Genomic DNA, 63392 nt, shown 5'->3' with positions numbered 1-63392 from the left:
AATGCACAGATAAAACACTGCAGCTCAACAAGTAAAGCCACTGATCAAAAAGTGAATCACAACAACAAAGAAAAAAAAACTAAATTAATACAAACACTAAAATAAATCTCTTCCACAGACACAAGGACATTTATTTAGTTATTTACATCTAGATGTAGATTATTTTGTGTAGATTATCACAGCATGATGATATCAAGCTGCACTTTGACACCAAAGAGGCTCTCTGAGTTAATGTGTTCAATTATATTGCAAAGGAGAGAGACATCCCCAGCTTACACATATATGTTGCTGTGATGTTCCTCGAGCAGCTTCTTTTCTGTTTTATTAAAATCATTTTCATTCTTTGCATAACTTTTTTTTTTTTAGCTCTTTATTTGCCTTCGTACTGGTACTATGTCTTTTAATGGGTATTTTGTGGGATTTTCTAGTTAATCTAGCCTGTATGTGATTACATTTGTTGTCACTGTTCACATCCACATAGTTTAATTTCAAAACATTGACTTTTAGCATGTATAATTTTCCAATTCTTTCTTCGTTTTTGACCCTTATTTGGCCATTAGATATCCCATTTTCAAGTCCCTTGACTTCTCAGGCCACTGGGCCAATGTCCAGTAAGCCCAGGTGGCAGACTGCTTAAAGGTAACCAAGTCATTATAATTTATATAGACTTGGCTACAGAGCAGATGGATTTCATATTGTTAGCTTCATGGCATAATTGTCTAAGTCATTATGAAGGTTTTATAGGCAACAAGGCATAGTCTGTCAGTAATATTACCCTGCAAAAATGAGCTCTTCACATCAATAAAAAGCTCACATTAAAGCTGGGGTAAGTAATGTTGCTCAGAGACATTTTGTTTTTACTCTGGGTGAAGTGGTTCCTTGTCCTGAAAGTAGTTTGTACATTTTAAAATAATGAACAGAAAGAAATATAGTTAGACCCCTCAGTTTACTGTAAATCTGTAAAAACTCTCACTAATCAAAACACTCAAAATTGAAGTTGTTCGTTTCTTATATTTTGTAATCTTCTTCATGGTTGAGAAAATGCAGGAAGGATTTCTCAACCTTACTTGGTTTATTTGCCTCTTCTTGCTAAACAGCTAAGAAAGAGAAAATCTTTGGTGGAAAAAGCTGCAAACTAGGAGAGCGCTCTGAGAATGCAAACCTCCTCCACAGCATTTAAAAAATACCTGGATCCAAACGGTGATCCGGATCACCACCAAAATTAAATCTGTTCTTCCTTTTCACATTTTTAAAAACTCCTGAAAATGTAATTAAAATCTGTCCATAACTTTTTGAGTTATCTTGAACACAAACAGATAGACACCGGTAAAAACATAACGAAGGAGAAGCCTTGGATCATGTAGGGAGCATGTAGGGAGCAAAACCAGAGAGGGAGGAGCCAAGACAGGGCGCCACTTTCACATCTTACTAGCTTCCCAACATTACCTACCACAGCTTGAAGAAGATTCAGACTAATGAACTAAAATTATATTTCCATACAGTTAGATAATGGTAAAAATTTCCTGAAATCTGAAAAACAATCTTAACCCTTTGTTAAGACATTTTTCTTTTTTAAGGAAATCTTGCCAAATATGTTTTCCTCGTATTAAAACTGCTCATTATTGCAGTGAATGTGAATTGGTCCAGGGTGGTCTGGAAACAAGTTTTTACAGCAAAAACTGGGAGTGAAAGATTCATTTTGTCAAACAGTCTCAGTGAGATGACCTAACTTGATTTGCATAAAAACAGATTAAATGATGAAAAGATTAAGTTTGAGCCTTGGCTGCATGGGCGGAGGTTTGAACAGTGGCCTTACTGTGTGGAGTTTGCATGTCCAAATACATGCATGTGAAGTTAATTCATCCCCTTAAATTCTCCCTAAAAATGAATGTGAGCATGAATGGTTGTTTGTCCTTTTGCATTGGTCCCTTGATGGTCTGGTGACCCGTCCAGGAGGGAGCCTGCCTCTTGCCCAAGGATTACTGGGATAGACTCCAGCTTCTCCTTAGACCATGTGGTATTGAAAACAAATGAATGAAATAAAACACATATAGTCTTAAAACATGATTATTAGGGGTGGGAAATCAAATAAAAAAATTGGATATCGGGATTTTTTGCGTCACAATTTTAATTTTTTTAAAAAAAAATCTATTTTTTCCCAAATAAATACAAATAATCCATTGTAAATTTTTTATTGTTTTTATTGATCATTTTATTTGTCTTCTTGGGCATTATAGCAGCAGAATGATGGTCTGGCTGCTGTGTTGTTTTTTTTCCTAATTGAAATTAAGAAAATGACTTGCAAAAAAAGTTTTGTACATTTCTTTGTTTTTGTTTTTAGTCTACATAAATAAGCAATATCAAAGAATCATGAAAATCTCAATATAAATCAAATCGGCACCCAAAAAAAAATCAGAATCGAATCAAATTGGGACAACAGCAAATCATTACAGCCCTAATAAATATCATTTCACGCATTGTGACATTTTAACAAAAAAAAAAAAAAAAAAAAAAAGACTTTTTGGGCTAATATAAGACTGTAATGCCTGTTGAGATAAACAGGTTTATATCCAAAAAATACATTTATTCTTATATTAATATCAATATCTATATATCTCTTCTCACCCACCCGTCCCATGTCCCCATCTCCCCAGGGTAAGCTGTTCATCTTTCAAGCTCGGGTTCTCTACCAGAGTCCTGGTAGCTTGAGGGTCCTATGCAGTATCATAGCTGTTCCTAGGACTGCACTTTTCTGGACAGAGATGTCTGATGTTTCACCCGGTATCTGTTAGAGCCACTTCTCCAGTGTGGGGTACACGGTCCCCAGTGCTTCGATCACTATGGGTACTACTGTTGCTTTCAACTTCCAGGCCTTTTCCAGTTTTTCCTTGAGGCCTTGGTACTTCTCCAGTTTCTCATGCTCCTTTTTCCTGATGTTTCCATCACTGGGGATGGGTACATCGATTACTGCGGCTTTCCTCTGCTGCTTATCCATGATCACTATGTCCGATTGGTTGGCCACCACCATTTTATCTGGATCTGAAAATATTGAAAGTACATATGTATATATATATATATATATATATATATATATATATATATATATATATATATATATATATATATATATATATATATATATATATATATATATATACATACATATATGTAGTCATTGAAACAATAATAAAGCGCAGTACTTTTGGGAAACACTCAGAGGAAGCTGATTGGTTTAGACAGTGAACAGGTGGCAGTAATGCCGGGTGGTGATTGGTCAGGAATCAGAGGGCTCCACCAATCCCACGTAGGTCGCACACTGGTTTGGGAGAGAAAGACGGTAACATGGCTGCTGAAGCAGAGGGAAGCGAAGTAACTTCTGGAGGAATTTTTCAGGAGATTCTCACGTCCCCGTTAAACTTGACCCTGCTCAGTCTCTGCTTGTTCCTGCTGTACAAAATCTTCCGCGGTGACAAGACGCCAGAATTGGCAGAGGAGGACAAACCGCTGCCTAAATTAAAAAAGAGGGATTTCACCCTGTCAGAGTTAAAACCTTACGATGGTGTGCAGGACCCACGGATCCTCATGGCTGTCAATGGAAAAGTCTTCGACGTGACCAGAGGCAAGAGGTTCTACGGACCAGGTAATTTTTTTAAAAAACGCTTCCCACGTCCAGGTGTCCTGTCCTCGTGCTCTAAACACAACAGTAACATTTAGCATAAAGCAACCTTTAGTTTTTGTAAAGTCTGACAGAGTAGCAAACTGAGTTTACTCCCAATCCTTACAAATAATATAAGTTTATTAAATGCGTATTTCTTAAATGTTTTTTTTTTTTTTTTTTTTTTAACTTTTGCAAGTCGCCACTCCCCCTCCAGTTTGCCAGTCGAAGGTCTCCTTTCATAACAGAGGGGCTGCGGCAGCCTTGAATACAGAGATCGTCTATGAAGAAGTTGCGCTCTCCTTTTGAAAACCCTGACCTCTGCCGTGTTCAGCAAGAAAGTAAAAAAAAGAAAAAGAAAGTATCCATGAAAAAGAAAGTATCCATATATCTTTCTTACTCTATTTATATATCTAAAAAGTGTCTTAAGCAACAGAGATATACGTGTTATGCTTGTAATCCAGTTCCTGTAATAAAATTATTTACGCTTAAATCCAAAATAATGAGTTAGTAGCTTCTTTGACGAAACATCTAAAAATATGAGTTCATATCTTAAATAAAATCAATCTCCAGATTTGGACTTTGCATCTCAAAGTTCTTTACTTAAAATAAAAAAAAATTTACTAAAGTCAAACTTTTGAAATTCTACGGAGATTCTAATTGAAAAATATTGAATTACCTTCTCATAGCTACATGTAATGAATTGACTTCATCAACTGACTACGTACTGCATCCAGGAGTTAGATTATGACTGCAAACGTAATGAACAGTATGCCCATGTAGAGGAACAATGAGTGTAAGTCAGTAATGGTAACTTAAATGTGTTTTCAATCAACCAAGATAACTTAAAAAATGTTAAATGACATATCATTGATCAGGTCTTTTAGAAAGATTGTCACATCTCTGCATTCTTCTTCCAACACACACACATACACACACACACACACACACTGTTTGCATAGGTAATATATCAAACCCAAACAGTCCCACTTTTCTGGGACCCTTATGTTCAATTCAATTCAACTTTATTTATATAGCGTCAAATCACGGCAATGCCATCCCAAGATGCTTTACAGACAGAGAAGAAAACTTAATGAAAGCCAATTCATAATAGCCTATATAAGGAAACCAAAAGATTGAGTTGGACTTCCAACTCAATCCCCCATCCTGAGCGAGCACACTGGCGACAGTGGGAAGGAAAAAACTCCCTTTTAACAAGAAGGAAACCTCCAGCAGAACCTGGCTCAAGAACAGGCAGCCATCTGCTTCTGCTGTGTGGGGGGGATGTTGAGGTCCCAGTCTTAGTATTTGTCCCTAAAGGGGAGCTTGCCATGCTACAATCTAATTGCTCATAATAATAATTAGTTTCAGTGTGAATCCGCACTAAAAACAAATCACTATGAACCAACTGGATGAAATAAAATATAATGGGGACTTTTCGTTGCTTCGAGTCGTACACCAAGCAGAAAGAAAAAACTGCTGGATGACCACAAATCTCCTTTGGCTCTGTGTTGTGTTTTTCTTTGTGTAATTCAAGAAAACCGTTGCACCTCTATGATGTGACGCTATTGTGCAGCATCAGTTGCTATCGAGCTGATAAGCTGCCTGCTGGGTAAGGGTATGGTTGGAGGTGGAAATGCCACGGGTTTAACAAACCAATGTTTACAAAAAAAAAAGTAATAAAAGAAGAAGAAAAACATAGACTCAGAAGTAAATTTAATTTCTGGGAAGTCAGAATCCTTTCAACAAACAGCCACAGAGTTAGACCTCTTTGTTTTTATCTGATCTCAGATCATTACCTCTGTTGCTTGTAACCTTTGATCAGCATGATGATAACTAACAAGCAAGCCGAGAATGAACTCAGACAAATTTTAAAGCTCCGATTTCTGATTTCTCTGGCTGACTTTCATGCTCACGGACACCTTAGCGCACAACTTAGAACCAAATAGTTTGACTGGCTGCTGTCTGACAGCTTTATTTGCAAATATTTAACAGATCTTTTTATTTATTTTTTTATAAATATGTATCTGTCTGACCCCTCCTTTACTATTTTTGTAATTGTACATAACAAACCATATATCTAACATGTCTGAAAACCTGCTGCTGTATAAGATCTTTTGATAAATTAGTGAATATAAAATAAATAGCAAAAAGTCCTGAATCTGAACTTGGATGTCAGTAGAAACACAAATGTCTCAAGCTGAATCAGGACTGAGTTTTTCAAAGAGAAATCGATGCAGGATTGATAACCCTGATTACTAAATTCTTAATTTGAGGTGTTGGGATCAGACTCAGAGATTTAAAAAAAGAAAAGCCTTTGTGGACGGACAAGCCTGTGCCTGTTGTGAATCAGATCATCAGCCTCCTATCTCCGCCCTTCGTCCTTCTGCCTTTGGCCTGGAAATTGTTCTTGCCTTACTGGAGGAGAGAAGAGGCTTATCTGAAGTCAGGCTGGCACTCCTGATGTAAGCGGCATGATGGCTGAATGCCACGCATACACTGTATATAAAGAGATGGGCGGAGCCTCCGTGACGTCACCCATAGTTTCTGAAGTGCTGAATTGAAGCTCGGTGGGCGGTTCCTACCATTGCCATCTTGGTAGAGGTGTGCGCATTGTCTCGGCCGGAAAATACAAATATGGGCAAAGAGGTGGAGCTGGGACGGGGGATGTGAGCGTCATGGTGGATAATTGACATCGAGCAAACTCCGAGCTGCCTGTAGTTAAGAGCTAACCAAGCTAACCCGGAGATAACAGGAGCTAACCAGCTAACGGAGGTTAGCGGGCTAAAGCTAAGTCATGTTGTTAACCGGCTAAAAACCGCGGTTGTTCTACATTCTTCTGACTTGAAGCGGGAGATTGGGTTCCTGTCAGTCAAAAGGACACGCCCCTAAATATGCCATATTTTTAGATTAAATTACTTTTAAACGGGCGAGTTAGAAAGAAATTAACTCCCCCCACAGTTGTCATGAAGGTAAACCTGACCTATTAAACCTAAAATAGATTTTTGAACCAGGCTGTAAACATGTTTATTTCTACTGTGAAGTTGGTCTTTTAACATGGCAGTCTATGGGGATTAGCTCTGTTTTAGAGCCCCTAGCGGATGAAGGGGGAACTGCAGTTGTATGCACTTCCGCATAGGCTTCACTTTTAACCGCCGTAGGCTCCATCCATCTTTCATATACGGTCTATGATGCCACATCATAAAATAGAACTATATGAATCACGAATTCTGGTCCTCAAAGCGCATTTGCTATGTTTCACATTTTAATTCTGATCTATTTAATTCCTCTGTCACGTAAACCTTAATTCCACTCTAAGTTCATTCCGGTTGTTCTGCGCATGCTCGTTACCTTGTCCTGTCCCGATGACGCGTTGTTTTGCCTTCCATGTTTGGTGATCTAGCTTTGTTCTTCTTCTAAGTTGCTACAAAAAGTGACATAGTATGCTCGTGTTGAGCTGATACTTAAGTTATCATAAAAATAGTGGTGAAACTGGTATTTATTATGTAGTTTTTACAAGTTACGACTGAAAAGACGAGAAGCAGGGAGCCAACTTTGTGTATTTCCGGTATATGTCATACGTCACGTGCACCCTCTGTCCAATCAGAACCCTTCCCAACCCGCCGCTCTAAAGAGAAATTAAGTGAGGACGTTTTTCATGTAAACCTTCATTTGGAATTATTATTTTCATGTAAACTAGTAGGAGAATACGTTAATTCCGAGTTATTTAATTCCAAATTAAAAAACATCATGTAACTGTAGCATTGTCATCCAAACCTTTGATATTTCCCTGCTACAACACACCTGACTCAAATCAATGACTCATCAGTAGACTTGTGCAGAGCTTGTCAGAGATCAACTGAATTTGAATCAGTTGTGTTGCAGCAGGGAAACATCTAAAACATGCAGAATGGTGGGTCTTGAGGACCAGAGTTGGTGTCGCTGCTGTGAAGGACTAAGACCATGAACAGAGGTAGCGGTTGTACCACTTGCTAGTTTCGGTAGGGCTGGGCGATTAATCGGATTTTAATCTCAATTACGATCTGGGTTTTCAATGATCATAAAAATAAAAGGGTGTGATAGTTTTTCTTTCTTTGCAGTTTTTTCTCCTGCTTTCTTCAGTTGCTAATCGAGCGTCTCTGGCATTGCAGCGCTGTGCTGTAAACTCCTCCCACAGCCGGTTTCATTCATACACTGTTGCCAACTTGGCGACTTTCTCGCTAAATCTGGCGACTTTTTTTGTTAAAAGCCACTAGCGACAAATCTAGCAACTTTTACTGGAGATATTAGAGACTTTTCTGGTGTTTTGGCGACTGACTTGAAGGCACATATTGTTTTGCAGTTACTGTAACGGACGAGCAGCGGGAGCCTCTCCCATCCTAAAGCACTCCCAGGCGGCCAGTCAGTCGGCTCCGGCTGCAGGTCAATGTAGAATAACTTTAGGTTGTGGAAGTTCACCTAAACACAGTTTATACCATTGTCAGTGACAACTGGCTGCATTATTTTTGTATAAATAGTTTGGCGAGTTAAATCACTGTAATATCCCTCTGTTACGGGGCGTTACCATAGCAACGTGTTAATCAGCTGGTTCAGATTCAGCTGTCATTTACAGGTGAATGAAAGAAACGCGCTGCAGCCTGACAGCGGTTGTTTGGTATAAAGCGTACATCAACGCCAAAGTAAAATAGTTAAACAACTCGGAACCGTGCATTAGACGGTTATAATGCGCGACACGGAGTTGAGAACACCACGACGTGCAGCGTTGTTTAAAAATAATGGATAATTGTGTTTAATAATCGAGATCTCAATTTCAGTCAAAATAATCGTGATTATAATTTTTGTCATAATCGAGCAGCCCTAATTTTCAGTCGGTGACACTGAAGATGAGGTAACTGTTTTGCTACCTTCTCTGTTCACATATCAGGTGTGAAAGAATAAGAGGTAAGGAGAGGATATGAGGACGTTCAAACTCAGAAATGACAGAAGAAGAGGAGCAGGGTGCTCGACATGCTGGAGATGTTTGTGTTTGGCAGCAACAGATGAAGCTGAAGTTCACTGATGAATTTACAGACTAGGAGACTGTTTTGACACTTTCTTCACCAGAGTCATGACTAGAGATAAATTAGTGGGATGAAACTTGGCTTAAGAAAGCTTAAGGCTGTCTTCACCGCTCCTGGAAAACTGGAGTCTTACTTTTCATATCCATGTTACTTTAGCATGTGCCACATGCAGTGTTGGAGACCAAACACGCCCCTCTGCCATGGCAACAACGCTCCTTAACAGAGGCAGTGTACCCAAACACAGCGAGCTAATAGTTATTTTGAGGAACAGAAGGCACAGCAGCTGTACTACTATATATCTCAGTTGAAGAGATGTTTTTCTCATCAATCGTAGTTTGTATTATGAGGCTGTTTAGCAGGGCTGTCTAATGCACAAAGGCTAACACATACTGTTATAAAATACTATAAATTCACTGTACGTTTGTTGCGTCCCTTCTTGTCTTGCAGAGGGGCCGTATGGAGTGTTTGCAGGCAGGGATGCATCCAGAGGGCTGGCCACGTTCTGCCTGGGGAAAGAGGCCCTGAAAGATGAATATGATGACCTGTCAGACCTGAACAGCATGCAGCAGGAGAGCCTGGCTGAGTGGGAGGCTCAGTTCACCTGTGAGTGGACACGTGTGACGCATGATCACAATAATTCACAGCACCAGTTTTACACCTAATATGTATTATAAATAACCACTTAACAAGTAAAAATAACAACTTTGTTTCAGTTTAGCATAAAAGTACAAAGCTACAATGTTGCTGTTTTGCCTGACTTTCTCAGCTGTTGCATTTTCTCTGAACTCTTAATGAATTAAAATGTTTAGAGAGAAGTGACAAAGCTCTTTTTTCCTCAATCACAGTTAAGTACGACTACATCGGCAAGCTCCTGAAACCAGGAGAGGAGCCCACAGAGTACACTGACGACGAGGAGGGGAAAGACAAGAAGACGGACTAGACCATGACAAGTGACCAAAAGGGAAAGATGAGAGATGCCTTAATGTTTGTTACCTGGCACCTTTGGCCTCTTTTGGGCCATTCACAGAAAACGCCTCCATAGTCCTCACACATCTTAGTACTTTTGGACCAATCTTGGTATTACAATTTAGCTTTTATCTCCATTTATTCTTCCAGAAGGCATTAACAGTTAAATATAAAAACATTCAGATGTACAGCTGTGTAGTTTAGAGCTGTAATTATAAATCAAATATTGATCCTTGTAGTAATTTGAGTATTTTATCAAGCAAATGAGGAGCTGCAAGTTCTGGCTAGAGAGGACACGTATTAAATTGCAGCGTTCGTGCACAGATGTTACGCGGTTTCATTGACATGAAGAGCAAGATATTAAAAGTCTAAAAACAGAAGTAAGACTTCAACAAAATAAAATGTTATTTTTGTTTGTTGTTCTTGTACCTGTGTAACAAGCTTTTAAAGATTAAATTTGTTGAACCACAACAAATATGGCAAAGAACTGTAATGATGAACAGTGCTACACCTGCTTTTAAGTGCTTTGTCTTCATAAACCATATTTAATCATAAGTTGTGCCAATTGTTTTGCAAACCTTTATTACCACTTTGCAGAACATGATCTGTTATCTTTTATGTTGCTTAAAAAATGCAGCCCATTGTATTATCATAGTTGTCATTGGGTGCTTTGTGTTACGAGACATTTCTCAGTTTATAGGCTTTCTACTGGTCTTGACTGCAGTGTTCACAGCGACAATCCAGTTAAGTCAACAAAGGCTGATTATCACAGTTTTCTCCATGAAGAGATTTTAGCGTTCAAATTCAGGTGATCAGGAATTAAGGTAACATCTCTTATACATCATAGTAGACAATAAACCTTTATCTGGTCTCCAGGCTCCAAGATCTAAACATCTGCTGCTCTGGCTTCTCTTTCGTGTGTTTCTTCTGGAAAGAGAAAAAATGACATTTGCGACAAATTGTTTGGGTTTTTTTTTTGTTGTTAAACTCTTTTAAATATTAACCTGTGACTTCAAATAGTCCACATTTCAACTGAGATTCCCCCTGTTCTTTTGACCAGGGTTGTTCTGTGTTTTTATGATCATGGACTCGATCCAACATGAAACTAACAGCTAACAGTTCTGCTTGAGCGCATTTTCCCCACACTCAAAACAGCAACTTGATCACTGTATTTTTCTTTTTTTTTTTTTTTCTTTTTCCACGATAAGCCTTTTTTCTGCTCAAACTGTTAAATTTGTAAGCATGATGTTAGAAGAAGATGCTGTTTTTCCAGCTGTTGAAAAACTTGCACAAATAGTTTTTCTTTGGCACCGTCTGAGGTTGCATGTACATAACACTAATTCTGTCATACTGTCATCATGATCTGCAAATATTTGGATTTAATAAAGAAAGAATTGGAAATGTCTGTTTTAACATCGAACTTTGTATTATCAGAAAAGAATGTTGAATTGAAAAAACTTGTTTGAGGTAAATGTGCATGCTCAAGTATGAAAGATTATGCTTTAAGTGCCTTCAACATGTAACAAAGTTTATTGGGTTACATGGATGTATTTAACATTTCACATCTGTGAAATGGTTTTGATGTCAAAGGAGAAAGAAAACTAAACCATTCACTTGCATTCAGCTGTAAAACATGATCCAGTGATTGGTATAGATTTTTTTATTTTACTTTTTAAATTTTGACCAAAACATACTGTAGACTTGTGGTAAGTACAACTAAATGTCTTTGCATGCATAAGTTTTATTTTATTTTGTTTTATTTTGTGAGTTCATTCATTTGGGACTGCAGATGGAAAGGAGCATTTTGCATAAATTTTTCACTTTTTTGTTTTTAACATAATATATTAATATTCACTATCGTTTCCAAATAACCTATTTAAAAATTCTTGTAGGATTTCTTTTCCCAGTGTCTCGGAAAATAAGAGACGTATTTATATTCACACACAAAAGGTTTGTGTCAGAAGTGGGATTCGAACCCACGCCTCCATTCGGAGACCAGAAATCCCGTTCATACGGAAGGTTGAAGCCCTTGAGTCTGGCGCCTTAGACCACTCGGCCATCCTGACACGCTGCCATGAGTTATTCACCATACTAGGTTTTAAAGGAGAACACTCGTCTGTCTGGTGGTAGTGGTGAATTGTTGGTATATATGTGTGATAGGTGATTGGTAGTTTTGTTTACAGTATAATAATTTTGCAAGTTTTCTTTTAATATGACCTGAACACGTCCGTTCTTTTAACGTTCAACTTTTAGATTTTTGTCTGCGCATGCTCACTGATGAATGTGACAATGTTGCATTCAGGAGCCCTCAACAGAATGGAACTAACAAAAACTATTTTATTCTCACCTCAGCCTATATGCGTTAAATTGTGGTATAGCAAGTTTATTCCTACTAAGTTGTTTTATTTTGATGTAACATCACATTAATATACATGGTAAGTATTATGTTTCTTCAGGTAGAAGTGTATTCCTAATGCCGATGCTCCTTGTTGCTTTCCAAAGGAAGTGCTAATATTTACAACTTTACAATCAGCATTGGACGTTACGGCTTCCGGTTTGCCGACTTGCGGCAGCCATATTACACTTCAAGGGTATCTGAAGACACAAGGCCAGACATCATGTACCGGTTTGCGAAAGCTGCAGCCAATATCAGTGGTAAAAAAAAAGTTTTCTCATTCATACTTGTGATGTGCATTATTAGACCATGTTTTAGTATATTACGTGTTTACAGTAAGTATGAGAAGCTCTGCGTTCAACGTGTCTACTATTAGCCGGTTAGCATTAGCATCTCTCAAGGATTTTTTTCTGATGAAATATTATTTTCTTCCGTCATCTTTGTTGAATTGGCTATCATACCAAGCATTTTACATTTAAATAGACCCTTGAAATACCTAAGCAAATAAGTGAGAGGTTTTTTGTCAGCTGCACTGACTGACGATCAATTATGGAAATGATTAGATATGTTATTGTAAATATTTCTGCTCCTCTTGATTAGTCATCAATAGATTCATCATTAACATAATAGTTTGGTACATAAAACTATCTGAGTTAGGTCATGAAATGTGACTGGCAGACACAACGAGGGCAGATGAGCACAGTCTGGCTGGGACCTCCTAAAAATGTCGGAACAAGGCAAGTTTATTTGTATAGGACCTTTCATGTACAAGACAATTCAAAGTGTTTTAAATGAAACATTAAAAGCATAAAAGAAAATACAAATAAAATCACAAAAAGATAATAAATTATATTAAAAAAAATTAAATTAATTAAAAGTTACTGTGCAGATGTCATGCATAGGCGCATGAGAAAATAAATGTTTTTAACCTGGATTTAAAAGTTTCTACATTTGATAAAAATTTAATCTCCACTGGAAGATTATTCCACTCGTTTGCAGCATAACAGCTAAATGCTGCTTCTCCATATTTAGTCTGGACTCTGGTCTGGACTAGTTGGCCCGAGTCTTTGGATCGAAGAGCTCTGCTTGGTTTATATTCTCTGAACAAATCACAGATGTATTCTGGTCCTGAACCATTCTGGGTTTATGATTCAAATCAAGGTGTTTGCATTCAGAAATGGTTTGTGATGTTATACTAAATTGCAATAAAGTTACCTTGTAGTTTAGACAAAACTGGATGGGCACAATTTTTAATTCTGAAACAAATGTATGATATAATCTAAAAACATATTTTAATTTTTTTCCCCCCACATTTTGAAAAACCATGTGATGACAGATACTCCTGTATTTCTGACCAACTTTTTTCTGATTGTTATTTAATTTATTTCTAACCCTGACCGGTTCTCATGCTTGTTCCACGTTATGGCTTAATTTTATACCCTAAGTTTTTTTTTTAACCTAATTTGGTAAATTATCTCATTCTGTAACTACCAGTCAAAATTGTTAAACTGATGGGTATAACTTCATTAATATTTCTCTGTTTCATATAGACTAAAGTGTTATTGCCAGCTATATAATTTTAGACTCTCTTCTGTTATAAAGCAAAGAATAAGGTCTTCGAAGTCCAGACTTGGGATGTTGGTTTTTTTTTGTTTTTTAAAAAAATTTTTTAGATACAATACCGATTTGAACAGTCAAAAATAAAATACTAACACTTATTTTCTGTCAGGTGAGTAATCATTTCAGTGCTTCTTTTCTCTGACTAGTGATTTTAATTTATTTTTTGCCATTTAAAACAGAACAATATGAATGATGCTTTGTCTTTTAATAATCTTAAGTGATCTAAGATCTTAAGTGATCCTAAAATCACTTAATCATTAAAGCTCTAAATATCAGCTTTTAGTACTTTCAGTTCAGAGATGCCAGTCCTTTTAATGAGGACTATCTTGTGTTTTTTTGCAGGCCAGGCTGTGCAACAGGTGAGACATGGATCCACCACCCCTCAGGACTTTCACTCCAAGTACGGCATGGGTTTGCTCGTCAGTGGAGCTGTTTTCTGCACAGCTGTGTGGGGATACGTAAGTTGGGACACTTCATGTTCACATCTCATACTCTGATATAAATTTAACAAGAAATATATGCTACATATCCTCCCAGGGTTCTGTAATGATGTGGAACAGGACCACTTGGTACATCTGTCCTGTTTCATTTTAATTAGTTCACTTTTGGTGGAATCAGCTGTTTCTCGGGGCAGAGTGAGGGTTCAGCAGCCTGTATTTTCTCACTACACTGATTCAGCAGGTGTTTTTATCCTAATTTATTTACAAGTTAGTAGTATAAAATGGTTATTGGACTGAAAGAGTTTGTGACTGGGAGGAGTTTAAATATATGTTGGTAATGATCATAACTTGGCTCCATAGAGCTCTGTCCTGTCAGAGCAGAAAAAAAAATCTCTAATCCAAAATCATATTCAGTAAACATACTCAAGTATTCATTAATCTTGCATACAGTCTTTAATCCATGCACACACATTTATCTGTAATTTATCTTGTAAATTATTTGTTTTTATTCTTAAATAACTACCTACAGAAGTATGAGGTGAGGAGCTGAATTGAGTTGTTCGCACCGACAGGCGATGACTTGGACCAGTCAACGCTCAGCCCTGTCTCAGTGTCATATCATATCAGCTCAGCATATTTGGAACAGCTGCACTGGTGATCCAAAACTCTATTTGATAGTAACTATAACTTACAAAGGAGAAAAAAAATGTTCACTGATGTCATCGAACATGTTAGTGCATAATCGTAAAAGTGTGAGGAGGAAAAGGTTAGTGACAAACAAGAGTCTCAAAAAATTTTAACTTTGATGCTTTTATTTGTGCAAATGGAAATGCAGGTTATTTCTCTGTAACAACCACTGTGTCATATCATAAATTATTTACTCATAGCCACTGTTTTGTTAAAGTTACAATAAATCATCAGGTACTGAGTTCACAAAAACTTTTCAGTTGAACAGGAAAATGGCTCAAAAGAAACTGAGAAAAATTGTATTTGGTGCAAAAATGTACCTTTTGTACACTTTCCTCTTTGACTGTCAGGTGAATTATATGTTTGTGTTTGTTTATGCTATAACGCTGATAATGCATCAGATTATGACTTACACATGCTGCTTTTTGATTATTTCACACAACTACATGTTGTAACCACTGGAGGGCAAATGCTCACTAACTTTCATGTTGGAAATAACTGCAACATTTTCTAGTGTAAATGGTGAATTAATTCAGCTTAGAAATGTGCAGCCAGTCAGTGGTTTCAGATGTATTCTCAAAATTAAATAAATGTTAACTGTGTTTACATTTATTTTTCAGACTTTATTTTGAACAAAGTCTTGCGGGTTCTGCTGCAAAAAAATGTCCAAGTCAGAAAAGCAGAAGCCAAAAAACTAATTAAGACATGAGATTCACAATAAAAGGTTAATATGTAATATAAAATCTATGTTTTTCCCCCAAAGGCTTGAAACATAATTTCTTATAAATGGATAACATTTCTCTCATTCTATGTGCTCAAAGTATCTGGGTTCAGTTCTTTTATTTCTTAAGATTATACAGTCTGGATAGTTTGATTGGCTAGTTTTTGTATAATTTTGATTTTGGGTATCGCTGCTGTTTGATTAGTTTTGTTTGGTGGAAAGTTTTAAATGTATTACAATGGATACGTGTGGCATCACTTTAATATTTTACTTTGTCCCATTTGTGCAGGTGCTGACTCAGACTGGCATCACCTGGAACCTGTCTCCAGTTGGGAAGGTCATGCCCAAACCGTGGAGGGAGGAGTAAAGAGCAGACATGACTAACTTGCTTCCCACCCAGAAACCCTCTGGTTGTACAGATGAAAAAACAAAATATCTGCGTTTTCATACAGTGAATTCCTGTGTTTATTCCAATATGTTCTGTTGTTCAAATAAATGAACTGTAATTATATTGTCTGTTGTCTTTCCAACTTTAAAAGAGAAATGTATAAAAATTGTGAAAAAATCCATATTGCAGGCAGAGAATTTAGAATAATATCTAGATTTAATGATTATGCATATTAGAGGTATATGACATCATTTTCAAGCAAAAATAATTACGTTGGGGTAGGAAACATTACAAAAGTCTTTTTATTTATACATATGTATGTATATATATATATATATATATATATGTATATATGTGTATATATATATATATATATATATATATATATATATGTATATATATATATATATATATATATATATATATATATATATATATATGTGTATATATATATATATATATATATATGACAAATAATCTATCAAATCAAAGATACTTTATTTATCCCTGGGGAAATTCAAGGTTCAAGCCGGCTCGTCCAAGGTTAGACATACAGACATTTACATTTGACAAGTTTACAGAACCGAACTAAAAGCTTAGACCCCACAGCATCTTTATATAAATTCTTATATATGTACATTTTAAGGAGTAATGACTACAAATCAAAATTGAGAACAAAATTTTACATCATTAAAATTAAGGACCTTTACAATCCTACTTCAACATTTATGCATTATCCTCTGCAGAAATGTCTGGAAAACTCACTTATTGATATAATGTAATATTACATATTTTGATAATGTCTTATTAAATGCATGTAATTAAAATGCAATGTTTAAATACTTCCGAGCAGTTTAGTAACTAAAATAGATCGGTTCCGCTGGGGTTAAAAATGATTGTCAAAAGACAAGCAGTTGCCTTGTTCAATCAGATTTAACGCTTTCTTTACGCATCAGCCAATTAGCAGCTAGGGGTGTTCCTTGCCCCGCCCCATTCTCTCCCTCCGCGCTGTGCTAAGGTCACTGCTGTCATTCGGTGGCTAACCAGCAGCTAGCCGGACTAGACAGAGAGGGAACCCAGCCAGGAAGGTGCACGAAAGAACCAACGAAGCTAAGCAACATGTCTCTGTCTAATAAACTCACCCTGGATAAAGTGGACGTCAATGGGAAGCGGGTCGTTATGAGGTGAGCGTTTATTAAGGCATAAAATAGTCCGGTCAAACTAATGCAGATCATCTGAAACGCTACTAAGCGACATTAGCTGGTTAATGGACATCCTTAAAATGTTTTTATGTGGCCTCCTGCGGCAGCAACCACATTTCTGCACGCTCACTGTTCATGCGACGATTCAAGACAAGGTATTATATGAGCTTCGAGTTGGTTCAGGCTGAAAGGGAGAGGACAGGAAGTGAACTTGTCACGTTTTCCATCTAAGCTACGTGCTTGTGAGGAGATGCTGTATGGATGAGAAGCATCTCATCCGACATGAAGCTGGAGTCAGATCTATAAAAATACACCAATCCATCCACTCCCTATTCATCCATATAACCTCCCAGCATCTGATTAATGTAGCTGATACACGTTATTCATTAGGACAATGATAACAATTCACCCAGGTACTCACAAAATGTATGAATTATATTTATAAAGCCTTTAAGAAGTAATTAACATTCCTTTTTAGGTCTTTAAATTGTGTAGACAAAGATAGTCTAAGGTCTTTGTTTAATGGGTGGAGGTGGATAACATGTGGAAACATGTAGTCATGACTGCCATTGATAAAGGAAGCATTTGACTTTACTCATTTTATTGTTTAAGTAATATTGATTATATTGGCACGTATAGCACTATTTTTGATGCACTAGTTATTGGCTTTCCTTTTTGGATTTGTCTCCCAAACATCTAATGTGATGTTCAGTACTCTAATATCTGCTCACACTGTTAAAGTAAAAAGAAAATAGTTGGTATTTATGGCTTTGTAAATTCTTGGGAACACTTACAAATGACTGATCTTGTGCTGGGGCGTATACTGAATTAGCATCCACTGAAGTTATGTAAAGTGGTTTGTCTGAGATCAATAATTATCAATCATTTGGCATTACAAATATTCAAACTGCTGAAACAGAAAACCCTTATATTCTGGTAAAGAAAAGACAGATGATAATTCAACAATGATTATCTAAACGTGAAACAATCCAGGCACATTTTCTTGTCTCATACAAGTAAAATTCCTAACCTGACTTTTACCTTAACTCTATTTGTTCTATTACAGTGTTGTTTAAAGTGTTTTAAATACAGTTTGAAATGTATTAACAGGGTACTTGAAGTGCTCTTCCACAGACTGACCCTCTCAGTCTGTGGAAGAGCACTTGAAACGGACACCCTGTGTGGAAATGTCAGAGGGCCATGTGGGCTTGCTCACTTTGGTGATGCAACGCCAGGTGGCCGTAGGACAAGGTTCGCTCACAGCCCTCATCGCTCGGTGTTAAAAGGTCAAAATTCACCTCATGTTAACTCAAAGCGTGCACCATCACTGTACAGCGCCGAGTTTTGTCAGGCAACAGGTGGCTTCATGTAACACCGGGGTCCTGTCCAACCCACCGCATGTAGACGTTAAATGAGGCTTGTCTGGACTGAAAATGAGAAAAAGGCAAAAATGTTGCCATGGAAACCTGTGTGGCTTTGTTAAGATTTCATCAGAGGTCAGGAAAGGATTTCCTCAGAGTAGATATGTACAAATCTTAAATACAGAATTGCTTCACCATGTCAAAGTAGAAGCTGTGGACATTTTATGCTCACCAGGGAATGAGTGTCACCTTTTTTCTTTCACAACTCGCAATCTGAATGGTATCTAGGGGTGGGGAATCGAATCGAAAACGTCAAATATTAGGATTTTTTGTTTCACAACTTTAAAATAGATACTTTTGTTAAAAATCTATGTTATTTTTTATATAAATGAAAATAATTCTTTACAAAATTTTTGTCATTTTTACTGTTTTTGTTGATCTTTTTACTTGTCCTCTTGGGCATTTTATGGCAGCAGGATGATGGTCTGCCTATTGTGTTATTTTTTTTCGTAATTGAAATAAAAGAAAAATTACAAGCAAGAAAAAAGTTTTATGTTTTGTAATTTTGGATGTAATTTCCAGAAACAGTAAAAATGTCACGTCACTAATATTGTCACAAATGTTGGACATTAAAGTAGACTAACGCAGTAGTAAATCCTTAATCTCAATTTATTGAAACACAAAAAGCAAGCAACTAGGGGTGGGAAAATCGCATCGAAAAATTGAATATTGGGATTTTTTGCTTCACAATTTTAACATTTTTTGGACCCCAAAAAATGGTGATCGAATCGGGATAAAAAGCGTATCGTCTCAGCCAAACTAGCAACCGTGGTGGTTATGTCACAACATAAAATGCCAATATTTCAATAAATTGTCATGTTTTCTGTCTTCTGATGTTAAAATGTAGTGAGCAGTATGATGAAGACCGCCATCTGAATACAAGCTGCCATTGTACCATTACCTTCAGTGGAAGAGTCATGGTTCAGATGCTTCTTTTTTTGGGTTTTTTGTGAGAGAACAGTAATATTTACCTTACCACTATAAAAGTTGTGTATCTACATTTACAAGTTTAGTGAAAGTCAAGTCAAATTAAGTTAACCTGTAAGGGCTATAATGCAGTTTGCTTACATTGCGACACACAAAAAGCTGCATATCGAAAAATTTGTAAGTGGTCTAGGTTTTAAATAAAGGCACAATTTCTAATGTTCCAGCAGAGCTCATAAATAATGTTTGTAAGGTAGAACCTTGTGTTGTTTGTGGACTTAAACTAGGGTTGCACCGATACCGATATCAGTATCGGCTCAATACCAAGTGTATGTACTCGTACTTGGTATTAATAAAAGTGTACCGATACCACACTAGTGAAGACAGCGCAGATGTGTTTGATGACATGCTTCAGACATGTTTTAAAATAAATGAATGCCTTCAACGTTAAAATGTGACATTTTTTTCAAAATCACACATGTATAGTTGTATTTAGGTCAAATGTGCCAAATCAAAATAAAACTTGTTAGATCTGTAATGTTATTTGTATTTGTGAGGTAACTTAAGAAAAGATTAGTAATTTATTACAACCCAATAAAATATTACACAGTTATAACAGCAATAATAACCATAGTCACAATAATGTTCAACTTAAAAAGATTTGGTATCGGCAAATATCGATATCGGCAGATATTCAAATTTCAGATATCTGACCGGAAATCCCAAAATGTGGATCGGTGCATCCCTAACTTAAACCATCAGTTTCACTGTTCCAGCTATATTTCTAAACTTTAGAACAGCTCTGCATTTCCGGCCATGTCCCTGATTCTAGTGTGTGTCAGTGATTTGTTTGGTGGAACCACAGTTAAATGTGTGTGTAGGAGTGGAAAGCTACTGCTGCTGTCAGATGACTGACTGTGATTCTGTTGCTGCTGAGCTGCTGAACTGCTGACGTTTGGGTTTCGGGCTAAGACAGTGGATTGCCATTGTAACGGCAGCAGGTGCGGAGTGTGTGCTGGCGGGTCATTGGTCTCGGTGCATGGAGCCAATGGGAGGGAGGTGGTTATGTAATAGAGTGGAGTACGATGGATGCTGCATGTCAGTCTGCATTACTGCATGGCTGGCTGTGCAGAAACCCTTTCAATGGCATTTTTGGCAAACACCTTTTAGTTAATAAATATTTAATGCTGCATTAGTCTAGCAATTTGAGTAGAAATGTTATCATTATGTTCTCAGAGTCTCCAGCAAACCACTTGTAATTAGCCGACTAATGACCAAAGTAAAGGTTTTGTAATGACAGAGCTGGAATTTCCCTAATAAGACAAACATATTTGTACATTTAATTTACCAAAGAAGGCGTTGTTTGAATTGCTTATTTATTTATTTACAATCAACTCACCCATCAGGCTTTTGCTTAAACTTTAAACACTTTATTCTCTTTCAGAGTTGACTTTAACGTTCCCATGAAGGACAAGCATATCACAAATAACCAGAGGTAAAGTTTTTCTCTATTTTTTAATTACAAACGATTCGCTCCACTTCATTGTAGCTGCAGAAATTGATGCTCTTTAAGCTGTTGTAGAACATTAGACATTAAATATATTATTTTTCTCTCTCAATTCTCTTTAATTATTAGGATCAAGGCAGCAGTTCCCACCATCAAACATTGTCTAGACAATGGGGCCAAGTCCGTGGTGCTGATGAGCCATCTGGGCCGCCCTGACGGGAACTTTATGCCTGAGAAATACTCCCTGGAGCCCGTTGCTGCTGAACTCAAGACCCTTCTGGGAAAGTGAGTTGGTTAATTGAATATATGGTTTAACCTTTTCTCTACATGCAGCGACTAAACTTTAACGCTAAACTTCCACAAACCATCATTTAAATCACAGAGTCTAAGAAAAGACGGCCAAACGTGTCCTCATCATGCTCACTGGATCATTTCTGGTGCTTTGCAGGAACGTCACCTTCCTGAAGGACTGCGTGGGTCCTGATGTGGAAGCTGCCTGCGCTAACCCGGCTACCGGATCCGTCATCCTGCTGGAGAACCTCCGCTTCCATGTCGCAGAGGAAGGAAAAGGCAAGGACGCCTCTGGAAACAAGGTGAACCATCAATGTGTCTGGTTGAAGTTTGTATCTCATCAGTATTTCAGTTTATTAAATCCCATCCCATCAGTTGACTATGATCAAAGTTTGCATTATATTAATAAAAAAAACTTTTTAGGTGTGATGATTAGGATTTATAGTGTGATTTTAGTGTGATTACTTAGTTAGCATCACCGTCCAGAGGAGATATCAAAGCCCCGTCCTAGTACCCACACTACCCCCTGTGGTGCTCTCTGAAGTGTGCACATGGTAGAAGTGCATGTATAGTTGTGCTCATATGTGTTCATCCCCTTTCATTAAAGAAAAGGCTGAATTTACAACAGTCACTCAAATAACTGGAGACTTAAAAAAGGAACAATAAGTAAAAATTTGCAAAAATACAATTTAGTAAAATAAGACACTGTTTTTTCATTTGATTGAGTTGAGGACAGAAAAAAAACAACAAACAAATTGGTCCTGGACAAATTAGAACACTTTTCTGCTGAACAGTGGGACAAAATACCTGTCAACAGGTGCAGAAGTCTGACTGAGAGGAACAGAAAACACCTGACTGGAGCGGAAACATTAAAGGGTTGTTCAACAAAATATTAGTTTATGAGTGATGTAATATGTAATAAATTATCTATTTGTTTGCTTTAAAAAAAAAAAAATCTATTCAACCAGAATGATAAAATAATGTAATGATTTTCATGAAATTTTTATTTATTATTACTTTAGTCAATTTCAGCTTATTTTATAGGGAGCTGTTTTTTCCTTCTTTAATGAAAGGGTATATGTGCACAACTGTAACAGTAGAATTGGGACGGCAATGTTTACTTGCGCCGTTACGTCATTTCCTCAACATTTGATTAAACATTTGCATGATTAAACTGCAACAAAGAGCCGCTTTGAGAGGAAAAAAAGCAGAACCGTAGCCGACTTATGCGCCAGACTGTCATCACTGCATTGGAGTTTGTTTGAATGGTACGTTTTAATCCTGCTGTAGTTGCAAAGACATTTTTTTCATTTTGGATACAGGCACAGTGTCACTAAACATCACCTGTTTTCCACCTTTGTGGTTCAAAACCTCATAGTGAATTGTGGGTAATATGTTTTAAAATGTATGGATTGAGGGTGCAAAGGGGGAGGACACACTCAAAACCTTTAACACAAATGCACATTGCAGGGGCAAAAGGAAAGTCTGGTGGGTATTGGGACGGGGTACAAATCATCCTTCAGCCTTTAAAGAAAAATAGTTTCTGATGCTGTGTTCATATTAGACAGAAACTTCAGTTCAGTCTTTAAAATAGGAAGAATTGCCTGATTTTGTGTCTGTTCAAGGTTTTGACCAGATATTTTTAGTGTTTGGTCACCTGGAAGAAAAAATGACCTCTGCAGCTGCAGTGTCCCCTGAATACGCTGCGTCACTGTCTGATGATCTCATAGTCCAGACTGAGGTGATGCAGAGACCGTTGCCTCCTGATGTAAACTGTGTTTCCTCTTCCTCGTGATGTTAGTTTGGTTTACAGCTAAAAAGGAGCTAGAAATGTGGGGCTTGTATAGAGTTTCTATCTGATCCTGCTAAATGTAATGTCTCACAGTACTGCAGCTGCCTGTGTCGGTACAGAATCAGAGTGAAACGACATCCCATCCAGTGGTTGTTGTGAAGGAAACGATGTAGTTTGTTTATTGTCCCATTTATAAGGACAGTTTCATGTTTCAGTCATGTTGTTACATTTCTGACTTACTGAGTTTTATTAATCTTTTTATTCTTTCTGTCTCTTTGTCAGTGTTAATGTGGCTCCTAGAAGATAGCAGAACGTTTTTTTTGTTTTGTTTTATATGACCCAACCCTGAGATCCTCAGTCCTCATCACCAGCTGGTTGTAGAAGTTTGCCTGCTGCAACATGCCTGATTCAACTCAACGTGTGCAAAGCTGTGTGAGTCTGTATCTGAGCTGTTGCAGCAGAGACGTTTCTAAAACCTGCAGCCTTTAAGGATCAGGATTGAGGATCCCTGCTGTAAGAGACTCAGACTGAACTGTCCTCATATACTGTATGAAATGGGTGTTACTCTGCTCCGAGGCAGTCCACCGTCTCAGGCTGCTGGCATTTATGTGAAGGTCATTGAGCTTTTTCTGTCTGGAGAGGCCTGGCTGGTATGCTGCTTTGGTTCTTCTGTACTTCTATCACACCAAGGCTGGATTATTTTAGTTTATAAAACATCTCTGTGATAGAGCCCAAGTCTTTTTTTACTGAAAAACATCCTTGAACTGCATTCTGGGATTTGTAGGATCAGTATTTGAAGTTTTTCTCATCATACGTAAGTTTTTCTTTATCAGAAGGTGTTTGATCTGCAGATAGAAATTTTCCTCATGCCTAGTAAAATATAAAACATCTTATAAACATGTTAAATTGGTTAAAAAGTTGACTTTTATGAAGTGAGGACTTGAGACTTAGTTTAGCTTTCATGAACATTTCAGCCTCAGTGTTTTTACCCGGATACATTCAGGTATCAATCAAGCTTCTGAACAGGTTTCATGGATTTTTAAATGATGTATATAGATCTGTGTTTTCATCTTAATTCAGCTCAAACAACAAAAAAAGACCAATAAATCAGTATTTTATTTATTTACTAGGGGTGGGACTTAGACACATTATTTATGATTAATTTACATAAACAGTAATGCGTTAAAAAAATCATGCATTTTAATCGCAGAACTTTTGTCAGAGCACAATTTCCTGGTATGCCGATTACAGTGAGGCACACAGTGCCTCCACTACTAACTTATATTTAGCGCTTTTTCAGACCCTTCTTTCAGTTTATTTAAAGACAAAATGAGCATCAACAGGTCTGCTGTCTCTCTCTGGTTGTGTCAGAGACTCTTGGTGATTAACAATAAAAAAACGTTTAGTTTTCTCTTCTCTGTTAGCAACACTTCCCCCGTCCTAAAGAACGCATGCAGCTCGGCCCTCGTGCAGCTCGGCCCTCGTGCAGCTCGGCCCTCGTGCAGCTCGGCCCTCGTGCAGCTCGGCCCTCGTGCAGCTCGGCCCTCGCACAGCTCGGCCCTCGAGCTGCTGCATGATCAGACTGAAGCTGCTACTAAGTGATCCCGTCCCGGTTTCCTGTCAGATATTAATGTCTATTAATGTGGATAAAAACATTTATAAAGGTAAATTTACTGTAACATGTTGTAGACTCTTAATTAGAGAATAACTGGAGCTGCAGCTTAAAGTTTTTAAAAAGACACTAACTTTGGGTCTGTTCAGTTTTGGCCAGAGATGTTTTCCAGTTCTTTTTTAATGTTTTAAAAAACACATTTATCCAGACAATAATATTGTAAACTCGAGCTCTTTTAATCTCCTTTTCTATTATTTAATTTTATCATCCATTAAAATCCATTTAAATAATAATAAAAAAAATAAAAAAAAGTTGCTTTTTGGGAAAAATTGTGGTTAAAATATGATTAGTCAAGATGAATTAATAACAAAGCCTGTAATTAATTAGAGTAATTTTTTAAAATATAGTCTCACCCCTATTATTTACTTTAAAAAAAAAAAAAAAGAACTAACAAACCCTTGTCCAGTCCAACATCACGGCAAGCAGAATCCTGTTGTGTTCAACGAATTAGTTTTACCGAGGGGAACGTTATGAATATAAATAAAGAACATAGTTTAATGTGCAGCAGTGATATGTTCCTATTTTTCTGTACTTTTATCAGCTATTTCTGCTGACTGAAAGCGGCCGGTGGCTGAAACTGGACTGTAGTCTGTATGTCTGACATTTGGCTGACACTGAAGAGCTCTCTCGACCTTTCTCTGCCCTCTAGTCCAACAGCTACAACCTCTGGCTCTTAAAGTGCAGCAGAAACCTGATCCATGGTGGACTGAGTAGTGACAACTTATCCACATTCACAGCAGCCAGGTTAAATCTGGAAATGTTTCCTGACTAAATATTTCACCAAGCTGCAGAAACTGAGGCTTGTGGGTGTCAGTCTTTGTCAGTGTGGGTTTTTTATGTTTTATTCTGTCCGTGTCGGTCATGAAGCATCAGCTGTGCTGTCGATACGGACTCGGTGTAACAGTCGGACTCCAGCTGCTTGCATTTAATCACTTCGTCTGAATTTTCTCCTTTATTATTTTAAGAATAGGATCAGCTTGAAGTCTTTGGACTAAAATGAACTAAATTTACTGATGCAGATGACTTATTTTTGTGTTTATCTCTTTCCTACCCCTTTAATGTTTGTCATGTCTTTCAGACTAAAGCCTCCCAGGAGCAGATTGACTCCTTCAGGGCATCTCTGTCCAAACTGGGAGATGTTTACGTCAACGATGCCTTCGGCACGGCTCACAGGGCTCACAGGTAGGCAAGATGCCGGTTTTATCAGCTCAGACTGAGATTTGACCGAAATGTTCAGAAGAAATTATTAAACAATAAATTAAAAAGCCAGTTTTTGATAATTAAATGACAATAAGCTTTTAGCCTGTGTTTGTTCAGTAAACACTTCTGTGTGTGGCTCCAGCCCAGGTTGTGACCTTTCCCGCTGCATGCTGGCTGTCTCTACAACAACATGTTTAAGTTTTTATTTATGGGCTGTTTGGTCAACATGCTGCTGTGTTGAAAGCAGGTGTGTGAAGTTTTCCCAGCGTCCTCTGAGATGATGCGCCAAGGGCATCAAAATGAGTAAATCCGACCCACAGAAACAGCTTTCCAAACAAAAACCGCTCCGTCTGCTGAGACAGTAGCTGAGATTGTGATACGGAGAAGCACCTTTGGGATGATCTCTCCATCTAATGGACTGCGATAAATGACTTTCCTTCGCTGTAGCCTCCTGCAGGCATCTGGAGTATTTGCATGTTTATCACCAGTGATGCTCTTCGTCCCTCACAGCTCCATGGTAGGAGTGAATCTCCCTCAGAAGGCAGCTGGTTTCCTCATGAAGAAGGAGCTCGACTACTTCGCCATGGCTCTGGAGAAACCTCAGAGGCCCTTCCTGGCCATCCTTGGAGGGTGAGTGTGATTGGCCGAGCAGCGAAGAAACAGTCAGGCACAGGTTTAAAGCTAAAAAATAGGGGTTTATATTATAACTCCAAAAAAAGAAGAAACAATTTTAACCTGAATGAATAAATCGGGTCCATAAAAGAGATCGACGTAACAAAACTGTACTCAAAGAACTTGTAATAGAAGTATCTAACCCAAGCAAAGGAAATGAAACAAACTGAGCCAACACATGCCACACAAGGGGAAACTTAACTAGTAGTCAGCCCAAACAGAAACAGACAAAGAGGATGACACACAAAACCCTAAATTCCCATTTCTGCAACTGGTCTGGTCCAATTATCTGGCTCCGCCCAGTTCCACCTACTGGTTCACGGGCAAGCTACTGGAGCGACTGAAACTCAAAGGAAACAAATGAATAAATCAAACCATCACAACATAAACTAAAATGTTTAATAACAGTTGTGATGCTAAATGAAACTAATGTCAAGCAAAAGTAATATTGTCTGTAAATTAAATCCTGGTGAAACAAACAAATGAATCTAAGTGTGTGTGTGTGATGCAAATTGAGAGCACCTATGTGTGGCTGGAGGCGCCGCCATCGCAGTGAGAGCATTTCATTTCAAAGGCTTGTTTCATCAGAGATCATGTAAGTAAGTGGTGGGACAGAAGTGAAGGCTTGATACGATCTTTAAACACTGCACAGATTTAATGTTAAGACTTTACAGCAGTCTTTTTATTTCTTGTGTTGCGTCTAGTTAAATAACAGGCGAGTATTGTGATGTGTTTTACTGCTGCTGAAGATTCACCAAAAACTAATATATGCAAACAAAGTTGAGCATCAGTCACTGTTTTGCCAGATTATTGCGCCTTTTATAGAAAACCTTCAGTTCAGTATTAATACACATGGATAGATATGCAGCTGGAAATAATTTTATATGACCTAAAGCTCAGACTAATGCATTGAAAAAGAGGAATGTATGAGTGGAATCCTTCACCAAATCATTTATCAACAGTAAAGGCTCTGGCTGTGACGATATGCTTTTGTCCCGATTCAATTCTGATTCTTTGGGTGCCAATTCCATTTAAATTGCGATTCTCACAATTCTTCAATATCGCTAATTTTTGTAAATTAAAAACAAAAAAAATTTTTATAAAGCTTTTTTTTTTTTTTTTTTTGCTCGTCATTTTTCTTGATTTCAATATGGAAAAACAACACAATAAGCCAGGCCATCATTCTGCTGCTATAACGCCCAAGAACACAAGTAAAAAGATGAATTCAAATAAAAATGACAAAAATTTTGTAATGGATTATTTTTATTTGTTTGGGAAAAAAATCAATTTTTTAACAAAAAAATCTATTCAAAAGTTGTGAAGCAAAAAAATCCTGATTTTTTTATTTTACGATTCGATTTTTCCACCCCTTGTAAAGAGTATTATTGAGTTTATAAAAACTTTACAACACAATCTGTTTAATAATTGAATTGCTAAATTTGTATAAGTCTATGTATGTATATGCATGTGTGTGTGTATGGGTGTATATGTGTATTTGTGTGTGTGTATGGATATGCTTTTGTATGTATAGAGTATATATGTGTATGTGCACGTATGTGAATATGAACATGGTTACATGTAATCTTTATTCTGTATAACAAAACGATCCCAGTAAGAATAGCTACAACTGACTGCTGCAAGCTAATGGGGATCCAAATGAAAATAAATAAAACAGACAGATGCATTTTAATCATCTTGGATTGAAGTTGAGCAGATTTAAGTCTGTACCACCTGGTTAGTTTGTACTTTTAGAGTTGCAGGAAGTGAAAGTAGTGCCATTTGTCCAGACGACTGAAAAGTTAACATTAGATTCTTACATTTGCTGCCCCCTCAGTTTCCAACATGAATATTATTAAAACGAAGCATCCTGCACATTACACTTCCAAATAAATTCAGCTTGGTGGTACATATAAATCCTTTTTTCATCGTATTTTATTTCTGCGATAGTGGTTATAATATCCAGTCATATTTATTGAATGATTGACATAAACAGTCACCTACACTCCTGAAAATGCTGACTCAAAGACAGAGCTGCAGTCTGAGGCCGTCTGAGGTTAAGACGTCCACCTCTGTCACCCTGCTCCTCTGGGTGTTGTCACTCAGCAGCCTCTTCTAGATAGCCAAGGGCCCGTCTAAGAATAGAGCATAAGCTCATTATGTAATCTGCAGTAGTCTGAGCTGCGAATGACACCTTCACTCCTCACTGAGCAGTGAAAGTGGAAGAAATCACATTTTGACTTTTGCTGCAATGCACCTGGAAACTTTTCAGGGCTCATTTGGGACAGCCCATGAATAAGGAGTTCCACTTTTCCTATGTTGAAGTAACAAAAAGCAGGAAGTAATTTTCCTGTCGGGATATCTCCCAATGTCCGCTGTCTGATGAAGGCGGTTCTATAAACCGGTTTCAGATGTGAGCTGAAGGACAAATCCTGGTCGAGAAAAACTCCCAGGATTCCTCACTGTCCTACTGGAAGCCAAATTAATGACATCCAGATTAATTATACAGCTAATTAAGTTATTCAGGTCCAGAGACGACAACTTCAGTATTATCTGAGTTTAAAGGGAGAAAATTCTGTCTTTCAGGTTTTATGTCTGTCAGACATCTTTGTAATCTAAGAAACTGACTGGTTTCATCAGGCATCATGATAAGTAAATCTACTATCTGCGTAGCAGTGAAAGTTTATACCACGCTGTCTGATCATTTTACCAAAGGTGTCCAAAGTTGGTCCTTAAGGACCGCCGTCCTGCAGGTTTTTGATGTGTCCTTGTCCAAACACAACTGGTTTCCATTAAATGGATCCAACAGCCGATGACGGTCTTGACTGATTAGTTTGAGTCAGGTGTGTTGGAGCAGGAATACATGGAAAACCTGTGAGATTGTAGCCCTCGCGGACTGGACCTGAGCATGCCTGAGCTAAGGGAAGCATGCATAACATGAAAACTACTGGTCCAAGTGCAGAACCCTGAAGGACTCCACTGCAAGAAAATGATCCACATAATGAATGAAAATGTTTATTTTCAACCCTAACGTGACGGAAAAGCAACATTAGCAGTAATAAATAAAGTAAAACTACTTTTATGTTCAGTGTTTTACCTGCCGACACTTCATTTTGATGCAGTTTTGTGAAAGCGGCTTGTTTTATGTGTGTGTGTTTGCTTGTGCTATCTGTTCTGATGTGGTCGGTTGCCGTTTCAGAGCGAAGGTGAAAGATAAGATCCAGCTGATCAACAACATGCTGGATCAGGTCAACGAGATGATCATCGGCGGCGGCATGGCTTTCACCTTCCTCAAAGTCCTCAACAACATGGAGGTGAGGAAGGCTACTCCCGTCACAAACGTCTCCCCCCTCCCTCCTTGTTAGCATGGATTACCGTCTTTTTGGATAAAATAACATCATTTTACTGCCAGGAAGCAGATGTACTGCTTCTGGAAAGCTCCTTGCTTTATTACTGTCTTTAGCATGAATAAAATTCCTCATTTTGATGAAGATCTGGACGACAACATCCAAGCATTCAAATGTTTTTTCTTTAAAGGTGGAGTATGTAAGATTTTCAATATTTAAAAAAAAAATTAACTAAAAAAATAACTACAATCATAATTAGATAGTTTTTTTTAAAAAAAACATGTAGGTTCCAGTCTGTCCATATTTGATGTTATTAAATTACAAGTTTGATTAATGACAAAGACCCTTCTTAAATGTTTGCCTAACCGTAAAAAAAAAAAGTGCTTTTTGTCATTTGTCATTAATTAAACTTGTAATTTAATAACGCATCAAATATGGACAGACTGGAACCTACATGTTCAAAAAACTATCTAATTATAGTTATTTTATTAGTTTTTTGTTTTTGTTTTTAAATTAAAATATTGAAAATCTTACATACTCCACCTTTAAAGCCTTCCTGTTAAAAGCAGCGAATCCTCCCAGAGTCCAGAATGAGAAATCTCTGACGATAGTTGGATAAACACGCCCCTCCCCCCGGCCAGTTTTTACAATCTCCTGTGATGGGATGAAAATGTCTCCTGAATTACAGGTGAACTGATCCGAAGTGTTTCACAACGACCCGGTTTATCGGTGCTGCTGTTATCATTCCTGTTCAAACACACTTGGGAAACTAGTTTTCTACAAAGATTTAGAGTCACGTTCACAGACTGTTTGAGCTTCTGACAGAAGCATTGTGAAAGACCAGCTCTGGCAGATAGTTTTGTTTCATTTCCTCACGATGAAATAAACGTGTTCTACACAATCAACATACTATCAGCACAGCCTTGCAAAACATTGCAGTTTGGTTTTCCCAGTGCAGCTAGGACTAGATTTGAAAGGCAATATCTCAATAAAAATGTATTTTTATTAATGACGATAACATCTAGTTTGGTTTTCGTATGAGAGTTTTGCACACGTTAAACAATGCTTGGCAGGTGCTTCCTCCTTCCAGCAGCGCTGCTTCACATGGAGCCCGGCAGGGTTTGAGAGCCCTTTTGTTAAACAATAGAGAGGAAATTATAATAGTGATTAGTTGTGCTGCGACGACATGCTTTGGTCCCGATTCGATTCCGATTTTTTTGGGTGGCGATCTAATTTAAATTGTGATTCTCAGGATTCTTTGATTTTGCTGATTTTTGTAGACTAAAAAAAATGTTGTAAACTTTTTTTTTATTTTACTCGTCATTTTTCTTAATTTCAATGAGGAAAAAACAACCCAGCAGCCAGACCATCATTCTGCTGCTATAATGTCCAAGAAGACAAGTAAAAAGATCAATAAAAACAATAGAAATGACAATAATTTTATAATGGATTATTTTTTCTATTTGGGGGGGGGGGGGAAAAGTTGGGTTTTTTTTTTTGTTTTTGTTTTTTTTGCAAAATTGTGAAGAAAAAAATTCTAATATTTGATTTTTTTCAATTTGATTTCCCACCCGTAGTAATGATACTCCACACAGTTCTGATACAAAACAAATCAAATCTGTATGACCAGGAAAGACAAGAGCAAACATGGTCGATGAGAGAGAAATTAATTTGGTTTGAGTAGCTTGTATGTTGTGAAGTTGAATTATAATAAATATATAATTTAATTTACATGTGAATCATTGAATTGAACCAACAAATTAGCTTCATGCCCAACTATTATTATAATGACACAATTAGTTATAGTGGATCAAAGAAAACAGGAGCGAAGGACAGGATGTCAAACTGGACACAAAAGAAGATGAGCTATCAGGTCCTGCATCATTAGGATCCCAGATACAGAAGCAAAGTCCCAGATCTGAGCCTGCAGAGATGCACCAGGCGGGTCAGCTGCTCGGTCTGCTCTGAAAGGCCGGAGAAACCTGCACGGAAACATCTAGATGTGACGACCAGCTGACTGAAGCTCCGTTTGGTATCCTGGATCATGTTCACTGGTTTCACTGGGAGGGATCAGTGTGGATATGACTCCCACACAGAGCGCCCATCTCTTCCCGCTCGTCCTGTAAAACGGGACATTGATCTACAGATGCAAAACCCGCCTGCTGTCTCTGAGAGTTGGACTGGAGGCACGTCGGTCCTTTCAGGTCCAGTTTGACTCCTGATGCTTTGTCCACCATGAAACCAGAAACACTGATCAGAGTCGCTCTCTGCTTTTATTGATCCTGATGAAGGAAGAAAGATGCTTCTGTCATTTTAAAATGCTTTTCAGTCGCCACAAGGAGAATTTCATCACTTCTGTGTGTTTTTAGAATCTGACTGGTCTGAAGAGGGACAATAAAACTGCAGATGGACAAAGCAGCTTATCAGAGCTCGCTCCTAGTTTGTCTCCAGTTTATCAGTCAGTGTTTGAATGGGACCTTTGGACTGACCCCCTTTTTTTTATGTTTATCAGTGCGAGGACCTTCCCTCTCAGGGAGGGATCTGATTGGTTTATTAGCAGTCTAGAATAAAGCTCTTTTTTCTTTCCTTTTTTTTTTTTTTTTTTGTAATTTATTTTTTTTAAAAAGTAAATGTTCTCATTGCGAATCATTTCCTCCCCCCTCCTGTCTCATCAGATCGGTACCTCTTTGTACGACGAGGAAGGCGCCGGCATCGTCAAAGACCTGATGGCCAAAGCTGAGAAGAACGGCGTGAAGATCACGCTGCCCGTCGACTTCATCACCGCTGATAAGTTTGACGAGAACGCCGCCACCGGCACGGCGACGGTCGCTGCTGGCATCCCTGCCGGCTGGATGGTGAGAGAGGACTCGGTGTAACTGGTGCTCTGAGACCTTTCCTGTGTTTTTAATCCTCTCCTCCACGTCTCCTCTGCAGGGTCTGGACTGTGGACCAGAGAGCTCCAAGGCCTTTGCAGACGCTGTTGGTAGGGCCAAGCAGATCGTGTGGAACGGCCCCGTCGGTGTGTTCGAGTGGGACAACTTTGCCAAGGGGACGAAGAACCTCATGGATAAAGTGGTTGAAGTGACGAAGTCAGGCTGCATCACAATCATCGGTGAGAACAAGAAGCGAGGAGGGCTTCTAGATGAAAGCCTACATGGCGGCTTCGCTCACGGCCAACACTTTGAGCTGCATTTGTTACCTTCAGCACTCGGATTAAATCCATATTAGTCCAGATTGATCTTCTGCTGAATCAGACGACATCTAGGAAATGTTTGTCAGTGTTGAATAAGAAACTGGCGAGCTGTCCAGGGTGTACCCGCCTCTCGCCTGATGATTGCTGGGATAGGCTCCAGCTGGACTAAGCGATGTGGAGAAGGAATGAATGAGTGAATCAGACGCCCAGTCATCAGTTACTGGTTTATGTTATTGGATTATGTTGGATGCTGCAGCCTAGCAACACTGAAACTGATGCTACTTAAGTTCACCTCAGAGCAGGAGAAAGCAGTGAAGTCTTCAGTGGAGGCAGATATTTGGCCATATCCAACCTGTTTTTGGGATTTTAGTTCAATGAAGAACCTGTTTTCCTTCAGACTGACACCAGTCCTGCACACTGAGTCACAGCTGAGTTTAATTAAAGACACACTACAGAACTTTTCCTGACATTTTCCCGTCACGCCCTATCGACGGCTAGTTCAGCATCCATCTTGCATCCTACCTGACCTGTTAGCTCTCTGCAGCCATGATCTTACGATGACTCTTGTTTTGTCTCTTCCTCTCTTTAAATTTTCTTTTCAGCGTTTCTTTGCTGAAACAGCAAAGTTTTGTGTGTTCAAATCAGCCAGTTCCTTATTATACCGCGAAGCGAAACGTGACGTTGCGTCCCGGATGTAAAAGCTGTATTGTGTCGGTTTCTCAGCCTCGGCTCCAGAAATACACATGATAGATGTCACTGTGTCATCAAACAAGTTAAGGACGCAGAGTTTTATGGTCAGAATGTACCGTAATCCGTCTGTAAAGAAAAAAAAACAAATCACTTTATATTATTTTAATTTAGTTCCTGACAAGATACAGTAAAATAATCTACTGGCCTAATTCCACTAACGCCAACGTCAACGTCTTTATGAATCGATATTAGAAGATGAGACATGATAAAATGAGACACAGAAGCGAACTAGAAAAGCACTCGGAGAGCGCAAACCTCCGCCAAGGCCTTTAAAAACTTCCTGGATCCAAACGGAAAATGAAATGTTCTTCTTTTTCACATTTCCAACAACTCCTGAAAATTTCATGAAAATCCGTCCATAACTTGTTGAGTTATCTTGAACATAAGCAGATAAACGGCGGGTAAAACATGACCTCCTTGGCGGAGTAACAAGAGCTCTTATGTTACTACGACTAAAACGGCGACATCACCGTACAAAAACAGACTGAACTTAAAAATGTTTTTATCTCCAATCTAATTAAAACCCACTGACTTATTTTAAAAGCTGTAAATATGACTCTCTCTGCTGTCTGTCGTCTGTTTTCCAGTTTGACTCTCTGCATGAGAAGCAGCTTCAGATGTTTGACTCTAAGACTTTAACCGAATTAAATCCAGTCCAGAAATGATTTTAACTCATTCCTGAACAGAGAAACAAGAGTTCAAATACAGATGTTGAATCTTTCAAACCTGCGATAGACCGGCGAGCTGTTCGGGGTGAACCCCGCCTCTCGCCTGATGATTGCTGGGAGAGGCTCCATCTTCCTCGCCACCCTTCATCAGACGAAGCGGTTCGGATGAATAAATGAATTCAAATGAAACTGCGTTGCCTTGTTAAAGTTTTCTGCCTGTTTTGTTTTTTACTGAGCTTTGGTTGTAAGAAGTGTTGTGTGTTTGTGTCCAGGCGGGGGCGACACCGCCACTTGCTGCGCCAAGTGGGGCACAGAAGATAAAGTCAGCCATGTCAGCACTGGAGGCGGCGCCAGTCTGGAGCTGCTGGAGGGTGAGTGACTGAGAAACAGCGGCATGTTCCCTCACAGGATGATTAAAAACCCTGAATATTTGTCTTCTGTGTCTGCAGGTAAAGTGCTGCCCGGCGTGGACGCCCTCAGCAGTGTTTAAACCTCCCATCAGTGTGTCTCAGTGTGTGTGTGTGTGAGTGTGTGAGTGAGTGTGAGAAGTGGTTAGCTCCTCGACCGGTTTACTCCTGAAACATCCCCAGAAGTTTCAACCACGCCCCACCTTAACCCCGCTGCTGTTCCACCCTGAGAGGTGACTGACAGGAGAACCCCCCCCCCCCCCCTCAGATCTGTTATTTACGAGTAAAGCGTTCAGCCTTACGGCAGTGTGCTGCTCCCCGGCAAAAGGAGCCTCGCCGGCTCACTTTTGACCCTTTTAGAACAGAAAGAACAAACTTTTTGAAACAGGTGGATGTGCTCCACTTCCTGTATGAAACGAGGAGACGTCTGTCCAGACACATTGGCTCTAGCGCACGCGCGTGTGTGTGTGTGACTGTGTCATCATGCTTAGCCCCCCAGGACTGTCACTGCACCACCAGTAGTGTCTATATGTAGAAATGGTTCACGCGGTGTGTGTGTGTGTGTGTGTGTAGATGTTACATTTGTCTGACACTGATGTTGGTTCTGGTCGCCCGTCTGTTCTCATCGTTGGTTTCTGAGCTGCTTCAGACTGGGACGTCTCGGCTGACCAGTTCTGGCTAATAAAACAATGTAAAAGCCCCGTGATGGTCTCCTGATTCAGACCGCATCCGCTGGGACTTTCAGATGCTCCGTGTTGGTATTTACAGGGGAAATGTCTCTGCCAAGGTCTGAGGACACACACACACACACACAGTGGCGGATTTAAGAGATTTAGGGCCCCAGGCAAAAGCAGGCATGGGGCCCTATGGTAAATATTACACTTTCTACTCCACTAATGTATATTTGTGTTACTAACAAACAGCCAGTGTAAAAGTCTCTTTCCTGACCGAGAGGACCGTGTATAATGACAGGGAAGGGTTGCTTCACTCGATGGTACGAACTGATCATTTATTGTGACGAGTCATTCTTTAAGTTACAGATCAACTCACTGACATCACACAAACAGAGATCACATTAGGTATTAGTACGCAGTCCTATATACCTGAAGGGGGGCCCCAAGACACACATACTATAATAATCATTCTGCTTACAGTTTAGCGAATGCATTTTAATCAAAAACATCATTTTTGTTAGTAATAAGTAACTACGTAATAAATAACCATAAGTGTATGACAAGTTTTATGGGTCCCTAAAGAACTGCCTAATGTTAAGTCCACCCCTGCACACACACACACACACACACACACACACACACACACACACACAGGTTGTGGTCAGTTTTGCTGTCTGGGAAATCTGTGTTCAGCTGAAGGGTGTGAGTAGTACTTTAATAAATTAGAACAAATTTTTTCTTTCTAACATTAAATTCATGATGGATTTTTTTTTTTTTTTTATATATACTTTTTTCTCGTATAACTTTTATCAACCTCAGTTCTAATTAAAAATCTAAATAGGTAACCGTTAGAAGTATTTAAACCTTTTAAATCTCATTTTGGTCACATGATGTCACTCTTGTCACACATAATAGATTTAGTGTGGATAGAGTTTTACACATTTACAAACAAAATAGGGACAAAAAACATTTTAATTTGTTAGTTTTTTTTCATGTTTGTCAGCATCATAGTTACAATTTTTGGTTATTGGAGGACAAAACTAAAACTAATAGTTTACTTTTTTTTTAGCATTTCCATCAACTTCTGTCTAAAAACATACCAAGTATAATTATTCAATTTATTATAACCCTTTAAGAGCATATCTGACTACATGATTGCACTATTTTTATAATATATACATGTTTTTAATAGAAAAAAATGAACAAATTTATTTAATTCAGTCATAAATCTGCTAAAACTTTTATTTTATTAAATCCAAATTTCAACATGCAACATGGAAAATACAAAATGTTGTTTCCCTTCCATCAATTAAAGTAAAACTTGGGATAGTCACAGAAATAATCTGAATCTGACAAAAGTAATTAAAACAAAATTCTGTGAAATTTAACTAATAAAAGTCTGACTGTGCTTTTCAATCAGGCTTCAACAGAATTATATAAAAAAAACAACTGATGAAACAGGCCTGGACAAATAAAGACCCTGAGAAAAGACTGAAAATAATGTTACAGAAGAGATGCGTTAATCTAAGATGTATCCACTAAGCATCACACAGGTCTACAATCTTATAACCTGTATATAGAGCTACAGGTAGTCACCATGCTGTTTCCTGACATGGTGGGAGCCACACTCCACATGGACCAGAGGAAGCAGAGGAAAGTTGTCTCGGGAGATTAGAAAGAAAACTGTAGAGAAGCATGTTAAAGATAAAGGCTATAAGAGCATCTCCAAGCAGCTTGATCCTGATGTGACTACATCTGCTCGTAATATTCAGAAATCTAAGATCCACGAGACTGTAGCTGACCTGCCGGGACAAAAACTGATGACAAATCAAAGAGACAGATTATATGAATGGTAACAAAAGAGCCAAAAGGTGAACTTCAAGCTTAAAGCACATTAATGTCAGACCACACCATCCATCGTTGTTTCAGTCAAACTGGGCTTAATGGGAGATGATTAAAAAAGCCAGATTGGAATTTGCCAAACTACATGTTGACAAGCCACAAAGCTTCTGGGATAGTGTCCAGTGGACAGATGAGACAAAAATGGAGCTTTTTGCCACATCAGCTCCATGTTCACACATGGAAAAATGAAGATTTATGAAAAGAAAACAGTCCTCTCTCTGAAACATGGAGGAGGCTCTGTGATGTTCTGGGGCTGCTTTTCCTGCATCTGACACAGGCTGTCTGGAATCTGTGCTGAATACAATGAAATCTCAAGACTATCAAGGGATTCTAGCAATAAATTCACCGGCCAGTATCAGACAGCTTGGTCTCAGTCGCAGGTCTTGAGACAATGAGCTAAAACACAGCTAAAAAAAACACCCAAGAATGGCTCAGAGGAAAACATTTGACTGCTCCAAAGTGGCCTCTGTGAGCCCTGATCTAAATCCTACTGAGCCTCTTTGAAAGGAGCTGAAACACGATGTTGGGAAAAGGCTCCCTTCAAACCTGGGACAACTGGAGCAGTTTGCTCATGAGGAGCCAAAATACCTGCTGAGACGTGCAGGAGTCTCAGTGACAGATACAGGAAGCGTCTGATTGCAGGGTTTGCCTCAAAAAGTTACACAACAAAATATTGAGTTAAGGGTACCATAATTTCTGTCCAGGCCCGTTTCATTCGTTTTTTTTGGGTTTTTTTTTAATATAATTCGGAAATTTGGCGGAAATTTCAATGTCTGACTCTCATTGCCTAAATTTCATAGAATTTTTTTTCCATTACTTTTGTCAGATTCAAGTTATTTCTGTGACCACTGAGTTTTTCTTTCATTGACGGCAGGGTACCAGTGATTCTCTGTAACTCGTGGACTTTATTCTTTCTGTCAGTAAATGATGACGTGTGATCACACTGACATTCAGCGTGTCAATAGAACAATACACACAGCTCAAAAAAATAAAGAGAACACTTAAACAACACAATGTAACTCCAAGTCAGCTGTCCACTTAGGAAGCAACACTGATTGACAATCAGTTTCACATGCTGTTATGCCAGTGGAATAGACAACAGGTGGAAATTATAAGCAATTGGCAAGACACACCCAATAAAGGAGTGGTTCTGCAGGTGGTGACCACCGACCACTTCTTGGATCAGATGCTTTCTGGATGATGTTTTGGTCACTTTTGAATGATGGCGGTGCTTTCACTCTAGTGGTAGCATGAGACGGAGTCTACAACCCACACAAGTGGCTCAGGTAGTGCAGCTCATCCAGGATGGCGCATCAATGTGAGCTGTGGCAAGAAGGTTTGCTGTGTCTGTCAGGGTTCCTCCTAATGCAAGACAATGCTAGACCTCATGTGGCTGGAGTGTGTCAGCAGTTCCTGCAACACGAAGGCATTGATGTTCTGGACTGGCCCGCCCGTTCCCCAAACCTGAATCTGACTGAGCACATCTGGGACATCATGTCTCGCTCCATCCACCAACGCCAAGTTGCACCACAGACTGTCCAGGAGTTGGCGGATGCTTTAGTCCAGGTCTGGGAGGAGATCCCTCAGGAGAACATCCACCGCCTCATCAGGAGCATACCTAGGTGTTGTAGGGAGGTTATACAGGCACGCGGAGGCCACACACACTACTGCATCTCATTTTGACTTGTTTCAAGGACATTACATCAAAGTTGGAGCCTGTAGTGTTTTTCCACTTTAATTTAGGGTATAACTCCAAATCCAGACCTCCATGGGTTGATACATTTGATTTTCATTGATCATTTTTGTGGGATTTTTGTCAGCACATTCAACTATGGAAAGAACAAAGCATTTAATAAAAATATTTCATTCATTCAGATCTACAACGTGTTACTTTAGTGTTCCCTTTTTTTTTTTTTTAGCAGTGTATTTGGTATGTCTGATTAGCTTAACAATTTGAGGGAACAGAAAAGGTGAAAAATTATCTGTAATGTTGTCAAATGGACGGTTTCATCCTCTACTTATTGAAGGGTTTGTTCATGATGATCTTTTAAGGATAATAGAAATCAGAATTTCAAAGTTCTTTGAGAAGCACTTTCCCACAAAAAAACCCCATATGTGATAAAAACAACTTAAAGTTGCTGAAATGAAGGGGAAAATTACATAAGGAAAAATACACCCTAATGACCTACAAAATTTAGAAATGAAGCTAACTACACCATATCTGATACATAACAAGTCAAAGAATTCAACACAGATGAAATTCAGCATATGAAAATGGATTTATTTCACCATGAGATGGCAGACTTAGACTTATAGTTTGAGGTGTGTTAACATAGAAACCACAGTTCACCACCATAGTCATCATGGTGGAGATTAAAAAAGACACGGTTGCAGGCAGATCTTATCGGTGGTGTGTTCAGGTGCAGTCTCTGCTTTCGTTCTCATAATCTGGTTCGTCCGCCTCTAAAAACAACACAAAAAGGTTAATTTATAAATAAATTAATCTCTGAAGAGAGTTGTGTAATAACCTGGCCACACAAATACAGTCAAGCCTGAGAGGTTGGCAGGTTGAGGAAAACAACCTGAAAATATGGACCACAAAAAGTCCAAATGGTCTTTTAAACTTTTAGAGAAAACAATGCAAACAGCTTGACATTAAAATAAAATGATCTGGAACTTAACAAGGGAAACCGGGGACCTGATGCGAGAACAGGTGTGGTCATTAGAAACGCAGCTCAGAAGAGCAGAAAACAAAAGTAAGTGTGAAAAGAGAGAACTGATAGGGGAACACGGGACCTGAAATGAGCCCAAATGAAAGAGAAAACCAGAATCGCTTCAAAGCAGCAACACATCACTAACATGGAAACGAGAACGAAACACACACAGCATGATGTTGTTTTAGATTTCCAGTGTTTGTGGATTTAACATGAATTAAATCTTTGTAACCCAGCTTGTGTGTGTGTGTGTGTGTGTGTGTGTGTGTGTGTGTGTGTGAACCAAAATGTTGACTTCAGACGTTACGTGGACATTTAGGAGCACAAAGCAGGTGTGCTGCAGATTCTCTGCTGCTAGAATAACAGGAATGCCTCAGATTTTAGGACTTCTACAGCTAACAAACACAAGTTTTAACCCCCCGACTTCCTGCAGGAGGAGATCTCATCCCAGTCTGACCTTCCTGCACATAATCCTGATCCCTACTAGTGTCCAACACAGAAGTTACTCAGTTTGGGATGGAAATCTTTATGTAGGTTCAGTTTAACTCTTAATTTCTTACAGTGACTTTCAGCTAGTAGAGTGTGTGTGTGTGTGTGTGTGTGTGTGTGTGTGTGTGTGTGTGTGTGTGTGTGTGTGTGTGTGTGTGTGTGTATAAAATGTAAGTAAACCCTGAAATAACCCTTTAAGGTTTGTCAGAAGGCAGGATGAAGTCTCCTCCAGGTAGTTTGTTTACTGTATAAATCAAGAGGGGCCCGGATATAAATGTTACGGCCCTTGCCTTAGGAACAGCCTGCTGCAGGGCCTCAGAGCTGCAGCCACTGTAGATGTTGTTTAAAAAAAAGAGGCTCAAGACCCACCTTTTTAGTTTAGCTTTCTGTTTATTTTTTTCCTTTACTTATTTAATATAAATTCAGTTTTTTTTTTATCTCTCATATATCGTTGTCTTACCTAATTTTGTGAAGTACATATGTACTTCTAATGTATTTATGTATTACTTATGTTTCTTTTAATTGTTCTAATATATGTTTTACAGAATTATAGGTTTATTATTATTATTTAGTCATTTTAACTTGAGTTTTCTTATCTTATTTTTAACATTTTTTTAGCTCCAGTGTTTTCCTCATGAAGATCTTCCGTGACGGGGGCTGCGCCTGCTTTGGTCTGCGGGGCCAGGGGTGTTGGTCGGGGTTCTGCACTGCAGCTTTATGGCTGTGGTGTGGGCCCTTTAAGTGTGGGCAGCAGTGTCAAGTCAGATACAGAGACAGAAACCTGAAGATAGATTTATTTTGGTACAAAGAAGGTTAGTGGAAGGGTGGATGGGCTTGTGTGTTTGGGCTGCGTGTGTGTGTGCATGAGTGTGAAATTGTTTTAATGTTGTAAAGCACTTTTCAATGCATCTGTACAAAAAGGGCTAAATAAATAAAGTTTGATTTGATTTGATATTTTGTGTAAACTGACATTTCCCTGGAAAACTACAGATACTGAAGTGCAAGTGAACGCAGCATGTCATGGACTGCTATATGTTGTTCTATCAATACAACCAAATTCTTGATCATATTGATTATCAAGCTCACCATACAGCACCATCTCTCTTACATGGAAACAATATAGTCCGTTCAAACTGTCTATAAAAGTCATAAATCTCCCAGATTTATGATAAAGCTGCAGATTTGGTTCATTCTCAGTAAACTGTTCAAGACTTCACTCATTTTGCTTTATTGTATGCATTAGATGTCAGCTTTAGTTGGAATAAGTGGCTTATTATTTCTTAAAATGCAGACGTATTTGATTAAAAAGGTTTACACTTATAACCCCTTTTTCAGTCTTTTGCCCCTGCATGCCCCCCCTCCCAAAAAAAGCTTCCAAGACCTGCCCCTGCTATAAATCCAAATATATTTCATTTCCACTCACATCCTGGTTACGAGTTTAAACGATTTTTTTATCACCTGATTGAGTTGTCAGCTCAGCCTTGCAGCTGCTTTTGGTTAATTTAGTTTCCAGGTTTACTTTTACCCAACTGTATTAAAATTTATTGCCTCTGGCAAGGAGGTTGTGTTTTTACTGGTGTTTATCTGTTTGTTTGTTTTTCTGTTTGTATGTTTGCTTGATTGTATTCAAGATAACTCAACATATTATGGAGAGATTTTCATGAAATTTTCAGGAGTTGTTGGAAATGTGAAAAGGAAGAACTGATTTGATTTTAGTAGTGATCCGGATCACCGTTTGGATTCAGGAACTTTTTAAAGGCCTTAGCGGAAGTCTGTGCTCTCCAAGTGTTTTTCTAGTTTCTTCTTTTCTTTCTTTTTTTTTTTTTTTTATCATTACTTTTTTTTTTTTAACATAAATTTAAGCCAAAATTAAATTCCACAAAAGTATGTGAGGATGAATTTATGGACGTACCAGTTATTTGATTCAGATACTCCGAGTTTTCGTAGTCGTCGTCTGTTTGGAGGAAAATAATCTTGTATGAGAGGAGCTCAAATTTCAGATTCAACAACTTAGAAAATGACATTTTTATTTTGACGTACCATCTGGTTTTGACGTTGATTGCAAAACGTTTTCATAAATGCCGGGAGTCTGATCAGCATCTACAAACACAACATGTGTTTTAATCAGTGATATAGACAAGCTGCCAGTTAACAACATACATGTGGAAATCCTCACCAGATATGGTTTCCGCCTGATTTGCATAAACGTACATGGGGATGGGAGCTCTGTAAGAAAATAAAACAGCTGTGTGAGTAATCAGCTTCACAGAAGTGTGTCATGTTACTTTATCTTGTTTATTTTTATTCATTTATTTTAATTAATACTTTGGGTTTAATCTGAAGTTACAAACCAGTTTATACAACAAATAGCCACTATAGTCTGACTATCTCATTCTTAATTTATCACTCTGTGGTCATGGTAATTTAATAATCACCATAATCACCAGAATAATTGTATGTTTATTGATCTATCATGTATTTAGGAACAGTTTATCCTGCTTCCTCTGAGGAATGGCCTTTATCCCCCCCTTATCCTTATTATTTAAAATTTTATATTATGCAAAACAAAGGTGAACTCAGAGCAATTATTATTATTATTATTATTATTATTATTATTAATAATAATAATAATATTCAGGAGTATTGGTATTTTATTTATTCTTTTTCTTATTTAAGTAATCTTTTGCAGTGGAGCTTCTCTTTAAGAAGAAGAAAATAAGTCATGTTCGTGAGGCCACAATGTGAAGGATCTGAATGGTTTTCTCAATGAAAGATCTCAGTTTTATTGATCTGTGTTATTAATTGAGGATCTCTGTAAATAGTTTCTGCACCAGCTGTGTTTGTACCAAACTGAATTAAAATGTTTTCTCCTATTTTTATATACTCAAATAAAAGGCACTCAGCTGCAGACTCAGATAACTTCATTTGATTTTCTTCTTGAAACAAATAATTGAATTCCAAATATTAGAGATAATAACATAACTGGAGTGTATGTTGGTATTTAAATGAAAGATTTAACACTTACACATATTCATGGTCCAGACTTGAAACAGTTGTCTGAACTGGAGCAACAAAATATGAAACAGTCACATCAGAGGTACCTCAGTAATGCAGATAAATAATGACAAATATGTGGGAAACATTGTGCATACAGTATACTGCATGTATACAGGTATATAATTAAACTTACATTCTGTGATATTTTGATAATTTGACTGTTCCTCAACTGAAGCTGCAACACAAACGGATTAGTTACACTTAACATACAACAGATTAAAGGAAAAAAAAAAGAAATAAAGTCACATGAAGAACTTACCGCTGGGAAAATCAGATTGCTCCAGAGCCTCGCTGTAAAACAAAAATCGCTTTTTCATAAAAGGAAGATTCACTTTCTCACATTTGAGGTCATTTTTATTTATTTCAAGAGCTTTTTCTTTTATTAAATCATGCATATGTTGAATTTAAACTAATGACTGTTTTTGCTTTGTTTTGTTACTTTTTAAATGATGTATTTGTTTATTTCATAAGAGCAGAATACTTTCATTTACATGTTCAAAATAAGTTTGAAAAAAAAAGACCAAGTAGCAAGTTTTCTGCTGTTTCAGCTTTTCATCCTGCTGCACTTTGTGCCTCATTGTTTAACTCATGTTGGTACTCTAGTCCAGCGCTCTTGTCACCTGCTACTTTAAAGACCCAAACCCATCTCTTTGCAACGCTTTCTGTTCAGTCATCCTCACTCAGGACGAAGGTCCACTGCAATAGTCTGTTCTTAACTGAGTGAAATCATCCAGAAATATCTTATCAGCAAACAATAAAAGCTGTTTGACTTCTCCAAAAACAAAGGGACAGAGGAATTCTTCATCTTCAGGACACACTGGAGCGTTCTCTATGAAAGAAATGAGGTAAATCTGTCCGAAAATTTCCTTCTTTCTTCATTACAAACACTCATAATAAAGTAAGAAATGAAGAAAGAAGAAGGAAATACAGTGTTTTATATCCTGAAATGCTAATGAGATATAAAGTTTCTGGGATTGCATTTAATGACACATCTAAAGTACTTTCTGTGGGTTTTTAACTTCATATCTCTGTGATTTCAGTGCTGCAGAACTTCATCACAGCTTAGTGTCAGTCTGGTTGGAGCCTCAGTAAGCTGCAGACTTTTATATGATAAGTCTTTCTAATATTTTTCCAACCACCTCTCTGTGACATTTTCCAATGACATCAAGGGAATAAATGACTTCCTGTCAAATCCTGCCCTTGATAGGAAGTCTTTTTTTTTTTTTACTATATGACCATTTCCTGACTTTTCGAAGGTCATCAGGCGTAAAATGTGTGAATATGGCTTCCATACTGGATTGGTAGGTGGGAGCAGCTGTTTCACTGTGGCGACTAGAGGTGTAGTCCAGGGTATACACGGGTATACGGAGTACGCCCTCTTTCTTTCATTCAGCATTGAGTATATCCACTTCTAAACCCCCTGTGATGCTGCTTTTGCAATTACAAACGTCCCCACACACATACCTACATCATCCAGCAGCTAAGGTTACCTATGTTACACTGGTGCAGTTCGCCATCAGTAGCATTTACTTTAGCCTGAACATAGACATAAAAAAGATATCTGTATATATGTCTATGAGCCTGTCTCTCACTAGTCTGTGTGCCAGTATTGGTTTAGTCATTTCATAACCCTCACAGAGTATTCCCACTTCTCAAGGGACCATTACACCACTGGTGGCGACATCTTTAGAAAGGGACAGAGCTGGAAGAGAAAGAGGAGGAAGACAATAACCAGACTTTTGTTTCTCTACCTCTTCCCAACATCTACAGCAGAAGTAGGCAACCCTGGTCCTCGAGTGCCACAGTCCTGCAAATGTTAGGAGTTTCCCTGCTGCAACACACCTGGCACACATCAGATCTAATCAGCAGACTTGTGCAGAGCTAGAAATCAAACTTTGCACAAGTCTGTTAATTAGCCAATAATTTGAATCAGCTGTGTTGCAGCAGGGAAACTCCTAACATTTCCCGGACTGTGGCACTCGAGGACCGGAGTTGCCTACCCCTGATCTAGAGAGACTCTGTCTCTTGCTGGCACTGCACTCCCTTTCTTTATTAATGCCACTGGCCATTTTACTAGCTACACCTTTTCATATGAAGGGAAGCACCCAGAGAAAGCAGACCTCTGCCAAGCAGCTCATTTCATGCCGTGAAGAATCTTTTTAAGACCGTCTGTGTCCACAATTCCTTGCAGCTCACTCCAAAAAAATTTAATGGAATCTAAGTTCAACCAAGACCGATCTCAGAGTAAAACTCGCAAAAATCTGCTGGGCTGTGTTTCCTCAAAGCTGTCAACAGACAGACAGACAAGACGGATACAGTCAGGAAGACAGACAGTCAGATAAACACGGGCACAAACATGACCTCCTTGGCAGAGGTAATAAAAGCAGACAACATGTTGTCTGGTCTGATGAGGGTCAGAATCGAGTGGAAACAACGTGAGAACGTGCATCAGCCCTCTAGGCTGCTGTCGGTGTGATGTTGGATATTTTCTCAGTAGTTTGCCTTATCGTGTGGATTTTGCCTTTGTAACTTCTGTGACTCTGACTTTCAGTTTGGTGTTTTAAGAACGTTATTGTGGAACTGGTGCGAACTTACGCTGAGGTTGAAGATAGCTTCTTGCTTCTTGTGACTGAAAGAGGGGAGGGGGGGCACAGAATTAGTCACAGGTATTTATTAAAACACAGAAAATATTCAATGGGTTACTGGTTTACCTGTTTTTGATCGCATCACTGCAAATTTACTTCCCCCACGCTGGCTGCCAACACAGTGTGGAAATTTGTATAAGAAACTGTACATGCAGCAGAAGTTTAACCATTTCTGATGGCAGGAGGCTTTCAGCCTTCAGAGGAGGAAATGTTATGATGATTATTGTGATTATTATCAGATATTTAGACTCACAACATCTGTGGGTTGTATATTTGAGGCTCCTCGTGTATGATCTCTGCAGGAAAAAAAAAATGTAATTCAAACAATACCAGACTTTATGACATGTATATGTGTTTTCTGACTTGCGTCTGAAACTGACAATAACTGGGAATTCAGATGGGAAGCAGTGGTTGTATTCCAGTATAACTAAGTGGATAAATATTCATCTAGAAAGCAAAATGCAGTTTAAAGCACTTCCCAAGGAAAGAAAAGACATAATAGTTCATATACAGAACATAAATCATCTACAAGGGTCAATATAAATAATAATGATAATAACAAGAATATAAAGATTTAAAATGATACATTAAGTAACAAATTAAACCTATAAAACTAAAGATTAATGTCAAGAAACACAGCAGTCGTTGCAACTTAAATGCGAATGTAAAGCAGCGTTTTGAGCTTTGAAAACAAAATGAGAGAGCTGCTGCTGGTGTGTGTGTGTGTGTGTGTGTGTGTGTGTGTGTGTGTGTGTGTGTGTGTGTGTGTGTGTGTGTGTGCGCGTGTGTTTGTGTGTGTGTGTGTGTGTGTGTGTGTGTGTGTGGTGAGCGCTGACTGAAAAATGCTGCATTCCTAAATTTCCTCAAGTTGTTACAAAATCTTTGGTGAAGTATCAGCAGACGATGGCGGTGCTCTCAAAGGTTTACATTTACAAAGAAGGTTAAGCCTGTTGCTTTCGCTACGAGAAGCAATCATGCAGCTTTGCTCATGTCTGGTCTGTAAGGAGGCAAAAGAACATTTCATTACCTGCGTTTGTTCCTGTCAGAAACAGGAAAACCAACGTAGACTAATAGACTACAACTGGATGCGCATTTTCCTTGCTGTCAGAGGGTACAGCGGCTTGTAAAAGTATTCATACCCCTTGAACTTTGGCACATTGTGACACATTACACGCCACAAATATAAATATATTTAATTGGGATTTCATGTGAAAAAGCAACACAAAGTGTCACACAGTTGTGAAGTACAATAAAAATTAGACGTGATTTTTTTCACAAATAAAAAACTGAAAAGTGCAATTCTAATAAATTCCAAATCCAATAAAATATACTTATGCTTGTGGCGTGTAATGTGTTAAAACGTGGAAAAGTTCAAGCAGTAGGAATACTTAGTAGTAAACCACTGTACATACTTAAGGGTCGTATAATAATGTATACTTGGTTCATACTGAAAAGTATAAAAAAAATAAGTACATTAATACTTGGCATACAACTTACATTTATACTTAATACTAAAGGTTTTATTTGTATTAAGTATAGCAAGTATACTACTGACCATGTACTAGAAAACATACTAACCTAATACTTCTTTGGACTGAATTGGATCATTTTTAAGTTTGTAAAAGTATTCTTAAATACTATAAACATGGAGTAGAAGTATATACCTAGTTCAATGGCAGAATATGGATGAGTGTACTTATATACTTCAAAGTGTACTTTTGTAAATTTAAAATGAGCTTTTAAAAAATGCGTAAAACTCAGGTAGAAAAACAACTAATGGAGGTCGGTTGTGACACAAGGTGACTATAGTGTGTCTAAATTTGTGCTTCCTGTCGCATTTTGCCTGATAAGGGTTTTATGAATAAATAAAGTATTTGATTTGATGGTAAAATCCCTCTGATGCCTCCTGGCCGGATGCAGGGGTGTCTTTGAGGTGTGGTGCTGTGGGGTCCATGCTCCGGGGAGGCCGCCCTTCACCCAGGTCTCGCGGTCCTCCGTGCAGGCGGGTCCACATTGGCATGATCTCTCTTCCTCAAAGACTTTTCACTCGGTGTATTCTGCATGCTGGCAGTCACTGTGTTGTCCTGTTACTCGCTAACAGCTACATCCCGTTAGCTTTCTTTTCTTAGCGTGTGTTTCTGGTACTCTGGTAGTTGATATACATGTTTTCTTTTTATCTTGTTCATCTCTGATGACAGATATTGACTTTATCTTTTTGCGGGGGCTGTGGGAGGCTCTGTACAGGATTCAGATTGTTTTCTATGTGTTTTTTTTTTTTTGTTTCTTTTTCTGTTAATTCTCCTTTTCTGTTCTCATTCTATTATTTTTCTACTCTCCAGTCAGGTCCAGCAATACTATATAAATCCTGTAACAAACAATTATTCAAAACAAACAAACAAATAAAATAAGAATTCAGATGATCAAGTGGATCTTTGTGCCCATAAAGTTCAAACAGAGGATCATCGGGGGATGATGAAATATCTAAATGACATCTGATCAGCTGATCAACGGACATTCCTGCACATGATTTGCACCTCGATGTCAACTGGTCTTTTAAGAAACGGACACACCATGTCTGATCGATTGTTTATTTCTTTCTGAATATCCAACTGAAGAGGATGAACTCAGACTATGTTATCATGGTAACTAACTCAGAGATCAGCTGAACTCAGGGAAACGGAAAACGCAGTTTCCTTTAACTCAGCGTGAAATATTTTTGGCTAAACCTGCTTTCTGAAATAGGTCTAAAGTCAGCCTCAGTGTTTGTTCTCAAAGAGGACATATAGAGGTAAAAAAAGGATGTTTGGTCATTTATTTGTTGGCATTTCCTTATGGACTCCTGATAACTTATAGTTTTGCATTTGTTTTATTTGACATACTGTTTCGTGCTGCTGTCGCTTTTTTTTTGTGTGTGTTTTCCTACTTTTACATTATTAAAGATGTTCAGTGTTCTCTCATCAGGTTTTTCAGTCTGATCAGTGGTTCCCAACCTACCCAGTACTTTCTCTGACCAGGCAGCACTGCCCACCCCTTACTGAAACCATGCTTGGTTTTAATTAGGGCTTCATTTGGTGCTTCTCCACGTAAATGAAGCATTCTGGCTGACTCATTTTCTTTGATAAAACCAATGATAAGTACCAACATGAAGCCTTTCTTTATGTTTCCTTCAAAATACGGACAATTTGTCTGAACTGTGGCGTTTCTCAGACATGTCTCATTAATGAAATGGTGTAAAATGTTTTCAGGAAACACTGAGTGAAAAAACCTCAATAAATACACCTCAACTTGACATGGTCTCACTGAAAAATCACACAGGCTCTGAACAGTCAAAGCCTTGGTGATCCCTTGTGCATGGTGGGGGGACCTGGACCCAAGGTTGGGAACCACTATGGTAGAGGACTTTGAATGTTTTCTTTATCTGACCATTTTATCCTGAGACATAATTCAGATTCGTAAAACTATTTATCACCGATGGATAAGACGTGGGTCGCAGCACAGGACAGGATTTCATCTACACACACGCACACACACACACACAATCCGTCAATGTGCAGGACACAACACCATGAGAGTTCACAAAGTGTCACAGTTATGTATCCATTACACCTAGAATTGCGTGAAAACTAAATATTGCAATAAAAAAACGCTAATGGAAGCACTTATATTTAAAAAAAAGTCTCAAATATGGCTAAAAAAAATTTTTTTGCTCTCATGAGGTGGTTTTTCAGCCGTTTCGATACATAGAAACATATTGCAAAAGTGTAACAGAATCGCTTTTTTCACATATACGTGTCCCCGGATGGGACGTGGGGGCGTCATTACCAATTCATTTTCGCTAAAGAGGGCGGGTGCAAAACAAACAACAGTGAATTTCAGAGTTTTAGAAGAAAAAATGAGGGAGAAAAGCTTCGACAATCCAAAGCAAATTCTTCGCAACAAGTAGAAAACCCTAAAATAAGGCTACCTGGCTGCTTTGCATAAACTAACATTTTCGTAAAATCTCGTGGGGGTAACGAGATTTTACGAGACTTTAGGCTAATGCGCTAAACACTGTTCAATGGAAACACACGCAAATCCAAAATTGTTTGTCACTTTTATTTTGCAAAACATGTGACGGAAACGCAGCTAGTGACAAACTGACGAGTGCAAAAGCAAAATTAAACAGATTAAAATAAATCAATTTTAAAAACTATTTTAAAAAAAATTGAAAATTTGGGGGGAAAAAGAGACATAAAACATCACACGAAGCATTGTCACTGGTGTTTAAAAGCCTGATGGCAGGAGGAATAAAGGAATTTGCGGATCCATTAGTTTTCCTGGTGGGAGCAACATACTGTTAACCAGGGGGCATCAAGACAAACTTCTCTTTCCGAACATGATCTGACTCATGGAGTCAGTGCAGATCAGGAATCGGACAAGCTGATCTTGTCCTCCACTGACAACCCATAAAACCACCACATAAAATAAAAGTTACACGACTCTCGATAAAAAACATGCTGCACTCATCAAATCTAAGACGAGGTCATATCGTTCAAAAAGCAGTAAAATATCTGACTTGCAGGATTTATGTTTCTAATGTTCTGCTGTGAATAAAGTGTCTGAACTTTTTGGAATTGGGATTGTTGGGTTCATTTACTTGCACAAAATTAAATTTAATACAAAGAACACTGCAAGCATGTCTCCTCTTTTACACAAACTCTGACGGACTCTTGTAAGGTCTCTTAAATATGCTGCTTTTTTCTATCATGGATCTTACTTTCGTTACGTTCCAGTGGTTCAACTGGAACATTTCCTTCAACCTGAACGGAAATCTAAGACTGAAAACAAACAGTACAACAGCTGTCCAGTCCTACTCTACTACAGTCCTGCCCAGTTACTACGAAGGGAACACACCTGCTCCCTCATCACTCTCAACAGAGGAGCAGCCACACCAGTTTGACCCACTTAAGTCCCCGTCTGCTGCTTTATCTTGCGGCTTGCATGCAGCTCTCTTTGCCCACACTGCTGATATTACAGAAGACCCATTTACTTGACCCAAAAGTGGAGAAGTAGCAGGAAAAAAATAAGTTTAAAGTGGAAATTGTATGTGGTTGAAAAAGATGAAAAAAGAAGCCAAAAACTGCTGTTTAGATCAACACCAAAGCTACAGTGCTGCCATAACAGACCAGTCACGCAGATTTGCACTTACTTTCTTTCTTTTTGCACCGCAGACACAGAAGTGACAACAAACTCAGTGATGCCACCGACACAACCGTCAGGACTGCAGCCAGCAGACCGAAGGCTCCCATCTTTCCTGAAAGGTACAGAAAAACGCAGACAACCGTAAGATCCAGCCGTTGGGTACATCAGCGGTATGTGATGTCAGGTGGCCTTGCTGGTCAATACTCAAGGCGCTACCTTCCTGTTAACATGTCTGAGTACCACAGGATGTGGTTGGCCAAAAGAAAATTGAAACCTCAGTGCTGCCTCTATTAGACTCACAGCTTGACACAGTGCGCTTACTCTGTCATATGCACACAATTATTCAGAGATCTTCTTCTTTTCTTTTTTTTTTTTTTATCTCAGTAAGGTTTACTTTACTGCTAAATGCAAATTCAGTTCAGCTACAAAGATAATTTACTCTCCAGTGTTGGACAAACTGTTGTTTTAGTCCAGTTTGATTCTTAGTTGAGTCAATGCAACTTTCATTATGACTACAGGACCATGAGGTTGTTTTATATGCAGCGGCGTTGCTGACCTGAAAACTCGGTCTGTGACAAACCACATTTCTTCAGTTTCCTTTTTCAAGCAGCTGGTTTCATCAGCATGTTTCTGTAGGTTCTGGGTTTTACTGTGAGAAGAAGTTTTTCTTTTAAGCCGCTTGTTGCTGCAACTTTCTTGTCTGTATTTGATCATGGGAACTTACTGTGTATGAATGCACCTGCAGATGGGTTGACACTGTTTATCATGCTTCTCTGAGCTTCATTACAAATTGTAAAATATTGACACACCGGTGTGATTCACACCCACGGGTTGGAAGACTTCGTCTGGCTACTGGAGGGATCTGTCACTGGTACACTGTTATTTATAAGGTACTACTTGGTTTACGTCTTTCTTACTTATGGGATTCTTACTCTCTTTGATCATATAATCAATTCTGTTCTTGCATTTCGTTCCATATGCTGGTCTGAAGCTTCAGAGATGTTCCATATGCTGGTCTGCTTGTGAGATGTTGCAGAAAAACTGGAAACTAGCTGCATGAAGCGCTTTCAGATCCAAACTGAGAATTCCTTAGACGACTCCACAACATGCCACTTGTTCTTTATAATTCACTTGTAAAGGTAATTTTTGTTGTTTGTTCTCTGTCTGGCTTACTTATGTTACCGTGTTTTGTATCTTTGTATTTGCTGCTGCTGCAGGTCAGGACTCTCTTGTAAAAGAAGGTTTTACTCTCAATAAGATGTTTGTCCTGTTTAAATGGAGGTTAAATAAAAATATATAAATAGTTCTTGGATAGCAAGATTTTTATTTGAAATTGTTTTAAATTCTCTAAAAAGTTAATCTTTTAAAGATTGTAATGTGTTTGTTTCCTCATTTACACCACTGTGTGTTTGGCTTTTAAGTTTTGCTTCACGTTGTCATTGGAAAGTAACTCTTTCCAGCGGGCGTAAAGTTTTCCGTCCGTCACTCTGTTTACAGGTTGCTGCTGTGTTTCTGTTTTATGTCCACTGCTTCAGACAAACTCTGCTTCACAACAGGGGTGCTCCACATGCAACACCAGGCATCCTTTTATTATCTAAAAACAACATTTGTTCATGTTTGGAGAAGTTTTTGTTTTTTTTAACCCTTTAAGGTCCTGGTCTACCATTTTGTTGAGGTAAAATTGCAGTGAATTTGATGAATTTCTTTAAAGATTGTGGAAATAAACCTGCCTGAGCATCTCTACCAACTGGTTTGGGTGTGCAAAACCCAAACTATTTCACATTTCAACCATTTCACTATGGTGATATTACTATTAACTTCTTCTATTTAACATCGCCGTCATTTGCTAAAAAACATTTATTCTGTTTATTGTTGTCCAGAACAAAGAGAATAAAACAGAAAAAACATTTTACTCTGGCCTTTTTGTGAGTGTGAACGTTAAAGGGTTAAGATTTTCAACACAACATGAACGTTTAGACACACTGGATATTATATCTGTACTATGAAAACCTCTGTGGAATTAAATCTTTAAAGCATCAAAACAGATAGATTTATTGAATAAGTTTAAGAATCATTTTCTTTTTGTATTATTTATTACTTTATGTAGTTTTTAGTAGTTTATTTTCACTATTTTCATTCTTTTTTAAAATCTTTTTTAAAAAGTTTGAAAAAACTTATTTCAGCTATATTTATTGAAAAACACTTGTACTACAGTTAAACCAAATATTTTTTTTTACATTTTATCTCTTACATTTTAAACATGCCAGCATTAAACTGTAGCTTGTTGCTCTCCTGTAATCGCGTCGTATCTGAGATATAAAAAAAAGAAGTATAATTGCAGTTTGTTCTACTTTTCTCATTTCAGTCGGTACACAAATGTATACTATTGTCATTAATGTGCAGTATTACTGAGTAAAAACCCAGATCATTTTCAGGTTCAATGAAAACATACAGATGGCGGGACATTTCTTGCAACCTTGTATGTTAAAGTTTCATTTCATAACTAAATCAGGTATATCATTAAAGGATCCAATGCCTTTGGATAGTATGAGCATTTTAAGCATCATTATAAAATGAAAACTTTTCATCCTTTCATGATAATGTGTCATCTCTCTGTTATTTCTAATGTCTAATCCACATGCGGAGTTTTTCGTAATCTTTTAGCTTGTTGCAGAGTCGTCGATGCACGTTTAAATGTTTAACAATTCATGTTTTCAAAGTTGAGAACATTTGTTTTGTAAAATCATAATCTGTCAGAACAATTCAGATTAATAAAAGTCGACTTTTATTCATGAAATAAACTAAACATTTTGTAAAATGAGCATGTGTTGATTCACTTACCTGCCCTGGATTTTGATGTGAGTGTGTTGCCCCTATAATGCTAAGTACACATGTGCACACGTGGATTCAGGATCAAACTAATTTTAAAATATCTAAACAGGTCACTCAAACGTTTTCATGGAACAGTTATAAAGGCAGGCTGGTGCCCTCACATAAGTATAAGGTGTACTGTCGGATCTGTGTTACCTTCAGCTGCAGCCTTTCACAGCAGCAGTTAGACTGTAAGCAGTGCTTCCTCTTTCAACATCTCTCCCCACATCCGTCAGGGACTTGTCTTCAGTACCGCTGTGGTTAGAAGTGGACAAACATGATCTCTAATCAGCTACATGTTATCTTGCATTACCAGTTTAACCATTTTTACAGTACTACTATAAAGTATAGCTATTTCTGTTATTTCTTCTCAACCAATGTCAAAATACAGCCATAGGGAATCTGAATGAGATGCATTTGCTGCAAGATGTGTCTTTTACTGATATTTTATTTGCTTATTTGGAAATAAATAAGTAAATTCTTATTGAAAAAAGAAAGAAACGTAAACCAAAGAAAGAAACGTTTCTCATTGTGGCTCTTTCAACATTACGTTAGCTGCTCAGTTGGAGAATGCTAAGCTAATTTAGTGATTTATATTCCCATTTCAAAAACTCTAGTAACATGTTTGATATTCTAAAATATTATTGTTTGTGTAATAACAATAATATATAAAAAATATATAATAATTATATATGTAACCAAAATAAAGAAAAAATGCAGGAATAAAACCCTACAAAATTCAGCTAGCTTGTAGGCTAACACTGATTACCCTAGCATAGCAGGTATTAATTAGTTTTAAATAGGTCTTGACAGTGGTTTTATAACCAACTAATCTTAGTCTTTAACTTTGGTATTAAATAGTTTAAACTACCTCACATGTCTCTTCTCATTCAACAGGAGCGACCCTGCATTTATTTCCTGGAGCCCTATACCCCAGGTGGTGTTGTCTGGCATAAGTTTTAAATAAAAGTTGACTTTCTCATTTTACCGTTCTGTTCAGTTTATTTTTGGTAAGGCCTAATACCACTCTGCCACATTCGCACACTTTATGTTGCACTGTAATTGATTAGGTAACAAAGAAAATAAAAAATCAGAAATGACACTGTTAAAGCATGTGGGTCTCTAAACCTGACATTTACATCATTCCAAAGACTGAAATATTTGTTTTTGACTTGCATATTAGTGTCAAATGCATTATTAGTGCATCAGAAGCAGTGCATGCTAATTATCTATCTTTAAAGCCCAATGACGGCAAATTTTATGCCTGGGAGTAAAATGCTGAGAGCCTGCCAGTGATGGTGTATCCAAACCAGAGTTGTAGGATCACGAGCAGATTCTTTGAGAAACAGCCAGATGCTTTCATTCTGCTCTGGAGAAAGACTAGCATGAAGGGCAGATGGCAGCAAAGAGAAATCTCTTTGATGGGGAAACAATGTCACTTTTGTGTAACTAAAACACAAATCTGGTGAAAGAGCTGTAAATCAAAAGGCTGGAGAGATGGAGACCTTGCTCAAATGACTGAGAAGAAGCACTTGGAGTTGAAGGAAGAAGAAAGTAAAGCCTTCAAAGAGAGAGGACAACTTTAACCTTTAATGTAGAAAAGGATGCCATGTTTGATCAGAAGATTTTCAAACAGAAATAGATTTCTGACATGACATGAAAGGCCTCCATTATAGAAAAAAGTGAAATCCAAATGAGCGAAGCTTTCAAGCTGGGGAGAGAGGCACCATGACAGTAAAGTCTTCAGCTTAGATATCAGAAAAGAAATATTTGTCATCAAATAATAAAAATAGAAGAGCTGGAATAGATGAGGAAAACCCACATGTGTGAAAGTCCATTCCTCTATCAATTTTCTTAACTGCTTTGTCCAATCCAGAGTCACTGGAAGCTGGAGCCTATCTCAGCGTTGACTGGGTGAAAGACGGGATACGCTCTGGACAAGTCTTCCGTCCACCGCAGGACCAACCATGAAGGTCTAACATCTATTTCTAAGGCTCTGAGCAAAGGGACAAACTGAGCATGAATGCCATCACCAAATATGACAAGATATTTCGAAAAGTCATGTCAGCCATCCTTCTTAATGTAGTGATTCCTGGCTACAGAGCTACAAATCAATGGGAATTCATTCATTCCCTATACTGCTTAATCCAACTCAAGGTCACTAGAAGCTGCTAAGCAAGCACTGGAAACCAAACACAGTTATTTGAAGATTCAATGAGATGTAGGCATGTAAAGCGAAGCTTGTTCTATTCCAGCATCATATATCCATGCAGCACTGTCATCTCACAGCAAGAAACGTCTCGGTTTGAATTTGCTCTCTGGTGTTTTTTTTCTTTGAGCTTCTGTGTTCTCCCTGTGCTTCATGAATTTTTCCCAGTCCTTTAACACACACACACACACACACACACACACACACACACACACACACACACACACACACACACACACACACGCACGCACGCACACATCTCAGGTGAATTTATTTGTCAGGGTTTGTGGAGATGTGGGGACCCTCATGCAGGCTGGAGAGGCAGAAGGCAAATGGAATATGAGAAATAATAGTTTAATCTTGACAAAACAAGAACGCTGGACGGAGTAAACCTGACAATGATCTGACAAAATCAACTGAGAACCAGGGAGTCTACTGTTTCTAAATATAGGCCAAAAATGAAATTATTATTCTGCAACTGAGCCTCTTATGAAGTCAAACTTTGCTTTATAAATGGGCCCCGACCACAGCAATAAATTGCCTGACCAGTAACTGTGTCCTGGTGCTGGAAATGCCTAAATTTATTGACTTGTGGCCATGTGATTGGGTAATTAGCCAATTTTCTGGGGATTTGAAGGCACCAGTTTCAGAGGAAGCACAGAGGGGGAAAGGGGTCTCCCAAGGCCCGATTATCCAATGGGCATGATGGGCACAGGCCCAGGGGCCCACGTTGGGCAAACACCAGCAGTTTGGACATGAAACAAAATGTTCATAAAATCCAGCTAGTTAAACCACAGTGTCTAGTGTATTGCTATTGGAACCATTGGCTGAGTGTTGTTAGAAATGTTTCACAGCGTATCATTCACAATTTTCACAATGTTGCGGAGGGGAAGGGGGCCCCTGGAACACTCTGGGCCCAGGGGCCTGTGCACTTTTAATCCGGCCCTGGATCTCACAATTCTCCTTTGGACAAAGGGGAAGGGGGAAAGGCTACAAACCCCTTCAGAGACCACACTTTCAGTAAAGGGGTAGAAGAATTTCCCAGGGTACTGTGCGTTCACCGGCAACATGGCTACCCACGCAGCAAAAGAGGTCCACAAATGTAAGTATTTTCAGGATTAATAACGGTTCAATTACGATATTTAAATGATTGCATTCATAGTTTTAGGCTGGGTTCATCTTGCACTCGTATAATAAGCTGGTCTGCTTTTCATATAAAACTTTCTGAAAAGTGCCGAGATCCACAAACAGCAAACACTTCCCATACCCTCTTAAGGCGGAATTTGATCTCAGAAATTGAGATTTTGTCTGCTAAAACTAGTTACAGCTTATATATTTCTTAACAAAACAAATATTTTACTTTATATGGCTGCAGTTTTCTGCTGAAAAAGTTTTCTGCTATAAAGCCCCAATATACTCAAACTAAAAAAGAAATACGACAGACCTTTTTTTTTTATTATATTACCTGTATATATCATATACAAGCCGATGCAAAAGATCAAAGGTGTGTTTTCTCCCCAAAATACATTGTTCAATTTCACAATGGACATTGCAGACAAATCCCTGTAAAACTATTGTTTATTGTTGTAAACAAAGCTGCCTCTGCGCACCAGTAAGAGGTGGAGTTTGCTGCTGGGCAGTGGCGTTGGCCGGTTTGCACCAGGCTGGCGTTTGCGGCTGGAGAAACTGCAACTGCCGCAACATTTGCGGTTTTCTCTGCGCTGCTGTAAAAAGTCGCTGTTTGCTTCAGTTACCTGCACGACTGCTGGTATTTACTGAACTGCTGGTCTGACTGGTTGCTGGTTTCTTTCGGTGACAATCATCGATATGTTGTAGCATTGCCCTCCTTTTGTCTTGTAACCAGGGACGCCAGCAAACACAAAGGCACTGATCCGTTTCCGAGCACAACAGCAGGATGGCTTCCTGAAGTCGAAGTTTTCGGCGAAAAAACTTTGGGAGTGAGTGTATTGTTAAATTGTTCCTGTTCTTGTGCTACTTTATGTTTTAAAGCCTGTATTAACTTATAACTGCATGGCCACATATCTCAACAAACGTGCAATAGCACTCCAACTACATGTGCAATTCCCATGTTGCACATATAATTCCCATGTTGTGAATAACTGATAGCGGTTTACGTTTTATACCGTTTAATCAGCGTAATCACGTTTTATGTCTATTTTTATCGTTGTTTTTTCTACTCAGATTGTTTTTGGTATGTGGCGTTTCTCCTGTATTGCAGTTGTTGCAAGTGTTTATAGATTTCCTGCCCCCATCTGTGTTTATATTTACCTTTTTAAAGTTTAAATTAAGTTATATATGTGTGTCTCATAGACAGTTTTGTACCTGCCCCTTGTACTTATGCGTTGTGCAAATGTAAACAAACCAAATATCTTCTATGGACACAGAACATTCATAAATGAGGTGGGGCTGGAAGGAAAGGTGACTGGCCAGCAAGCATCCAAAAAATGGGAGAATTTAAAGAAAAAATACAAGGTGAGCTATATTTTTAATTTTAAACAAATCACACTCAGGCCTACATGAGCCTAGTTAAAGCACTGTTTGTGTGTATGCGTGTGTGGGTGTCAGGACCTGAAGACTCCAAAAACTGGCTGTGGTGCAGATGCTGATGAGGTGATAACTCCCACATGGCAGTATTTTGAGGATATGCACGAAGTATTAGGTGCCAAGCCTTCGGTGGGCCTTCCTATTGTGGCGACATCCTGGGTGGAAGATGAGGATCCAGGATCAGTACTTCTGGTAATGTTGTTAACTGTGATGTGTGCCATGTCATGGGGTGTATTTAGTGGTCAATAATTAATTTTTGCTCCTGTGATATCAGAATGATAAATATATTGAAATGATCTTACCCCTGAGGGACTAATGAGGAAAAGGTGAAGTAAATGAGGAAATCAAACCAGGTGAGCTGATGAACGGGAACTAAAACAGGAAACTCTACTAAATAAAACAGGAAACAAGAACTGAAAACTACACATAAAACCCCTCCATATCATGACATTATTGTTAAATCGATCATTAGAGTGTGTGCATGTGTGATAGTTGTCTCTCTAAATCAGAGGTCACCAGTGTTTTCCTGATACAACATACCTGATTCAAATTAAAAGGTTCTCCAACGACTTGTTGTCATCTTCTGCATTTGCATGGTAATGAGACATTAATTTGGCTGAGGTGTGTTGCAGCAGGGAAACACTAAAACCTGCAGGATGATACCTATCAACAGTCGGAGTTGGTGACTCCTGCTCTAAATGATCCTTGTTTTAGTTTTGCAGATTGTCCGAGAGTTTTAGTACCGTTTTCCCCACTGATGCTGGGTCAGGCGTTGGTGGCGTACCCCCTCTGACCCTGACAATATGACAAAGACAGGACAGAAAATATTGTTTGACTGATCTGTCATCCTTTAAATAGTTCAAACCATTCCCTCAGAAGTTATATATAAGCTGTGGATTTTGTTTCATTAGTCTCAGACTTATCTTAATGGTCTTTTTGTATTTCTTTGGTTTTGTGTTGAGCATTCTCAAATTCAGCCTATGGTTTCTGTGTTGCTTGCGTGGTGTGTTCCTCTAAGTGTGTGTGGATTTGGTGGATATATTTTGGTTATTCTTGCTGTTTTTTAGAGTTTGCCATTAGGGCTGTGAAGATATGCTTTCGTCTCTATTAGATTCCGATTTTTTTGGGTGATAATTTGATTTAAATTGTGATTCTCACAATCCCTAATATTGCTGATTTTTGTAGACTAAATACAAAAAAAACTGTGTAAAACTTTTTTTTCCCGTCATTTTTCTTGATTTTAATTCGAAAAACAACACAGTGGCCAGACTATCATTCTGCTGCTATAATGCCCAAGACGACAAATAAGATGAATAAAAAGAATAAAAATTACCAGAATTTTATAATAGATTATTTTTATTTATTTGAAAAAAAAATCAATTTTTAAACAAAAAAAATGTATTGAAAATTGTGAAGCAACAAATCCCAATATTCAATTTTCAATTAGATTTTCCCACCCCTATGTGCCATCCTTGTAAATTAGTAAAGTGCATGACTTGTTCTTGCCACACCGACTTCTAACTGATTCGTCCCTGAGGATAAAAGCTGCTGGTTTAGCCTTGTTCAGTTCCAGCTTGGTTTATTAGTTTCACATTAATATCAGAAATTACCTTCCTGATGATAAAAGAAAGCCTCAGCTATTATTGCCTTTTTAGATTTCTTTTTTTCCAATTCTATTATAAAAACTATTCATTTAAACAATTTTTGAATAATTTTCATCTAATTTGCTCTAAACTACAAAATCCAGCTAAACATTGTGTTAGCTATTTCTTTTTAACTATATCCCTACCTTCGCATACAGTATATATATATATATATATATATATATATATATATATATCCCATGTGCCTACAGGTCAAACAGGGCATATGTGAAATTAGTAATAAGATCATTCTTTTTTAAATATTGGAGATTATTTAGACTAACCCACTAGATAATATCCAACACATACCATGTGAATTAATGGGGGGCTCTCCTGTTTGCCAGATCGATCCCAGCAGACACGACCTGCAAAACGCCCAACAATCACTGTTAATTGTACCACAGTGATTTGCATTCTGGTTCAGTCTGGTTCAAATCCCAAATTTTCATTTACACTGTGAGTAATTATCGTACTTATTATTTTTACTATTCAACCACAATGACTTGCTAACAATTAGCTCAACACTTCCAATAGTTCATCCTGGCCAGTTTATCAGTACTAGTTACAGTTTCAACCAGAGATGGTGTTGTTTAAGCTGTTTATCGAAACCACTGCAATTTTCTCAGTTTAGACTAAACTATGGCTTTACAGTGTTTTATCAAACTTGTTTTGATAGTACTGAGACAAATATGTATTTGATTAACTAATAACTGTGTACATATAGACGGGTTTCTGTGCAATGTCATCATGGAAGTTGATGCAATAATATCAAGTATATTCTGACTTGTTTGTGTCATGATGTGGAGTTTGTTTTGTCTTTTTTGTTCTGGTTTCCCGTTTTATTTTGTCGTTTTCCTTGTTTAGTTCCCTCGTGTCCTGTTTCCTGTTTTGCCTACTCGTTCATTAAGTTCACCTGGACTCAGTTAGTTTATTCAGTACACTTGTGTCTTGTTCTGTTTCCCAGTATTTATACCCTCTGGTTTCTGTTCCCACTTGCTGGTTCCCTGTGTTGTGTTTCCTTGTCTGTTATTGCCTTGTGACGTTTCCGTCCTGTCTTCTGTTGAGTTTATCACTTGGATGAAAACCTGTTCCTGCATCCTGTCTCCCTCCTGCCTCTCTGTCCTGCGTTTGGGTCCCCACACCTCCTCGAACCTTGACAAGTTTGTCACAACAAAGCTCATATATGGAGACGATAAAGCGGTAAACTAATCTTTCCCCGGAATGGGAAAAGTTAAATATTCAGAGGGAACGGCAGCCTTTTGATAGAGCAAGATTGTGGCTCAAGGTCAGGCAGACTTGAACTTGAAGTCTCCACAGTGTCTCCAGACTCTTATCATGTCTGTCACATGTGCTCAGCGTGAACCTGCTCTTATCCGTGAAGTCCACAGAGCACCGATGATGAATCTGCTAATCCTGCCATTCTCTGGAAAATGTCAATTGGGCTACATGGTGTTGGGTTATGCGCACAGGCTCCACTTGTGGATGTGAGACCCTCATACCACCCATCATGTGTGTTGTATGAAGTGAAACAAGCACATACACTTTTAAAAGCCTTGTTGCACATGCAGAAACTCTGACTACGACAAAGCAACTTTCACTGAAGGTAAACATTTTCACAAGCTTTGGGACAGTTTTACATCTTGTGAGCTTGCAGCACTTTACAGACAATTTTCCCAGTCAGAAATACAATGTAAATGTCAGGAATCCGGCTCTAAAAGTCGAAGCAGACCCACCTATCCCGCGTTTACCTAGTACACCACTCCATTTTATTGTCTACAAATGATATATTTTTCCTTACAATAATATTTTTTCCTTACAATAATATTTCTTCACAGTTGTTTTTAATTTCACAAGAGTTTTTATATCTTCTTTTTTCTGAACTGAAGAGAGCAAAGTTGCCTACAAAGCAAAGCAACCCTGAATATAGCCATAGCAAATATTAGCTGCTTTGTGCATTGAATGCTTAAAGATTTTTTTAAAAGAGGCAAAAAAAAACCATAATTTTAAAGAAGATTTCCTTCTTATGTTTATTTGGTGCAGCTTATCTTCCCCTCCTAAATAAGTTTTATTGAAATTTTTTTTTTGGTTTTAGGTTAGCAGAGCAGAGCTAGCAGTGCTAGCATGTTAGCTGCAGTTCGCTAGTGGTGTTATGTAGCTAGCATGATTCATGAAATACTATTTCCTGCCAAGTATTCTGTCTTGTCGAGTGTGGCGAAATACTAAAGTGTCTGATTATTGTTTTACAGATAGTTATAAAAAAGAAAACAATTGTTGCCAAATAATAAAGCTGTAATATGTTGTGAACTTGCTCGTCAACATTTTAGCTAAAAAGATAAACAGCACCTTACTAGTTTAGCCAAGCATTTTTACAAGTTCTGGAAACACAAGAACAAAGAAATGAGTCAGAAATTATCATAGTGTTGGGATGGGGGTGGGGGACAAAACAAGGGCCCTATGGTCTCTGTAT

At 38.2% G+C, this 63392-nt stretch overlaps 3 protein-coding genes across 3 annotated transcripts; all 3 read left to right on the top strand.

Moving 5' to 3' along the window:
- Positions 1–3329: 3329 nt before the first annotated feature.
- Positions 3330–11076, top strand: pgrmc1 (progesterone receptor membrane component 1). Its single transcript, XM_079247630.1, has 3 exons — positions 3330–3640; positions 9163–9318; positions 9561–11076. Exons 1-3 carry the CDS (start codon positions 3343–3345, stop codon positions 9653–9655), a joined length of 549 nt encoding a protein of 182 aa, XP_079103756.1. The 5' UTR covers positions 3330–3342; the 3' UTR covers positions 9656–11076.
- Positions 11077–12234: 1158 nt separating this feature from the next.
- On the top strand, positions 12235–16053 carry cox7b (cytochrome c oxidase subunit 7B). The gene is made up of 3 exons (XM_079247945.1): positions 12235–12336; positions 14039–14154; positions 15834–16053. The coding sequence occupies exons 1-3, from the start codon at positions 12300–12302 to the stop codon at positions 15909–15911; spliced, it is 231 nt and encodes a 76-aa protein (XP_079104071.1). The 5' UTR covers positions 12235–12299; the 3' UTR covers positions 15912–16053.
- Positions 16054–16970: 917 nt separating this feature from the next.
- Positions 16971–35676, top strand: pgk1 (phosphoglycerate kinase 1). Its single transcript, XM_079247180.1, has 11 exons — positions 16971–17116; positions 20924–20974; positions 21116–21271; positions 21435–21579; positions 25820–25923; positions 26452–26571; positions 29810–29924; positions 32633–32812; positions 32892–33069; positions 34841–34939; positions 35018–35676. Exons 1-11 carry the CDS (start codon positions 17052–17054, stop codon positions 35056–35058), a joined length of 1254 nt encoding a protein of 417 aa, XP_079103306.1. The 5' UTR covers positions 16971–17051; the 3' UTR covers positions 35059–35676.
- Positions 35677–63392: the final 27716 nt, after the last annotated feature.

The sequence above is a fragment of the Telmatherina bonti genome (genome assembly GCF_933228915.1).
Source record: "Telmatherina bonti genome assembly, chromosome: 10".
Classification (NCBI taxonomy): domain Eukaryota; kingdom Metazoa; phylum Chordata; class Actinopteri; order Atheriniformes; family Telmatherinidae; genus Telmatherina; species Telmatherina bonti.
This window is presented reverse-complemented; position numbering and strand designations above follow the sequence as displayed.

Excerpts from the sequence above, each read along its gene's own strand:
- pgrmc1 (XM_079247630.1), top strand. The coding sequence starts at position 3,343 with ATGGCTGCTGAAGCAGAGGGAAGCGAAGTAACTTCTGGAGGAATTTTT. Across the intron at positions 3,641-9,162 it reads CAAGAGGTTCTACGGACCAG|AGGGGCCGTATGGAGTGTTT; the intron begins GTAATTTTTTTA and ends CTTGTCTTGCAG. Across the intron at positions 9,319-9,560 it reads GTGGGAGGCTCAGTTCACCT|TTAAGTACGACTACATCGGC; the intron begins GTGAGTGGACAC and ends CCTCAATCACAG.
- cox7b (XM_079247945.1), top strand. The coding sequence starts at position 12,300 with ATGTACCGGTTTGCGAAAGCTGCAGCCAATATCAGTG. Across the intron at positions 12,337-14,038 it reads AGCTGCAGCCAATATCAGTG|GCCAGGCTGTGCAACAGGTG; the intron begins GTAAAAAAAAAG and ends GTTTTTTTGCAG. Across the intron at positions 14,155-15,833 it reads GCACAGCTGTGTGGGGATAC|GTGCTGACTCAGACTGGCAT; the intron begins GTAAGTTGGGAC and ends CCATTTGTGCAG.
- pgk1 (XM_079247180.1), top strand. The coding sequence starts at position 17,052 with ATGTCTCTGTCTAATAAACTCACCCTGGATAAAGTGGACGTCAATGGG. Across the intron at positions 32,813-32,891 it reads GCATCCCTGCCGGCTGGATG|GGTCTGGACTGTGGACCAGA; the intron begins GTGAGAGAGGAC and ends TCTCCTCTGCAG. Across the intron at positions 33,070-34,840 it reads AGGCTGCATCACAATCATCG|GCGGGGGCGACACCGCCACT; the intron begins GTGAGAACAAGA and ends GTTTGTGTCCAG.